Here is a 72,089-nt window from a genome sequence, read left to right on the forward strand (position 1 = left end):
TTAATGAATCTTCTCACAAAAATGGTGAATGATGGGATGAGGCCAAGGGGCTGGATGAAGTAGGTCATTTTCTTGTCATTGGCTCTTACATTGGGAATTTTAAAAAAGCTATACCCACCATGTTCTCCTTGTATTCATTGGACCACGTTGATGAGGGTAGAGGCTATGGAGTGGGTTGACCTTCACAATATTGCTTGAGTAAACAAAGGCTACCAAGCCATCTTGTTGTTTTCTAGGATGAGATATCTCTTACCAAGCCATCTTGTTAGGTAATGTATCTTCCTTTACGTCCTATGGCCTGACAAGATTCCTTAAAGCTTCTATATTAAGCTGCACTACCCATTTTTTGCTTTGCTTTAGCTATTTAGATAATTACTCGCCCTATGCATGGGGGTAGTGGCTCCTTGAACCTGTTTCCTTCATCCACTTTAAAGTGAAAAATTATTGCATTGCTGGACTCTTCCCATGCTTGATATTTTTTGTACTACCTCTTCAAGGTTTACTTGCTCTACTTCAACTAGGAGTTCAAATGGGAGGGGAAAATCCACGGCCTTGTATGGTTGTGTCCTCAACTCCTCAATCATGGCTTTATAAGCCTCTTTTCGTTTTAGGTTTACTCCATTGAGATTGTTCCATTCATTCTCCAAAATCAAAGTCTTACATATCAGATAAATCCGTAGGACGATGATTGGTGGCTCAAGGATAATGGGAGGCTCTAGGGGACTCATTTTTGGTTGCAGGAGGCCTACTATTTTTACCTCTCTCTCCCTGTACCCTTTCTACTTTAGATGATAGATCAAATCTTCCTTGGTGTACTTTGTAGCCAACACATTAATTCCTTGAATATGCTCTAATCCTTCTAAGGTACTAGCCACCAAGCCTCTGTGATGTCTTTTGTTTGTGGAATGCGAACCAACATACCTACATGCTTCCATTTTCACTTTATGTTGGCTTGCAGTATATAGTGCTATGCCCAAGTTAATGGACATCTTCATAAGGGTTTCTCCATAGGGCTTTCAAGTATGTTTTTCCATTGATTTCACAACTCTAGCTAGTCAAGTAGCTATAGCTTCCTGGAGGCTTGCACATGAGAGCTTCCACTATCCTTGGATTTGTTGATATTTCGTCTTTCTCTTTCTCATAGTATTGTTTTTGCTACCTCATGTGATAGCTGGAGCTCGACAGTTGTAGGTTGGCGGTTCATCACCTATAACTTTTATCGCAATTCCATCATCTGTGTGTTTTTTTCTAAAGCATGGAATTACTTTGTTGGAGTTGATTTTTGAGGCCTTATACCATTCCTCTAACTAGATGATGAACTTCATGTATATTTCATGTGTCTCATTTAATTGCTCTTTAAGTTCATGCTTTCTCACAACAGCTTTTAGTTTCTCCTCCTTGGGCTCTTTGTATAGTTTTGCCAAGACTTCTAGACCTCCTTTTGTGCGTATAGTTTTGCCAAGACTTCTAGACCTCCTTTTGTGCTTACTTTTGCAATCTAATCAAGAGTTTTGGTGATCTCCTTTTTGTGAGCTTGCTCTTGTTTGGTCTTCTCGGGAGTCCCTTCCATGATCTTTTCCTTGGCCAAGTCTACAACCTCAGTTTGTAGTCTTTCTAGTCATTATGAGGTTCGGTAGTGTTGTTGCTTCGACATTTTGTGAGCCTTCACCAATCTTCTATTTGTCCTTTTCTATCCATGTTCCTTCCTATTCTTTTCTCATCGGGAGCTCTTTGATGGATTGTACTATTCTCTCCTCCATCTTCTTCATATCTTTCCTAGACCAAACCTAATGATAGATCATTGCTCCCTTGTGTCCTCCTTGTTAGATGTTTTAGATTTTGATATGGAATAAGCTTCTTCTCTTTCCATCCTTTTCCCGCTTTCTTCAATGTAACTTTTAGATCCCCCTAGTACTTCCTTGGGGCAGCAAGCTATTGGTCAACATCTCCTAGAGGTAGGATATCCTTGAGAGGAATTCTTAAACTATCAGCTAGAATTTTTGTAAGGGCCTCCATAGTTGATGAGACCATGCTTTTCTTTTGATCCGGCTAAGCTTTCCACTGGGGTTCTTCTAGAGGACTTTGTGGGCCTTGACTAAAGATTCTATAATGCGCTCTAGGCATAGTATATTTAATTCCTAATTAACTAGATTGTTTGTCAAAATGTCCTTCATCAACCATTTTGGGCACTTGGATGGGTAGGCTATGGTTTTATAGTAAGTGATCAACATATGATGGAGCACATGTGTTGTGACTCTTAGTTCCTTCTCTAGGATATTTTTCAAATTAACCCCATTTGCAACTATTGCTAATTTTCCCAATACTTGAGTCACACAGGATGCTTTGACATATTTCCCTGAGGCTAGCTTGATGCCTAGGGTTTCCTTAATCAAATTTGGAGTAAACTTAATAGCCACTTCTTTATCTTCATAATGCTAGCTTGCCTGCACTAAGTACATGAACTGGCTAGTTCGAGTATCAAGGTTATAGTTTTTGATAAGCAAGAAATGAATGGGTGTCATTAGGAGAAATATGGACTCTCTTTTTTGCCCCTTAGGGGGTTTCTCTCACCTCTCTCTCTCTCTCTAAGAAGAGATTCCAAAATAATGTTATAATAAGAGATCTTCTACATCAAGCAAATCTTGTATTTGTATTTTTAATATAATTCACCTATTATTTTATCCCCAAACTCTAGGATAATGTCACTTTTTCTCAAAATCCTCACAACTTAAAAAATACAATTCTATTTTCTCTAAAAATGGAGCCAATCATTAATAGATGACCCTTTAATACCCTTGTGAGTTTTCAACGTTAAAATATATTAGAATCATTCTCATTCCTGCTTAAAAGGATGGAAGTTTAAAAATGGTATAAGTTGACGTACACATCATATTTTAAGATTTATTTTTACCCAAAGACACCTTTTTGACTCGAGAGTTTCCTTGTAAATTTTTATCTCTTTTGGACAAGTCTATGCCCATTTCTGGGCTTTTTTTTCTTCCCTCTAAAAGCTCTAGTTTTATCCCAAATTTTGTGCACTCTTCTCTTTCCCTCCAAAATATAGTTTCTTGCATATACGAAATCTTCTAAAGTAGCATTGAGGACTGGTTTTGATACCATTTGCTGAAATCAAATAATCTCCATCTACAACACTCTCTACACTACTACAATCAATCTCCCTCTTCAACACTATATTATAAGCAATCTCCCTCTTCAACAATCTATACTACTAGCAATCAAGTGATAATGGAGGTATATCTATTTTTTAATCTCCGAACCTTTATTGATCTTAAGCATTTCTCAAGTTTTGTACTTGAGTTAGAGAGAAAGCTTCTCCTATTCTTTTCATTCATGACCATCTCCTTTTTTTGTTGGTTTGATTTTCCAAATTCTTTGCCTTGACGTGAACTAAAATGTGTTCTTATCATTCTATAGCATACTCATGTAAATCCCAAAAAAAAGGGAGACTTCTTCATGACAAAATGGAAATGGTACATAAGATGGATATAAAAATCTTCTTGCCTCATGAAAACATGTCTTGATAAGCTTGCAAGATTGTGTAATGAAGGAGGTTGGAGGAGAGAGAGAATGAGCAAGAGAGAGAGTGAGAGGAGAGAGAAAGTCTAGCAAAAGAGAGAGAAAGGTAAGAAAAAGATAGAGAATGCCAAGAAGAGGAGAGATAAGGTACAAGAAGCTGTGAAAGCTGAAGTAGAAGAAGATCAAGATGAAAGGGCATTCATATTAATTAATTGTGGAAAAATGAAACCCTGTACATCTTATATACTTGATTGTGTAGTTGAAAATTTTATCGATTTTCCCAGAATATTTAAATTTCCTCTTCTTTACATTCTACTCCCACCTAAAATGTTTTTGTCTTCCAAAACCAAAATCAGGACTTATTACAAGGCTGGAAGTGTGAGATTGATAAAGCACATTTGGGTTACCCCACTGCCATAGGGGTGAAAAGGATAATTGTGATCTAATATATATGTTGTGTCATAGAAGTGATCCATGGTGTCATCCTCAAGTACTGACTATGGCACAAGATCCTTGATGAGCATGGTAGCATCACTGGCTCTGTTGTAAACTCGTCAAGAAGAACCACCATGCTAGGTAGGGCTAGAGCAAATGAGGATGCAATCACCAAGCATTTTTATTGCATCCACACTGCATCAACCCCTAGCTATTGCATGTCCATGACCCCCACATTCTTTGCTATTATTAGGGCATTCAAAATCAAGGTTCTTGGACTGAAGGGTCTCCTTCTCATGAAGGTGCAGTGAGATGCTCTCATCATGGCATCATCTGTGAGGAGGAGCATCACGTTGCTCACAAGGATGTGCATGTTGCTCATACTTATGATCAAGTGGCTAATGATATCAATCACTCCATTATTGCAACTGCTTATGCTTATAATATTACATATCATATAGATCACTCCATTATTGATAGTGATAGTACTCCCTATGTACACACTCATATACATTTGCATGTTGCTATGCATGTACATAAGGCTACCTAGATAGCTAGATAGTTGATATTTTCACAAAGGCATTAGGTGCAAAGCGTTGAAAATTTGAAAGCTTACTTGGAGTTGCAAATATATTGCATTATCTCATAATATGCATAATCAACATATACATGCTTACCATAAGTATGCACGTGTTGCTAATACATCCTTTTAATCGCAACCATTTGAGCAACTTGAGTTGTAAGGGTTGTAAGTTTGTCCTTGGTTGCCTTGGCTTGAGAGTTGGTGGTTGAGATGGATGAGATCAACTGGTCCATCTTAAACATTAATTTACTATGTCTCTCAATGATTCGGTTGTGTCTCTCAGCCTTGATAGCTTCTTGTTGCAATGTGAGAAAAGGAGTTGAAACTATGAGCCATGGTTGAGTTTATCTAGATACTGCTTGTTGCTGCAACTCTATTGTTGGTTGTTGCATTCAGCCACAAACACATCAAATAGTCCCTTTTCTGCTATTGATCAAGTTGCATTAAATGCTTTATACAATATTAGAGAAGTTTGAGCTTTTATCCAATGTTGGCTCCATGATACTCTCTTGGATTTTACTACTATTTACTGCTCAAATTAAGAGAGCATTGCCTCTATTCCCGTCCACAAAGTGCCTTAAGGTTGATTGATTGCACAAATCTAGTTCTTTTCATATGAAGCATACAAGCTTTGACTAGCAACCACCTTCATTCTCTCTCTCTCTCTCTCTCTCTCTCTCTCTCTCAACCCAAAAATAATGCGTTATCACTCTGGATTGATAAAATCTATATTTTGATCTAAGAATTAGCAGAGTCTTTACTTTGCTAGCAACGCCAAAAAAGTTCTTCTCTTTCCAAATATGAGATGTAAGTCCTCTATAGTAAGCATAGGTGTTGGAGTATAAATATGTCTACATTTGCATCCATTCTAAATACTCACTAAACATTTTTCTTTATACATGGCTCTAGCAACCTCATTAAACATTGATTAAAAAATAAAAAGTCATTATCAAAGATTGTATATTTGTGAATTATTTGTTGTGGTGACAAGAAGAGATATTGATTGGTGAAAATAAGTATAAATTCGATGCTCAATCAATATGCTTAGAGAGAGAGAGAGAGAGAGAGAGAGAGAGAGAGAGAGAGAGAGACCATCATCTTGATCTCTCATTGTGCATGTCTTTGCTAACTTGACATCATGTTGTTGTAACATTAATATTCCTAGGCTATAAAATATAGTTATACTTATTTGAACTAATCATATGTGTACACATGTGTGTGTGTACTTGTTAGGACTTCCAATATACACACATAAATACATACACACATACATATGTATATATAGTTATGCTTCTTTGAACTAATTATATGTGTGTACACGTTAGTACTTTCAATATACACACATAAATACATGCACACATACATATGTACATATATTAATGAGAGAGAGGGAGAGAAAAAGAGCTTTGTAGTGACAACAATTTTTGAATAAGAGATAAATATAGAAAGAAGTTCTTAATGAGACACACACACGTGAGTGCATGCATGCACATGCACATGCACATACACATAGAGAGACAAATCAAGGTAGGTTTGTCTAGTCTTACTACTATATTATTTTAGCTATAGAACCTCCAGAGGGCTTCCTGAGTCTACCCCCTTTTCCAAGCCTTCATTTTTCAATCAAAACCCCCTCCCCTCCTCTCTTTCTCATGTGCAATATCTCATTTTCTCTTCCCCTTCCCTTTTTTCATTAAAGCCTTCCCCCCCCCCCCCCCTTCACCTCCTTTTTTTGATTTAAAACCCCTTCCCCTCTGTCTCTCACTTATAATCGCTCTCTTTCTTTTTCCCATCCCCTTTTTAATTCTCTCTCTCTCTCACATACACACACACACACAGTTAGATTAAATTTTTTAATTAAACATTTTAAAAGCTTTTTTAAATTTAAAGTTTTTCGAACATAGTTTTTCACACATTTTGAGAAGGAGATAGAATAAAAGAGAGAGAGAGAGAGAGAGAGAGAGAGAGAGAAGAAGAAGAAGAAGACAGAGAGAGAAGGGGGAGAAAGAGGAAAGAGAATAGTCTTTTTTAATTAAACATTTTTCTTCTCCCCCTCCCCCCTCTCTCTCATGCGTAGGGCCTAGGTTCTCTCTCTCTCTCTCTCTCTCTCTCTCTTTGTTAGATTAAACTTTTAATGTAAACATTTTGTTTAATTAAAATAAGGAGAGAGAGAGAGAGAGAGAGAGAGAGAGAGAGAAAGACCAAAAAAAAAGAGGAGAGGGAGGGAGGGAGGGAGAGGGGGAACAGAGAGAAATAGAATTATAGAGAGAGGAAATATGAAATTTAAGAGAGAAAGAGAGAGAGAGAGAGGAAAAGAAAAAAGGAAAAGAGAGGAGAGAGGGGGAGAGAGACAAAGAGAAGAAAATGAGAGAGAGAAAATAAGAAGAAGAGAAAGAATTTGAACACAGTGAGAGAATTATAAAGAGAAGAAAGATACAATTTAAAAGAAAGAAAGAGAATTATAGAGAGAGAAAATATAAAATTTGAGAGAGTATGTGTGTGAGTGAAGAAAAGAAAAAAGGAAAAGAGATGAGAGAGGGGGAGAGAGACAGAGAGAAGAAAATGAGAGAGAGAAAATAAGAAGAATAATTATAGAGAAAGAATTTGAACATAGAGAGAGAATTATAGAGGAAGAAAAGATAAAATTTAAAAGAAAGAGAAAAGAAAAAGAAAATAAAAATGAGAAACTTTCTTTTTAATTAAAATAAGGAGAGAGAGAGAGTGTGTGTGTGTGTGAAATATACAAAGAGCAAAAAAGAAAGAAAAGAGGGAGGGAGAGATAGGGGGAACAGAGAGAAAGGGAATTATAGAGAGAGAAAATATAAAATTTAAGAGAGAGAGAGAGAGAAAAAGAAAAAAGAAAAAGAGAGGAGGAGAGGGGGACAAAGACAGAGAAGAAAATGAGAGAGAGAAAATAAGAAGAAGAAGAAGAGAGAGAATTTGAACACAAAGAGAATTATAGAGAGAGGAAAGATAAAATTTAAAAGAAAGAGAAAAGGAAAAAATTTAAAGAGAAGAAAGAAATGAAAAAAGAGGAGAGAGAAGGAAAGGAAAGGAGGGGAGAGAGTGAGTGAGAAGAATAAGAAGAAGAAAGAGGAAAAGAGGAAGAGAGATGGGGGAAAAAGAGAAAAGAGAAAATTCTTTTTAAAATTTAAATAATTTTTGAGTGAGAGAGAGAGGAAGGGAGAGAGAAGGAGAGAGGGGGGAAAGAGAGAGAGAGAGAGAGAGAGAGAAAAGATAAAATTTAAAAGAGAGAGAATGAGAGAAGAAAAAGATAAAATTAAAAAGGGAGAGAGTGAGAGAATAAAAAAGAAAAATTAGGAGAAAGGGGAGAAGAAGAAAAGGGGATGGAGAGAGAGAGAGAGGAGAAGAGAGAGAATATAAACATAAAGAGAGAATTATATATAGGAAAAATATAAAATTTACATACTTTAAGAGAGACTTGGGGGGAGGCGAAAGAAAGTGAAAGAAGAAGAAGAAGAGAGAGAGAGAGAATTATAGAGAGAGAAAAGATAAAATTTAAAAAGAGAGAGAATAAAAAATAGAGGAGAAAGAGAAAAGGAAAAGAGAGGAAAGAGAGAGAGAAGAAAAGTGCAAAGAGAAGAAAAGGAGAGAGAGAGAGAGAGATAGAAAAGGAAAAATTTAAAAAGAGAATGAAGAGAGAGAGAGAGAGAAGAAGAAAAAAAAAGGAAAAAAGAGGAGAGGGAGAGAGAAGGAAAAGAGAGGAGAGAGGGGGGAGAATAAAAAGAGAGAGAGAGAGAGAAGAAAAGCGGGGAGAGAAAAGAGTGAGAGAGAGAGAGAGAGAGAGAGAGAGAACCCGGAGAAAAGAAAAAATAAACTAAAATAGAAGGCAAAGAAAGAGAAAGAGAGAGAGAAAAAAATTAGATATAGGAAATTTGGGGGAGAGAGAGAGAGAGGAAAAAGAGGAGAGAGAAAGATGAGAAATGGATTGTTGAGTGAAGTTGCCATGTGATAGCACGGCAACTTTGCTTGCCGCTTTGAGGCAGCGAAGCGGCCTAGTATTCTGTGTGTGCAGAATCCTAGTGTATATTATAAAACTAAAGACATAGCTTTAAAGATTATTGCTCATACAAACTCTAATCTACCTCTAAGTAATTCATCAATGGTTTGCCTAGTCTTTAAAATCAAAAATATATTCTAGATACTTTGAATGTAAGGAATTTCAATTGGAAGGGTATTATGATTCAATGGAGAAGAGAGGGAGGAGAGAGAGATGAAAATAACTTTTGAGAGAGAGAGAGAGAGAGAGAGAGGAGATAAAAACAACTATTGATGAGAGACAAGAAAGATGTGTCCTTTTAAAAATTCATTGATAAGAGAGAAGAGAAAGAAATGTGAAAAATACTTTTTGGATAGAGAGGTACCTTTTTCAAACTAATGTTGTAGAAGAGGCCCAAGAGTAGTATTGTAGGAAGGAGAGAGTGCTAGAAAATTTTGAGGCCAAACAGCCCCCTTGTTTAGCTTCAAAATTTTCTAGCACTCTCTCTTATGATACTACCTTAGACCCCCTCCTACACTAATAGCCTTGGATCTTAACACATTCTCTCTCTCTCTCTCTCTCTCTCTCTCTCTCTCTCTCTCTCTCTTTGTGTGTGTGTATGCTTGTGGCTTTAAGAAATTCTAGCAACTCTCTCCTATAATACCACAATACTACCTTTGTACTTTTCCTATATTAATAGCTTTAGACCTTTATCAAAACACACACACACACACACACATACTCTCTCTGTGTGTATATGTGTATGGCTTTAAAAAATTATTTTAACTTTCTTTTACAATACTACATTTGGGTCTTTCCTACACATTAATAGCTTTGGATCTTTGTGTGTGTGTGTGTGTGTGCCTTAAAACAATTATAACAACTCTCTCCTATAATACTACAATACTACCTTTGGTTTTCTCTTACATTAATAACTTTGGACCTTTATCAAAATACACACACATACACACGCACACACACATACACACACACACACTCTCTCTCTCTCTCTCTCTCTCTCTCTCTCTCTCTCTCTCAAGATCTACACTTAGAATAAAAAGTCACATTTTGATTATAATTTCAATAGTATAAAATTTTTAAATCCTAGATAAGTTTTTATTTTTCACATACACAATGCAAATTAAGACAATTGCCATTATATGTTATATTAATTATTAGTTTTTTATATTAAGAGAAAAAAAGTCCCAAAAGAGAGAACTACTTTTTGTTTATAAGATCCAAATATTTCAATATAGTTCATTCAAAAAGTCTCAATCTACTATGTCTCATATTAAAACATATCATAAATATATACATAATTTGATCTTCCTAACTAGTAATTATTTTTTATCTCTTCTCTCTCATCAAATATTATTTCAAGACTTCTCTCTCATCTGAAAATTATTTAGATATACATATCTCTCTTCTCTCGTTCTCTATGGACTCTATTGAGTCCTAATGATGAGAGAGAGAGAGAGAGATGTAAGAGATACACATAGTGAGAAATGAAGACAAGGGCCATACACAAATACATCACACATAAAGAGAGAGGCGTATACACATATGCATTACTTAAATTATTGCTTAGTTAATAATTTAATTACTAATTATTTTTAATTAATTATTAAATAAAATATTAAAAGAGGGGAGAGAGAGAGATAGAGACTAATGAGAGAAGGAGAAAGTGAGATAAACAAGAGAGAGAGAGAGAGAGAGAGAGAGAGAGAGAGAGAGAGAGATTATGTGACTTGCTTTAACTTTTTTTTTGGTCAAGAAGGGGGTTGCTAGCAACTCGTCGAGAAGAGGGTTACTTACAACTCCTTTTCGAGATGAAATTTTTTTTCACGTCTCCTCCATCATTTCTTTGAGGGGACTTGTGAATTTTTTTTTCATCGAATAGGGTGTTACTGACAATCCCTTCTTAGTGAATTTTTTTTTCACAAGTCTGCTCTCAAAAATTTTTTGCACTCAATATGGAGTTGTTAGCAATCCCTTCCTAACATTTTTTTTTCATAATTGTCCTTAGAGAGATAGAGGCAACTTGTTAATTTTTTTCACCAAGAAGGGGTTTTTAGCAACCCTCGTCTAGCAACAAAAAATTTCACATCCCCTTAGAGAGATGATGGAGGGGAGTTGTGATTCAAATCTCTCTCTCTCTCTCTCTCTCTCTCTCTCTCTCTCTCTCTCTCTCTCTCTCTCTCTCTTCTCTCTCTCTCTTACTGAGAAGGGGTTGCCAAAAACCCCTGTTCGGCAAAAAAATAATCATATCCTTCCATAGAAGTATATTTGCAATGGTATCTTATCGATGTGTTCTCTATATGTAATAGAACTATGAATGGTAGGTTAATGTGTGGGCAATTGGAGAAGGGGATGTTGCAAACTTTGCCAAGGAAATGCACAGATTAGATGCACTTGAAGGAGGAGTAGCTCATATATAAGGATCACCAGACTGAGTAGGAGTGGAATGAGGAGGTGTACCAGAGATGTTATATCTTCCTCGACTACGTAAAGGTGAATTCCCCTCCAATAAGAATGCATTACACAAAAAATATTCAAAGAAAAAAAGGTGCAAGAGACATAAGGATCTAGATTCTCGATAAGTAATTCTGCATATATTATTTAGAATATGTCACACTTTTATGTCTTCTTCTAAAGAGAATATGGTTAATTATAGAAAAGTGATACCTCCAGTGCATTTGTTCTCGTAACTCTTTCTTCGATAAGGAGTCAAGGTGAAACCACAATTTCTAAAATATTTTGATGATATTGATTGGCCACACTTTAGCCCTACAATGATACTATTTATGGATGATAGCATAAAGAAGATGCAATATAACCCACCTAACTCCTTTACATATCCATTTACATTTCAAGAAAATCCCATGGATACCATCCTCTTCAAACACATGCTTCCCTATTTGATTGAGGAAAATCCATTTAATAGTATCTTTTTGGAGTACATACTTCCATGTTTGATTGAGCTGGCAAGTTTTCATGGGGGAGTCTAGGAGTTTGTTAGAGAACACCCATTTCACCCTCTAGCAATCAACAGTTGGATTGATATTTAATATTTGTAATAAATATGTTCATTTGCTTTGCACATAGTAGTTCACTAACTTACAAATGCACTTGTGAATTTAGTTTTTTTTTGTAGTTTTTGTAATAAGTTCATGAAGTATAATGTTATATTTTATTAGTATATTAAAATATTTAATTTTTGTAGTTAGGAGTTAAAATGAAGAATTTTTGAAAGAAATAACAGCTACAATATGTAGCTATATTTTATGAAGATTATGAAGCAATTGCTTGCAAGGGTCTATTGTAAATAAATGCATAACTTCAATCCATATGTAAGCCTAATTAAAAGAGGAAGAGAGAACAATGTGCAAGTATAAGTGGATGTGTCTCTAATTTGCTCTTGTGTGCATAATTAAAATACTAACACATCAAGATGTAATTATAAAATATGTGCAAAGAAGGGAGAGAGGGGGGATGTGAATGTATATATAGTGTGATATCTCATATGTATGCATAATTGAACCATTAACATTGTGATAATAAAATCAAAGATAAGTAGATAAGCTTAATCTAGTGATGTAAATAAGTTAAGGAGAGAGACCTACTAATGCAAAGAGAGAGAGAGAGAGAGAGAGAGAGAGAGAGAGAGAGAGAGAGAGAGAGAGAGAGGGTGTTATTGAGGGGGAGATGCATGTTGTGGGTCTCCAACATATATATATTATTGAGGAGAGTGAGATATTGGTGGTTTGTCTCCAATATATGAGGAGAGAGAGAGAGAGAGAGGAGAATCAATTGTGGTTCTAATGAGGAGGAGGAGAGTAAGATGTGGTGGTGTAGTGGCACTGCTAATGGTGGTAATGTTATTGAGGGGAGTGAGATGTTAGTGGTTTGTTGTCCCCAACATATGAGGAGAGAGAGAGAGAAGAATCGGTTGTGGCTATAATGAGGTAGGGGAGAGTAAGGTATCATGGTGATTATGGCGGTACTAGTGGTGGTGGTGGTGGTGGGGGTGGGGGTGACAATGGAGGACCAACATTTATGCTTGATATATGCCCAAAAGAAAAAGAGGACCAAGTGGACTATGTGGAATAAAACTTGAGGTTGCCATAAAAAGCTCACCCAAAATCTTGCTTCTCACATGTACTCCTTAAAAATGCAATAGTGTTGAACTCTACAATAATGTTGAACTACTACTACATATGCTAATCAAGCTATTGTTGAAAGTAAGCATTGATAGTCCTTACAAATGTAGTAGTACTTAACTCTACAATAGTGTTGAATTGCTACTACTAATTCTAATCAAGCTATTGTTGAAAGTAAGCATTGGCAATCCTCGCAAATGCAATAGTAATGAACTGTTGCTCTACTGATGCTAATCAGGCTATTGCTAAAAGTAAGCATTGATACTCCTTGCAAATGCAATAGTTTTGAACTCTGCAATAGTGCTAAATCATTGCTACTAATGCTAATCAATTTATTGTTGAAGCTATTGTTGTTGAATTGAATGAGCTGCACCTCAAATTCATGCTAATACAAAGTCAGTACCCATCTCTCCATCCATGTACCTTCCTAGAGAAGCATCCATATGAACCCCAAAGGTTCATTGGAGAACCTTGTACAAAGACTCATTAAGGATATATGCTCTCCCAAGCCCTATTGACGCAATAACAAAGAAGATTGCTCTTCAAAATGGGCTTATTAAAGAGCCACTTGTAAGATCAAAGAAGAGTTAGGATAAATCAATAGTTAAAACATTTTAGATTTGTGGAGGTGGCTTCCACATGGTGAATAGTGGGCTGATCTTACTAAAATGATCTCAAAGTATATTGACATTAGCATAGTGTTTCTCGGTTTGGCTTAGCAACAAATGGTTCATAGGTTCCATTCTTTCATTCTTTAAGGGAGCTATTATGTAGCTTGATTGCAAACAAATGTAGTAGTAGAAGACTCTTTACTAGTTGTAGCAATAGTTCTTTTCATTGATGATATCCATATGCTGGATATAAAATGCTTTTCATATTTGGACAATGCACTTGAAAGTTCATTATCTTCGATTGTGATCTTTATAGCAAATCACAACATCTGCATAGTGAGTGATGGCATGAATCAATCAGAAGACACTCTTGTTATGTTTCCTATTTGGATGCAACTTAGTCTCATCCTCATTTTATTGAGTCATAAGGTGTTGGAAGTGTCCCAAGTTTCCCCGAATGAGAACCAATCTTAACCCCATTCTATTTAATCAAATGGCATTGTTGCAATTCTCATCACTTCATGTAATTTATGACTCTGCCACATCAACCAAATAAAGAAGTACATTGGGATGAAATTCTACATTTCCCTTTTGTGAGCCTGTTGATTGCTAATTTCATAAGCTTATCAATCAAATCACTAACTCCAAGGAGGTAACTTCAGATATCCACTCTTTGTTTGCATCACTAGTAAGGACTTGCTTAGAAATGGAAGCTTTAGGAATGTGCTACAGCATTTCTTACTATGATGTTGGATATCAAGTCATGCTCACTAAGTATGTGAAAGGCCTCCAAGAAGCTTGAGTCTGAAAAACCCAAGTGTTTAGAATACCTTTTTCTATTTTCAAACCAAAATCCTTGACAAAAGCACAAGAGTAGCCAACAACCTTTTGAGCTTTCCCTTCAAAATCAATCTTGCACAACCTTGCCTATTCACCAAGCTTTTTGGCACTTGTAGAGATCAAGTTCACACTATGCTTTGAGAATACAGCTTGCACAAGTTTACTATAATCAGGTTGACTGCAATCTTGAGCAAGAATACACAACTCTGCTATATGCTTCTCAATAGCCTTTGTAGCACTACTAGAGGCATTGATCTAGCTTTTACGTCCTTTATAAGGCACAAAAACTTCTTGCAAGCTCTCTATAAGTGGCTAGATGAGAACTTCACCTCCAATACCACATATTTTATAGATATATTGAGACATTTGTAAACCTCTATGTAGATGACGCAAAATAGTATACTAGTGTTTGAATCAACACGTACATGCTAGTATGCTAAACTTCCCCAATCATGTGGCTTCTAGTAACAATACAATGGCATGATAAAGACCACTTTACCTTCTAGCATGTAGTACTCCTACAAGAAGTAGATCTCATCCAACAATTTGTGACTGAAGCCTTAGTAAATTAGCTTCTTGACTCTTGATCAACAACCTACCATGCTGCTCATCGTGGATGCATAAGGGATCTTGGCCATCTTGTCCTTCTACTCATCAGATTGAAGACAATTAGCCTGGCTAACCTTCACATGAGAAGGTAAAGGACAACCGCGAGGGTCAACATCCTACATATGAAACCACTCAAGGACCTTTTGAATGTACTCCTTTTGTGACAAGTAAAGAAGCCCTTGAGAGCGATCCTAGGTGCCTACTTGAGGCCATAAAGACTCTTTCTCAACTTGCACACTAGGTCTTCCCTACCTTTTTACCAAAAGCCCTTAGGCAATTACAAATAAATCTCATCATGCAAGTCCCCATGTAAGAAAGTCATCTTTATATCCATTTGATGGAGGTCTAGATTTAACTAGCAACCAAGGCCAAAATCAATCGTAGGGTAGTCATCTTGACTATAGGAGAAAAGACTTCTTCAAAGTCAACACGATGCTCCTTCTTAAAACCCTTAGCAATTGAATTGGCCTTATATGCTAGATTGGGGCATCTAGGGGTACTCTTTAACTTGTATACCCACTTGCATGGCAATGCATGCTTTCCACTAGGCAAAGGAACCCAATCCCACATATGATTTTTTTTCAATGAGTCATACTCTCACTGCATAGAACTCTCCCAAGAGTGACTATCACTTCTGCACATGGCCTAGTCATAGGTAAGAGGCTCACCAATATTTGTCACCATAACTTAATCCATGGAGGGCTCAAACTACTTACGGGGATGTCTATCTCTAGTATAATGTCTCAAAGTAGGCTATGGGCCTATACATCCTATTTAGCATCATGGTCATGGGCCACTAGAGCATCAGCTGTGGAGGCTATCTAGCCGACTGTACGAGAGCAAGAGGCTCCTCTTGAAATATCACCCTATGTACCTCGATTACCTACTCATGTTGCTTATGTATTTTCTCCTCGTGGAAAACAACATCATGGGGCCACAGATGACCTTTCAAGCTTACTGATCCCATATGTGATAGCCCATCTCACCTGCCTCCCTATAACCCATAAATATGCATTTCATTGCCTTAGGATCTAGCTTTTTATTACACTTGTCCTTGGGAATATGGCAAAAAGCCTCGCAATCAAAGACACGTGAATGGGTATCTTATGGACCTTTTCCAAGCCAAACCTCCTTTGCAACTTGATAGTCATATAGCAATGCATGGGGATCTATTAATCAAATGTACAACAATTGTAATTGCCTTAACTTAGAAATGCTATAGTGAGCCTGCTTGGCTACATATACTATAGATTCTCTCATGAATAATCGTGTTTATATCCTCAACCATACCATTTTGGGCTTTTGGTTAAAGCCAAAACATGGCATATATCATGCAAAGTAAAGATATTGCATGAAGCAAATTGCAGACGTATATCTCCAATACCAACAATATTCAATGCCAAGTCATTACCCAATTTGATAGATCTTGTCATGATATGATAGGAGTGGAACCACTCTTGATGAGGAGTAACATGAAATAAAGCCCCTAAATCAATCAGCCAACACTAAGCATAGCTGATGAGGCATTAGTCAACTATGAAACATCAAGAGAGGAAGTTGCAAGTATGTAATCATTATCCTAATCAGTTTGCACTATATTAATCTCTTCAATCTTGACATTGGACTTATTGGGGACAATTACGATCATTGTTCTTTTCTTACACTTTGCCCTTTTCCTTTTCCTTGTACTTATCATCATGCATTTTATGGCATTGTGGCCGAATATGACCTAGCTTTCCACAATAGTAACAACTCAATGCAAACTTACGGCAATGGGACTTATTGCAAGATTGTCCATGTGACTGAGATCGAGACTTCTTAGAGTCTCTGCCACAATGGTCATTACTGCTCGTAGCATCCTTATTGTCTCTAACTATCAAAGCATGAGAGCTATGGAAAGTATCAATATTCTTTATGTTCACTTCTTCATTCAATGATGCACCTTAATTTCAGCCCACCAGTAGGCATATTTGCACACATAGTAGTACAAAATCTATCCCATGATTCAGACAATGTAACCAATAAGAACAACAATGGAATATTTTCCTTAAAGAAAATCCTCTACGAAGACACTTAGCTGAAAAGAGAATGAAACTCATTTAAGTGGGAGGACATGGAAATCTCCTCCTTCATACGAAGGTTCATGAGTTGCTTCAGCCAATACATTTGAGAGGCAAGGCTCTACTTATCATAGACATCACAAATCTTCTCCCATAACTAACATGTAGTCTACCCTTCAAAGGCAACATTATAGAATACTTGCTTAGAGAGTGACAAAATGATTGAAGATTTACATAAGTCATCCAATTCAGTCTAATCCTCCACATCAAAGCATTTGGGCTTGACACCCTTGTGTCTCAATGGCTTAGTTTGCAATTTCTGCACCAAAACTTGTCATATTTATGCCTTCTAGTAGTTGTAATTAGTGCCATCCAATTTGTCAATGTTAAAGATAGCATTGTCATTTGATCCACCAGTCATCATGCCAACAAACGAAATCATAGTATAAGAAGAGAGCTTGCTATAAATGACTACAAATCAACCCCAAATTCTAGCTAAGACAAGGTCTAAATGGAAGAAAACATCAAAGTGTAGGGCTGTTGTCAATAATGAATTGCTAAATCAAAGCATCTGCTCTCATAAATAATGCATAAATATGCAATTACAACATTACTATAATAAATGTAGCAATGAATCCAAGACATATTATGGGAAATTGATCAGGAAAATCCAAGCTTGCGCTACTAGGTATATCTTGCAACAACTAGGATATGTAAGAGGAGCTAGCAGTGAAGATGCATACAACTAGTACCGAGATCTATCACACAACCTCAATGTGTCAGTAACCATACATCTAGTAGGCATAGACATCATGCATGTAGTAGGTCTCTAAGGTAATAGAAGAGAATTGCCAAGTGCACAACCAACTGAGCAAAAGATAATGTAGCTCAATACATAGCTAGAAAGCATGTATACATTATTGACATCATGTTGACAAAGATAAGTGTCGATATCTAAGACATGTAATCAAATCAGCCCACTAAAGAGTAACTGCATCCAAGAAGCATCAAGAGAGCATATACATATCTCAATGAGTCCCATTGTCTCAATGAAAAAAGCTCAAGCTCAACTATATGAATCCAAAGCTCAATGCAAATATCCAAGTGTCAAGTGATTCCCATTGGAACAAAATCGAATGCCAACTAATCAAAACAAGCGAAATAGATCGTATACATGACATTCAAGCATCCAAGATGCATGAAGCATAAGTTGGAAGCATAAAACCCAATAAAATCTTCAAGTCCATAATTGAGAAGTCCATTGAAGAAATTGAAGCATGTAGCCAAAGCTCCAAGATATCAAACGTATCTCAAAGTCAAAGATCAAAGCATGCCATAATCACATTTGGGTCCAAGCATCAATGGCAAACATCAACACATCCAAGTGGTATACCCAAATAACATAAAATCCCAATAGGCATAACCTTCACAATGAAAACGCTTGCTACCCACTATAGGATAGTGATTCCAAAAATACATCTTAATACATCCTAAAATGATATAGGAACCGCTAGATATCACATAAGCTTGTCCTATGAGCATTAGGAGCCCAAAAAATGAGGGATATGGCTATTCTAGATAGGGTAACACTAGGTCTATTTGAGTATTCAACCAATGGCTAAGCATAGACTACTTAAAAGAGTGCTCAAATGATAGCAAATGATGCCATGACCAAGTGTCAATGGTTCTCCATGCACTGAAGTGAATGTGAGAGAGCTCAATGCACTTAGTGGTTGAAGTGACACCTTACTGTAGCAAACTATAATGAAGGAGGCTAGAGGAGAGAGAGAGAGAGAGAGAGAAAGAGAGAAAGGAAAGGAGAGAGAAAGACTAGCAAACTATAATGAAGGAGGCTGGAGGAGAGAGAGAGAGAGAAAGAGAGAAAGGAAAGGAGAGAGAAAGAAGGAAAGGAAAGGAGAGAGAAAGAGAGAAAGGAAAGGAGAAGAAGGTGAAGATGAAAGGGCATTCATATTAACTGATAATGGAAAAATGAAACCCCATATGTTCTTATATATCTGGTTGTAGAACCGACATTTTCCCCTATTTTTCTCTAATGTTTTTTATTTCCCCTTGTTTACAACTTGGATGCTTGAATAAATCTGCGACCTTTTGGTTTGCCATACAAGCATATGCTCTTGTGTGTGGAAGTAGAGAATGTCTTCCAATCTTGTTTGCAAGGTACCTCCAACATCCTCTGAATTTGTGCTAGTAGATGATAAGAGAATCCCCAAATTTTTGGGGCTTCAAAATTTTTGATGAAGCATTTAATTTAGATATGTAGTGTACCTAGTTAGACAAAATGCTTTGAAGACAAAAGTATGCTCAAACATTCATGGTGCTTTGTTTGGTGATGCAAATTTGAAAATGATGCTATGCATGTCTAACATCCGATGCATGTGACCCTTGAGTGTAGTGAAGAGAAAATAGTGCTCGTGACGATACGCATGACCCATATCCTGTAACGTGTCCACCTGTTCCCTTCAGGACACGTCTTAGCAGTCCATCGGAAAGGAGGTCTAGAAAGCTCCGCCCGGCACTACCATGGAATGTTACGGGGTTTGCGATCTAGGACTTTCCGCATCTGCCACGTAGCGGAAGTATTCTGGCTGTTCCCACTTAGGACCGACCTGAATCAGGGTTTCCCCTAATGGTCATTTCCTAAACGGCAACTAGCGTCGAACCCCAAGCGAACTACTTTACGCAGAAATGCCAGGGACGAAACGGATTCATGCTGCACTTGGTTCAAGGAGAATGGGAAACGAGAGGGATGCAAGGCTCGACCTCTCTGCCATAAGGCATAGTCCCATTCCGTTCCCCTAAAACAGCATAAACTGAGCTTATTATAACCTAGACTCTAGGTCAGCGCCCTTGCCATTATTCATTTCCTTTGAGAAGATCTCCTTGGTGTCCATTATGATTGAGAAAAGTTCCTGGCCAACCGGGACCACCCATCCGTAAGACGGACCCATGGCCACATCCACCGCACTTTCCTCGAGGTTGCTTTAGTTGTCTAATTACCTAACACATTTAGTTGGACATGCATCAAGCAGCTTCCTTAATTAGCCCGTTAGACACCGGTTCCTTCACGTAATCTTAGGCACTTGACATAGAAAAGCAATGTCAAACAAGTTCCTTTTCAATAGGTTACTCGAAGGCTATCCAGCAATCCACAGGGATTACTTATCCAAGATTCCGCCCGTAGACTAGTATGCCGGCCTCGAGATCCAATCCCGAGTCACGTTGGCCTCTTGTGTAGGGCCCGGAAGGTGAGGGATTTACAGCCAGAGCCCCTCTCTGGCACCCAAGCGTCCTCCTGCTCCAAGTAGCGCTCAACGGAGAGACCTCACGTGGTGGGTTCGGTCCACATTCCTGGCGTGGCTAACAACCCCCTTAGTTAGGGTTAGGCAGACAGTCGGGGGTAACTGAGGTTGCCTCTCCCTTCAGGCCTTCAACCTGAAGCATTAGATATCTTTTTATCCTTTAGTTCCTTGAGCAAACAAATCAACAGTGCTATCTAAACTGTTACAAGCACAATCATATCCAGTGGTCGTTATTTGGCCAACTGCTAAGGAGTGAATCCTTCTCTCCGAATGCATCCAGCATTCGTTCCGGGATCGATTGCGGCTAGGCAAGATCCCTAAGGGTTTGTTTGTTAACCCTTATGTCCTTGGGTTAGGGCCGTACCCTATTAACCCAACTTAACCAATACCTTAAGTTCTATTAACAGTAAACATATTGCTCCAAATTATTGATTGGTCCTTTGCTTCCAAGCAAATATCTAATTCCCTTATCTTGGCCACTTTTCCCAAGAAATGTGCTATATCAGGACGACTACTCATCCTCTTGCAAGATAAACTTGCACAAGAATCTGCCAATCTCATTCCGAGGAATTGGCCATTCTCTTGTGATCAAATCACAAGATTATGTGACGTTGCAACTTGTTGCACAAGTGTTGCATCTAATCCATGGGACTATTTCACCCACCATCGGACGGCGCCTTCTAATCACAGAATCATGATTAGATAAGAAACAGGGTTTAGGGTGTCTTCATATCCAATCCATTCTCGATTGCACTAGGCCGACATCCTAGGGGTTCCAACTCAATCTGAGTTTTATCTTTTGAACGAGTGGTCCTTAGGGCAGAAACCCTAGATCGTTTCTTGCAAGTACGTCCAATTGTCCCTACATTCCATGAATGTGGGCAGGACTTAGGGTATGATAGTTTTGACTTGGCAATAAGTGCGACTAGGTCAAGTCCTTAACGTGCTAAACCCTAGTTAGCACTTGGGGTATATTGTGTCGATTTAACCATCCTAAATGAATCGTTTGCGGTTTAGGTGTTTTGGGTAAACCAATTTACTTGTCTTACGACAAGGACGAACTATTCCTAAAGATATTGTCTTGATCAAAGAGGGGAAAAAAAACTAGTTGCATTACGTCATAATTCACGTAAGCACGCAATTCATTCCCTCTAGATTCGAAATCCCTAACTTTTCTTGTTAAGACCAAGCACATGTTAAAATTCGCATAACTTCCATTGATCCTACTAGGACATGCATTCACGATTCATGCTATTAAGCTTTTAAGGTTTTATGTTAAAATGAACCATGCAGCCTTTCCCTAACTACATTTCTGAATGAAATATTCGTACGCTGAATGAGCATTACGCAACCTTTCCTAACTACTACGCAGTTAAATGAGATTTATGCCAATTTAAGCTAGAGTTAACCTACTTCATGTAGCCCTAGAATCTTTCCATGCTTTGCAGTTTCCTATGGCTGATAACGACTTTTTAATGAATCATTACGAAGAAGATTTGTCTAAAATTGCGACATGCAATTTAATCTTTCCCTGCATAACCAAAGGTGTACTACAATAATTTCAACTTTGTAGTGATAGTCATTAGTTGTTCTAGATTCATTACTTTGCAATGCACGAAGGCTACTTGCTAAAAATGCATAGACACCTTATGTTCTTTTTCGTTCATTCCATTGAAAAATACAAATGACCGATCTTCAATCGTGAGTTACTTCCTTTAAAATAGTCAATGTATTTCATTCGCATCAAACTAGGTGGATTTGACAAGCATAAGTGCATCCTAATTCCATGAATTAACCATGCATAATTGCAATACTTCGACGTAAATCAAAAATAGGAAGAAAACCTGGACTTGTGGGTTCGGTGAAATATCCACATGAATATTAGGAGATGATCCTCCTGCGGTTGCACCTTGTGACTTTTTAGGGGCCATCGTGAATTCGACCTCCGGTTAGCCTTCACAGATTTGAATTTCTTGCCTCGGTTTGCAGTCTTATAATCTTTGGCCATCTCCTTCGTACGAGCAATTCCCTTTGAGGTACAGCTTCCTTGACCGAAGTACCAACTTGCGGAATTTGGCTTTGGAAGACCTTAGGGTTCTTGTGAAGGCCCTTGCGGAAATGGAGGCTTGAGAGATTCTTCTCCTTGAAATTCCGGCTAAGAATGGTTTTGTGGGCCTTACGGAAAAAGGGAACTTTAAATCCCAAGCCTAGGGGCTTGTGGATGATTGGTGGGAAGGCTTTACACTTATTTTCTTTAAAAATCCTGAGGTTTAAAGATCTTGCGGACAAGGGGGTTTAGGGAAATTCTATTCTTCTCTACAAGACCCGAGGCGTTGAGGGCTTGTGAGGGATTTTTTAGGAAGGCCTTATAGGCTTCCTCTTCGAAGTTTGGGGGGAAAAAATTGGCTTTTGGAGGGATCAATGGGAAGGGACCTTTAAACCCGGCAAGGGAATGGGTTTGTGATGGATGCAATGGGAAAGGGGCTTTAAATCCCGGGGGTAAAATGGCCTTGTGGAGTTCCAATGAAAGGGGGGCTTAGAGAAGCCCCCTTAGAAGCTTCTAAGAAGCTTCTGGGGGCTGTGTGCAGGGCCACGTGGAAGGGGGGAAATGATGATCGTCGTGGCAAAAAGGGGGAGAATGGTGGTAGTGACGTCGAGGGGAAAGATTCTCGTGTCAGAATCTGGCGGCGTGGTACCTCTCATGGCTTCTTCCCTTCCACCTCCTCATGTTGCCCTTACTAGCCCATCCCCTTCCCTCATCCACGCATCGGCTAGGGAAGATAAATAAAAAAATTTGCAATAATTCCATCATTATCCTCTTAACCTCCTCCCAAGAGGATGTTTCCCCGCAGATGATGCGGTTTTTGATCCTCGGTCCCGGTTGACCAATGCGGAGTACTCCATTTCTCGCGTATGGTTATACATCAACTGCTGAAAATAACCTTTGCATGAGCTTCATGCGGGGTGTGGAAAGTCGGACTAGTAATATTTTTCAAATGGGAATATTACATATCCTGTGATTTGTGGTTACACAAGAATAATAAGATACATATTTGATTACCAACTCTTGCTTGTTTCTCGGGGAGGCATGACAATGTGATGCATCAAAGTGACCGTAGGTGAAAATTTCCGTCATCACAATAGCTGCATAATGGAAAAGGTTACTCCACATCAGGACATTCTCATGGGCCTCTTTACGGGACGCGTGAGAACCCGGCGCGACGCATGAGGCGCTGTGGAGAGACCAGCCTTGCAAAACCAACGGCGTTTTGATTGTGGGATCTCTTCGGTTTTTAAACGGATAACAACGTATTTGGATGAGGGTGGTGGGGCAAGTTCTCACGAAGTTTGCGTGGAGGAGTGAGAAAGTGGACGACGCGACACGTCAGAGACTCTCTCGAAGGTTATCTACTGGAAGATGGATCGTAGTATGTACATGCCCGTCCCCTTGCGGAAGATTCTCCGGTCGTCATCCTACATATTTATAGAGACAGAAGAAGTGTGATGTATCTATATGTAGGTATGTGATGTGACGAATCTTGAAACAAGCTTCAAACGTCCCCGTGTCTGTGCATTGTTACTTGCTTCTGCTTCTCTGCACTTTCAGCGTCCTTCTCTTCTCTTCTGTTTCTATGGAGGTGCATGCATGTGTTCGAGGTGCCATGGCGCCCTCCTCTCTCCTTCAAACCCTGCGCCTTCTCCAGGGAGGCAGCGGTCTCTCCTCTCTCGCGGCCCTGCCGTTGCCGCAACCTGCCGATCCTGGCTGTTGTGCGCACTCTCGGGTGCAGCGACTTCACATATTCGCCGACAAGAATGCACGATTGTACCAAGATCGCGGCATGAGAACACGGTAAAAGCTCTTCATCATCTTCTTCTTCTTCTTCTTCTTCACAGAGAGAGAGAGAGAGAGAGAGAGAGAGAGAGAGGGATCTCTTTGACAGATTCTTTTGAGGACGGGATCTCTTTGACACATTCTTTTTGAGCAACAAAGTATCTTTGACGATACTGCTTTGTCAATTGTAAATTTCTCTTCTTTCAAGACACCCACTCTCCGTGATTCTGCTACTTTGTGACTGTCTTTTGTTTTTAATGTTAATATGGTTCTAGAGATGGGTCTTAGAAAGAGGGGAAGAGGGAGATTCACATGCATCGGGTTCTTGTGCAGGATGTGGTCTTCCGAGAGAACAAGCCAAGGTTCCCCGATCAGGGCTGTGCCTGTCCAAGTTGCTCACGAGCTCCTCAATGCCGGACACCATTACCTAGATGTCAGGTACACCCTTCAAACCTTGATTTTTCTTGTTTTGCTTGGATTGTAGAGAATCTAGCACCCTTACGGTTTTCTCATGGTTAGTTTTAGCAGTTGTGAGCTCTTGCTTGAGATTAAGGTAAGGGCATTTTCATCATGTTAGTGTTGCTATCACTAATAGAATAAACACAAGAATGTTTTTTGTTGTGTATCTTATAATCCATGGCTTCGTGGAGTCTTAAAAGAAGCCATAGAAGAATCGTAGTTATTAAGGAGAGTCCCCAAGTTATGGGGGAAGTTGCAAATATTGTAGCGAGCTTTGAATTAATTTATGCCCTTAGGATGTCGTGTTGAAAGATTAGCCATATCGAAAAACAAGAAGTTCATGTGCTTCGCATGGTGCCTGACAAATGTAGTAGAACAATACTTGGAACAATGTTTTAGAAGCGACAAGCGGGCTTCCAAGAGAATCACATGCATGGAAATTTGTTTGTCATGGTTAGCTTGTTGGTAGATGGATGATCAGCACATAGATGTGCAATCTTTGTCTTTCTTTGGGGTAAGATGAATGAAGCAGCAAAAGTAAAGAGCAGTTGATGAACATCAAATTGAAGTAGCTTCTTTGTGTCCATTGCTTTGAAAGGTTTGTTAGAGATCTTGCTTGGTGGTTGTAGGCCAATAGTATTTTAAATGGGTAGTAAGACCTAGGATGGAAGGCCATTTTCTCTTAAAAACTTTGTTGATAGTGATTGAAAGCCATTAGAAAAGGAGGTCTAAATTGGATAGTTGAAGTGTATGGATGTAAATCTTCCCATAATGACTAGCTCAGAAGATGGGTCATTACACAAATTGATTGGCTTTGATGATAAACAGAGGGAAGTTGTTCTTCTCTCATTTTGATTTTGGAGCATTGGCCTTGATCCATTTTGGTTGAGAAAAATATTACCACTAATCATAGGGATAGCATTGAAATTGCTGGCAAAGCAGCTCACTGAATGGAAGTTGGCCAGATTTGCCATGAATATCCTATTGTCCTTTGTAGACTCTCCTTTTGCTTATATTGAACTGGAAGTGTTGGAGCATTGTTCTTAATCCATTTTCTCCCAAGGATAATATTGTTGTTAACTAATGGGTGTATCAAGGAAACCTATTCTAACTTCCCTTCTGAACTCACCCCCTTGCTTAGCTTGAACTTCAGTGAACTCTCGCTCTTGCTCATCTTGAACTTGAGGGCAGGCCACCTCTCTAACAGTGAACTCTCCCTCTTACTTATCTTGAACTTGAGCAAAGGCCACCTAGTGATTATAAAGGTGGGAAAAATAATTGAGGTGGTGGTGCGATGGTAGTGGTACTTATGGCTGAAAAGGTTGAACTGCTGTTGGATGGAGTCTAGCTTAGAATGCTTGACTGTGTGGTAGCATAAGCATTTTTTTAATAGCTAATATTGTTCTTGTTTATAGAAGTTTATAAAGTACGTTCTGTCCTGTGGCTTCTGAGCTTAAGCTTGTAAGGTTTTGTTTTGCTCTCTTGGTTTTGATGCTTTGGATCAGACTACTGGTGGAAATTAGCTTTTGATTTTTGACTTGGGGTGAATGAGTCAAGGCATGTGAAGAGCAGTTGAATTGTTGAGGCCTTATCCATTTTTGGGAGAACACCTTTTTGAAGAGTGAGGGACTAGTAAGAGCCAACAATGCATAGAGCTGAGAGATAGTGCCTCATGATGATGGTTGACTTTACTGTGAGAGTGCGCAACGGAAGAAGAACACGAACACAGAGGAGGGGAGAGAGAAAGCAGGGAATGAAGGAAGAAAATCTGCACTGACTGAAATGAATGCTGAATACAAAACTGTGGACTGATCAGTCCCTGCACGCAGCCCGAAGCGTCAGTGAGGGCACCAGATTAGGCTGATGATGACGGCAGCACCGAAGACGGAGGAAGATGACGGAGTCGGAGTGTGCACCTGCCAAAGAAGGAGGGAAGATGATAATACAACTGACTGCCAAGTGGGAAATGGCTATAAATAGCCAAAAAACCCAAAAACTGGCCGACCTGAAATTTGAGGCCATAAATATGTCCGACCAGCATTTAATGCTGATCCGACCAGCATTTAATGCTGGTAAAAATGCCAGGAATGCTCAGAAAAATCCCGGAAAGGGTGGACAATGTCCGGCAGGTGAGGCAGGCTGAAGAATGCAGAAACTGCCCCGGGAAATGCACATAAAATCCCGACTGGAGGAGAAAATGCACTGAAATGCAATAAACTAAGTGCTCTAGAATGAGCTACCTCCTCCGTCAAAACAAGTGATAGACAAGTCAGAGCTCCTAAAGTCCTCATTTGACTCAGACTGAGGCTCACAGGCAGGAGATGACAAGGCATGACAAACATGACTGCTAACACCCCCTCTCAGATCCTGGATGTGGCAGAAGGCCAAGGGAGAAACGGATCCTGGGGTGGCAAGAGGAATGCCAAGGTCGATGAAGTCCGTCGATGTAGACTGCTGCTGAAGGAGCTCCTCACGATCCTGGGAATCCCCCTCTAAAACACTAGGGACCAGGGAATCCACAGCCGCATCACCGAGATTGTCCCCCTCTGAAAGGGATGGGGGGTACGAGGAACCACCGGAGGAGAGGGTGGGGGATGGGAAGGAACTTGTGGAATAGAAGGTGCACAAGCGGGAACGGGTGTAGCAATAGACTGCCTCGGAGGACCCTGCATCAAAGAAGGGGAATGGAGCCTGTAAAGCCCGCTCTCCTACCAACCTGTAAGAGAATCCTCAATAACAACGGCATGCTCGGTGAAGATCACTCGTGTGCCAAGCCTCGTAAGGCCATAAACTGAGAGGAGGGGAAGGCCCAAATCCGGAACATGTAGGGCCTGTGAAAAGGAGCTCGAAGGTCGGTCGGTAAACAAAGGCAATGTGCCAACACCACTAATAGGCACCGATAAAATGTCACCAACAGTGACTGAACCCTCTGATGGACGGAGATCCTGTAACAAATCACCTCGGGGAGTCATATGACTCGAAGCACCACTGTCCACTAACCAAGGCTGCGCAGAAGACACTGCAGCCACGGAAGAAGGATCCTCCTCCAAAGCATGGATATGAAGGAACACTGACTCATGGGTAACAACTGGTGTAGAGGTAGAAGAAGGCTCCGATGTAGATCCACCCTTCGCTCCCGGACGAAGATGAGGGTACTTCTTCCAACATTTCTCCTCTGGATGTGTCCCTTTCCCACAGTGGGGGCACTTCGGTCGCTTTGAATCTGAGTCAGAGCCTGAAGAACTGTCCTTCTTCTTAGCCTTTGACTTCTTCTTCTTCTTCTCTCCTCCCGAACCTGCAAGAAAGGCTCTAGTGGAGTCAGATCCACTAGCATTGACCTCTCTGAGTCTCTCGTCATGCTCCAAGACAAGCGGGGATAGCTCCTCCCATAGAAGCTTCTCACGGGTCCTCGATGTAAGAAGGCTGGTGTAGAAGACATCAAACCGAGGGGATGGCAGCTGAGTCAAAAGAATCATAGCCATGTCTTCAGAAGATATCGTCTGACCGAGGGATGCAAGCTCATCCCTCATATCCTGTAATCTGTTGATGTGGTCCTTCATGGAAGGACTATCATCAATAGCGAGCATCCGCAACTTCTTTTCGAGAGATATCCGGTGGGCAAACGTCTTCTGTTGATAGAGAGACGCAAGCTTTCTCCACACGTCTGCTGCAGTCTTCAACCTGTGAACATGAACAAGGACAGAATCCTGCAAACTCAGAAAGAGGAAAGATCTGGCTCTAGAATTAAGCCGATCCCATAGGGCTGCACGATCCATAGATGTCCCATCTGCGGGATCCACCTTAGGCCGGGGAATAGGAACAGAAACAAGCTCCCAAAGATCGAAGGAGTCCAAGATACACTCCACCTTGCAGGACCATAGAGAAAAGTTGGAGCCATCCAACCGGTCCTCTTTGAGCAGCTGAGGAAGTACGGGTACCTGTACAGGGGGTACCAAAGGCTGCATCTTCGGCCCACTGGAAGGGATCGCCGAGATACATGAATAGAAGGGGGACGGGAAAGAGGAATAGACTCCGGACGACGGTCCTCGTGATAGAAATCACGCCTCCGTTCAGATGAGTGTCGAGACAAAAGCTCGTCATCTGAGTCATCAAAGCCCGTAAATTGATGAGAAGACATCTTCCAATCTGCAAAACACCAAACACCAAAGAAAACTGTGCCGAAGCCGAAGTAGGACCAGCAGTCTGGTCACCAACCACCAGAACACAGGCTGTGATAGCCTACAAACACCTGGAGCTGCAAAACGCAAGGATATCTGATGAAGATCACCAGAAAAGAAGCCGCCAGCACCAAAACGCAGCCTGGGAGTGGGTTGCCAGCAGGAGATGAGCCACCAGGAGTGGAAACGACCACCAGATCTGCAAAACGCAGCTTGATGATGTGCCGCCCAGCTGAAAGAGGGGCCGCCTGATGGAAAACGCAAGCAGGAGGAGTCGTTTGATGACGTGGCAGCCTCGGGAGTAGTCGTCTGCAGTAAATGTGCCGCCTGGAGTGGAAGCGACCAGCAGAACAGCAAAACGCAGGCTGTAGATGAGTCGCCCAGCAGAAGGAGGGACAACCTGGTGGAAAACGCAGGGTTGTTGGGTCAAAAATGCAGGGTTGTTGGGTCGCTGGATGACGTGGCAGCCTCTGTAGACAGCGTGGACAGAAAACGCAGGCTGAAAAGCCTCCAGAAGAAGTCGCCTGGGCAGCTGTTGATCGGATGGCAGCAGCAGTAAGGTATATCTCTCCAGAAGGTATGTCCTCCGTGCTCTCAATCAGGCGATGATACCATGTGAGAGTGCGCAACGGAAGAAGAACATGAACATAGAGGAGGGGAGAGAGAAAGCAGGGAATGAAGGAAGAAAATCTGCACTGACTGAAATGAATGCTGAATACAAAACTGTGGACTGATCAGTCCCTGCACGCAGCCCGAAGCGTCAGTGAGGGCACCAGATCAGGCTGATGATGACGGCAGCACCGAAGACGGAGGAAGATGACGGAGTCGGAGTGTGCACCTGCCAAAGAAGGAGGGAAGATGATAATATAACTGACTGCCAAGTGGGAAATGGCTATAAATAGCCAAAAAACCCAAAAACTGGCCGACCTGAAATTTGAGGCCATAAATATGTTCGACCAGCATTTAATGCTGATCCGACCAGCATTTAATGCTGGTAAAAATGCCAGGAATGCTCAGAAAAATCCCGGAAAGGGTGGACAATGTCCGGCGGGTGAGGCAGGCTGAAGAATGCAGAAACTGCCCCGGGAAATGCACATAAAATCCCGACCGAAGTCCTCATCTGACTCAGACTGAGGTTCACAGGCAAGAGATGACAAGGCATGACAAACATGACTGCTAACATTTACAACATGTAATTTTGGACCCACAGCACCAATAGAATCCATGAAATCTTCAAAATCTGAATCAAAATAAAGAAGAAAATGCAAAATGTATGTACAAACATTGAATTTTGTGTCTGACTCCTTGGGAGGGCTTCTTAAGCAGAACAATGTCATGGAACAAACTCTGGGGCAGCAAAGAGAGAGTACTCAATTGATAGTTGTTGTGGTTTGTGGTGAACAAAGTCTGAATAGGCCTGAAAAGTGTCTACACACTATAGAGAATTTAGACATACAATTGCAGAGCATAGAGGACAGTTTTGTACACTTTTAAGAGTTCTGAAAAGCCTCTAGAAGACAGTCCACATGTGCAGATGAATGCAAATCAAATGATACATATGCAAGGCCTCTCAGGTTGGTCTGGGGTAATGAGAAAATGGTATCATGCTGGAGGTGTGAAGAAAGGCCATGGCTAACAGAAAAAATATGAAATGTTTAACATGTAGAATACAATCTGTTGAATGCTGAATGATCATTGAATGAATAAGAATGTAGATGGTACAATTAGGCAGCCATGAATATTTGTCTCTCAAGGACCAAGGCAATGGTGACTTGGAGTGGTGTTGGAGTGTATTGTACTTGACAGATCATGAAATGCAGCAGCAATAGTCCATAAGACTCTTTTATGACATCTAATGATGGCAGCAGTAGTGTGTGCAGTCCAGCAGGCTGAAAATGCACAAATGGCTGAGTGAATGATGACCTCAGCACTCCAGAAAGTGACCAACAAAGCTGGATAACAGCAGGGCGGCATGCGAGCAGTCAAATCACTGCATACAATGATGATGTCAACTGTTAGATGATCTCAGATCAGCCAAATGCAGGGGCGGCATCGGTGGATAGAGGATTTTGGATCAGCAAGGCGGCCTCTAGAGAGACAACTGAGGGATAGTCCCCTGTTGTAAATAGCTTCCAAATCAGGGTGTGGCAGGGTGGAGCAGCTCCTAGATGAGTGGCAGCAGCTGAAGCATATCCTCCACTGATGGTGATGTTCTGCATGCGGGCAACAGGAGGTAGATGATGAAGATGGGCTGAAGAATGACCGGCAGCTCCTTCGGATGGGGTATGGAGAGTAGTGTGAGTGTGGACTAATGATGAGAATGAGGCATAAGGGCTGCACAATCAGTGATTCCATTTATAGAGGATTTTAGAGCATTTGTCCCACTCTTCAAATTTAAGAGAATCTAATAAGGATTAATGCATTGTGATTTAGGATTAGTGCAGGGACTTATGCATTCATAGTCACTAGGGACTAGGGATGGGGACCTGGGGGGGAATGGGGACGTAATAATTATATATTTTCTAGATATAATTGAGACACTTTATAATGAGATTACTAAAAACCTCCTTAAAATCATAAATGCCACATAAAAGACTTGAAAGTTGAAACTGAACAGTTGTTAAATGAACAATGAATACTCAAATTGAATTGTACAAGTGACAATGCCAAATGGTGACTTTAGCATGAGAAGTTGGTACTCAAAATAAATACAAGAAACAATAATGAGTAGAAGACTAGAAATGACACTCAGGGATGAGTACTCGCTGCTCAAAGTAGTCGTTGAAGACGATAAGAAAGTTGAGACAATACAAACTGATAAATGTCAAGGACTCAAATGACTAGGAACTATGAACTACTATCCTAATCATCAATTGGAAGGAGAATGCTCCATCTCATGCATGACATAATCATCCTCTTGGGATCTTCTTGTTGGGCATGCTGGGCTTGCTACTCTTGCTCATCCTCCTATTGTTTCTCCCATACCACAAATGGATTTGTAGGTGCAATCACACTCTTTCCCAACATGTGCAAATTGGCACTTACAAATACCAAGTCATTTGCCTCTTGCACACCCAAACTATTTTGCTTTTTTGAAGCAATATGTGAATAGGAGCTCCATAGCTCCTCCAAACAAGATGAGCTCATAGCAGAACTCAATATGTGGACAGCCAATGCCTGCAACTCAAGCCCCTCAGCTCCATAGTGCTCCCGCCATAAGGCAGCCCCAACTCTATGCTTGTCATCCTGTGCATCCTCACTACCATATATCCCATGACGAGATTTGTACCTTACAAGGCTGTCCTTGATCTTACGTCTCTCGTTAGAGTTGGGCACCATCTTCCTCAATATTGTCATTCAACCACCAACCACCTCATTATCCCTATTCTAATGACTCTCCTGAAACTTAGGATCCAACACAAATGCAGTTGTATGTAGAGGAGAATAATAACCGTTCCATTGTGTGACACATAATGTGTGTAACTCCTCATATCTTTGTGCCATCTCACAATCCTCATCATCATCATCAAAAGGAAAGAAAGTACGCAGCTTCTCAATCATTTTGTCCATAGCCTTGTAGACTTTTCCAATGGATGCTTGCATACTGTCCACAAGTCTCAACGAATGCATCATTGGTTGTACCATGGCATCAATCCAATGCGCATCATCCCACAACGTGGCATCTTCTACACATTCGACACATTTTATCCCTATAGTAGTGGAGGACAATGCATTTGTGCGATACTCGTTACTAATGAAGATTTGTCTCAAAGCAGCATAGCATGTGCTTAGGCGACCAAGCATCGAAAAATTATAAGCAAACTGTGTTTGCGAGTACTTCAAGAGAACCTTCTTGGATCTCTTGTGAAACTCATCTCCCATTCAAGTTTGCCCATAGTCAATTGCCTATAGTCAATCAGCCCTTCAATGTTGCTCTGATACCATGTTAGAGTGCAGCAAATGTTGAAACATATGACCGTATTGGAAGAAAATGAACTTGAAGAGAAGAGGGGGAGAGAAAAGAAACAATAGAATGTAGAAATCTGTAGTGAATGAATGCTGAGATGAAGAAGGTAGATATGTACATGGGCTGTTGAATGTATGTTTGTGAGGTGATCTTTTTATTCACTTGAAAATGACAAGTGAGAAATGACTAGGGTAGGCAAGCTTGTAAATAGGCCGAAAAAATAGGGAAAAACTGATCAGGTCAGCTAGTAAAATAATTGGCCTATTATTGGCGGACTGTTGCACAATACAATTGCAGCAATAAAATGATCACAAAAAATATTGTGCAGAAAATCTAACTGCCACATGGTATCCTACAGGGCTTGTCTAGCCTGTCTCATTGCCCAAAAATGCTTGAAATGACTTAGCGATTAAATAGAACTGTTTGACTCGTGAATAGGAAATGCGTAACTGTGCCGAAGAGTACCAGCTGTTCAAACAGCCGAACTGTCTAACATAGGTTTCCTTTAGGGAAGACCACCAAACCTAAATTTTCAGCTTGCTGTTTGCTGTAGAAAACATAGATTTTTTGTGTTTTATAGGTGCTTTCGACAAAGGTGGGAGTTAGGACATTGTCATTCTTGCAGGTGTAGCTGATTATTCTCTCCTCATTCTACAGCCAAACACAGCCGATTTAGTGTGTCTCTATAGGTTTAGAGACATGGAAATTTATTAGTTTTAAGGCTTCGATGACTTAGATGATGAGGAGTCTATTCAAACTCCCTGTGTGAGGCGGCATGCATAGAAATAGGGAACGGCCATTCTGGCTTGTAGGAACGGCCTAACGCGTTCCAGACCCTCAGAGGAGGTGAAACGGCTAGGGAACGTTCCCTTTCGTTTCCAAGGCCGTTCCCTACCGTTCCTTGCCGTTCCTTGCTGTTCCCCTGTCGGTCCCCCTGCCGTTCCCTGTTTGGAATGGCCATTCCAGGCTTGTTGATCAAAAATTTATGTTTTTTCTAGTTTTTTCTTTTTGCTTGTATCACACTCCTTCTACCACATGTTCACCCATCTCCATCGCCTAATGTGCACACACTAATCTCTCTTTCTCTCTCTCATTGAAGATTCAAAGTGTCGAGACAACCCACAAGCCAATCAGGAGTCCATGCAAAGTTCAAATTCGATGCATTATGAACTCTTGCAATTCACAATTAAATTTCAGCCTATTCTCAACTCCAAGGTAATCATCCATTTATATTGTCTAATTTCATGGGAAACTGGGATAATTGGGGCAATTCAGAGCAATTTGGAGCTATGGGGGTAATTGAGTCAATTTTGGGACATTTGGGTCAATTTGGAGCATTGAGGGGTATTGGGGCAATTAGAGGGACATTCTTTGGGGCAACTTGGGTCATGCAGGGCATATTTGGGGCACTTAAGACGTGTGCCGTTCCCCCCGTTTCCGTTCCCCCAACCTTGGATGTTCCCCTTGTTCCAAGGGGTCCTGTTCTCGTTTTTGTTCCCATTGCCCATTCCAAGTAACTATGGCTGTGTGATCGTTGAGAAGATCAGAGTGTTAGTAGTCATGTTTGTCATGCCTTGTCATCTCTTGCCTATGAGCCTCAGTCTGAGTCAGACGAGGACTTTAGGAGCTTTGACTTGTCTATCACTTGTTTTGATAGAGGAAATAGCTCATTGTAGAGCATACAATTTATTGTATTTCAATGCATTTTCTCCTCCAATTGGGATTTTATGTGCATTTCTCAGGGCAGTTTTTGCATTCTTCAACCTACCTCGCCTGTTGAACATTGTCCACCCTTTTCGGGATTTTTCTGAGCTTTGGCTATTTATAGCCATGTCCCACTTGGCAGCCAATTAGATTATCATCTTCCCTCCTTCCTTGGCAAATGCACACTCCGACTCCCTATCTCTGGTGTTGCTATCATTATCAACCTGATCTGGTGTTCTCATTGACGCTATGGGCTGTGTTCAAGGATTGATCAGTCCTTCTATATTCAACATTTGTTTCTTGTTTAGTGCAGGTTTCTTTTCCTCTTGTCTCTCTCTTTCTCTATATTCGAGTTCCTTCTTTCGTTGTGCACTCTCACATGGTATCAGAGCATGGTATTTGAGAGCGACAGAGAGTTCATGAGGCCATCCATATTTGCATGTGCTGAAAACACAAGCTCCTAGTAGCTAGCGACTGCATTTGGTGCTTAGGCGTCATCATTTGGAGCCTACTAGGTGGAGGTGATTGTTTGTTTTCTGGGCGACCACCTTCTACAGTCAAATGCAACCTTTCAGGAGCAAGTGACAATATTCACATCAGCGTTTTGGTGCTTTTGCATCCTTCGTGAGTAATCGACAATATTTTCTCCCTCAGTTGGACTTCTATATCAAGATCTCTATATCCTGTAGTTGATTCCTTCTCTCTCGGGGCAAACACAACTTTTTGTGGGTGTTTTGGAGATATATATGAAGATGTCTTATCACTAATTCTTTGTTGACTCAGAGGATGAGGTCTCTGTTCCTTCCTTTGAGAGACAGAGATATTTTCGTGCTAGTTCACGGGATGACCGGAGGTCACCTAGCCCGTTTGTACGAGATTCCTCTCCTTCTCGTTCTCTCCATGTTTCACAGAAGGCTTGTTCGGTTGGCATTCATATGCTTTCCATGGCACCCTTTATACAAGTGCTCGTACTCCCTTCTTTGACCAAAGAAGACTGGCTTGATGGTTCCAACTACTCGCTTTGGTCGTGTAAGGTGGAGTGTGTCCTTGATACCTTCGATCTTTGGGAGTTACCCACCCTATTCCTAGTCGAGTGGAGAATCGCACCCTTGGATCATTAATGGATTGTGCGGCCTTATGGGATCGGCTCAACTCAAGAGCTCGATCTTTCTTCTTTATGAGCTTTATAGGATTCTGTCCTAGTACATGTGTGTAGGTTGCGGAAAGTAGCGGAAGTGTGGACAAAGCTTGCATCTTTGTACCATCAGAAGACATTTGTCCATTAGATTACTCTCGAGAAGAAACTATGGATGCTCACTATTGATGATTCTTCTTCCATGAAGAATCATATCAATAGGTTGGAGGACATGAGGGATGAGCTTGCGTCCCTTTGCAAGGTGATCTCTTCAGAGGATATGGCCATGATTCTTTTGACTTAGCTACCATCTCCCTAGTTTGATGTCTTCTACACAAGCCATCTTACATTGAGGGCGCCCGAGAAGCTTCTATGGGAGGAGCTTGCCTTGCTTGTTTTGGAGCATGATATGCGCACCAAAGAGGTCGCTAGTGGATCCACCTCCACCAAAGCGTTCGTTGTAAGTTCGGGAGGGGGGATGCAGAAGAAAGGGAAGTCACAGGCTAAAAGATAGGAGAGTTCTTTAGGTTCTGACTTTGACTCGGAGAAGCCTAATTGGCCATACTCTAGGAAAGGGACACATCCAGAGGAGAAATGTTGGAAGAAGTATCCTCACCTTCGTCCAAGAGCAAAGGATGGCGCTACAATGTCCGAGCCTTCTACCTCTACTCTAGTGGCTACCCATGAGTCAGTGTTTCTTCATATTGTTGACTTGGAGGAGCCTTCTTCCATGGTTGCCTCATCTCTGAGAGGCCTTGGCTGGTTGATGGTACTTTGCCTTTATTTCCTGACCTCACGTCGAGCTCCCTTTCACTGGCTATTTATGTTCCGAACTTTGGGCTTTCCACTCCTCTCAGTTTATGGTCTTTCAAGGCTTGGTACCCAGGTTGTCTTCACCGAGCAGGCCATTTGTATTGAGGATTCTTCTACAGGGGCTGTTATCGTGACAGGTTGGCAGGAGAGCGGGCTTTACAGGCTTCATTCCCCTTCTCTTATGTAGGGTTCTCTGAGGTAGTTGTCTTTTGCTACACCCGTTCCCGCTTGTGCACCCTCTTTTCCACAAGTTTCTTCCCATCCCCCACTCTCTCCTTCAATGGCTCCCTTGTACCTTCCATCCCTTTCAAAGGGGGATGATCTCGGTGACGAATGTGGATTTTTTGGCCCCTATTGTTTTAGAGGGGGCTTCCTAGGATCGTGAGGAGCTTCTTCATCGGCAATCTTCATTGATGGTCTTCATCGATATTGACGTTTCTCTTGCCACCCCAAGATCCGTTTCTCCCTTGGTCTTTCACTTGGCAGTCAGTTAGATTATCATCTTCCGTGGTAGGTGCACACTTCGACTCCATCATCTTCCTCTGTCTTTGGTGTTGCTGTTATCATCAGCCTAATCTGGTGCCCTCACTGACACTGTGGGTTGTGTGCAGGGACTGATCAGTCTTGTATTCAGCATTTGTTCCTTGTTCAGTGTAGGTTTCTTTTCTTATTCTCTTGCAGACTTCTTTCGTTGCGCACTCTCACACAGAGGTTCTAGCTCCATTGTGTACAAGGTCTTCTATAATACCTTTCTTACATGGAGGACTTAAAGACTCTTCTATGGGAGAAGCTAGCCCCACTTGTCTTGGGGCATATTAAGCGTCTCAATCTACTCTCAGAGAGGTAGGAGCCAATGGATTGAGCTCCACGAAGGCTTTCATAGCAAGTATAGGAGGGGGGGAGAAGAAGGGGAATTCAAAGGCTAAGCACAAGAAGGAGAAATAGGAGAGTTTTTCATGCTGTGACACCAATTTAGAGAAGGGGACACATATCAAGGAGAAATGTTGGAAGAAGTATCCTTACCTTCTTCCGAGAGTAAAGTATGGAGCTAAATCCTCTTAGTCTTTCTCTACCTTTACACTAGTTGTTACGTATGAGTCTATGTTCCTTCATATCCATGTGTTGGAGGAGCCATCTTCAGTGGATGCCTCGTCTTTCGAGAGGCCTTGGCTTATTGACAGTGGTGCTTTGTGTCGTATGACTCCACGAGGAGATTTGCTACATGATCTTTGTTCATTTGAGGGTGTGGTCATTGTTGGTGACATGTTTTTGGTGCCTATTAGTGGTGTTGGCACTTTACCGTTATTACTAGCTCGTTTATCAAGCTCCATTTTTTGCATGTTCCATACTCCGGCTTTCCACTCCTCTCTGTATATGGCCTTACTAGACTTGGTACTTGGGTTGTCTTCACAAAGCAAGCTATTTACATTGAGGATTCTTCTTTGGGAGCTATTTTAGCGACAGGCTGGTAGGAGAGTGGGCTATATGGATTCCATTACCCTTCTCTTCAACAGGGTCCTCCAAGGCAATTTTCTATTATTGCACCTGTTGCTGCTTGTGCACCATCTCTCCCACCGGTTCCATCTCATCCTCCACCCTCTCCTCTGGTGGTTCTCTCGTACCTCCCATCCCTTTTAGAGGGACGATACTGGTGATGTAGCCATGGATTCCTTGGCTCCTCATGTTTTAGACAAGGGTTCCCAGGATTCTGACGAGCTTCTTTATTAGCGCTCTACATTGACGGACTTCATCAGCATTGGCATTCTTCTTGTCATCCTCGGATTCGCATCTTCTTTGGCTTTCAGCCACATCTAGGATCTAAGAGGGAGTGTTAGCAGTCATGTTTGTCATGCATAGTCATCCCTTGCTTGTGAGCCTCAACCTGAGTCAAACAGGGACATTAGCAGCTCTAACAATGTGTCATGTGTTTTGGCGGTAGAGGTAGCTCTTTCTAGGGCATTTCTTTTTTAGTTGGTTTAGGGGTGTTAACATTGTGTATGCAACCAATTCTAAGCCTTTGTAGTGGCAAGTAGTTAGTATGTGTGCGTTTGGGGCAGGGCAGCAGCATTTTGTGCATTATTTGGGCTGGTTTTTTAACTTGCTGACTGCATTTTTTAGGCCCCAGGCTGCTGGTTGGCCAGCTTTAAGGCCTTTTGCCCAACCCTCCACTTGGGGCAGATCATTCTCTTCTTCCTCTTGTAGGTGCACATTCAGACTTGGCCATTCTTCTTTGGCATTTGTGAGGACTGCTGGCTGCACACTGTTGGAAGCGATAGGGACGCAGCTCGAGCAGGAGTGAATGAGTGTGACGGCTTGAGAGTGTGAGCAGAGTGAAAGTACGAGACGGTAAGAGTGTACCAACAATGTGTTGGTACACAAAGAATGAAATGTATTTATACCTAGGGCACGTAAAGGGTGCGTTCACATGTACAATGTGTGTGTACTATACACGGAGGTTACCGGGCCTTTATATCCCAACAACCTTCCACTTAAAGGTCCGATATGAACCTCTAGCTAACCAACTCCCACTAGTCGAATGCAATGCTCATGCTGAGCTTTGCTTAGACTTTTAGTGAGAACATCTGCAGGGTTATCTTGTGTTTTAATCTTGGTCAGTGTGATTTGGCCATCTTCCAGAATCTGTCTGATGAAGTGATATCGCACATCTATATGCTTTGTGCATGAATGATACATGGCATTCTTAGCCAGATACACAACACTCTGGCTATCACATCCCAAAACTGCAGCACCCATAGACATGCCGAGATCATCTGCAAGTCTGCTCAACCATATAGCTTCCTTAGAAGCTTCAGTAGCTGATATGTACCCAGCTTCAGTGGTACTCAATGCAACAATGTTCTGCAACCTGGAACACCAAGAAACAGCCCCACCAACAACTGTAAAGACATACCCGCTGGTGGACCTACGAGTGTCCAAGTCACCTGCCATGTCTGCATCACAATAACCCTGCAAACTAAGTGCACCCTGCCCATAGCAAATACTTTTTCTTTGTGTACCCTTAAGGTATCGAAGAATACACTTGACAGCCTCCCAATGTGCTTTGCCAGGATTTGACATAAACTTGCTAACAACTCCCACTGCATGAGCAATGTCTGGACGAGTAGCAACCATAGCGCATATAAGAGAGCCACAAGCTGATGCATAAGGAACTCCCTTCATAGCATTTGCTTCCACGTCATCTCTCGGACTGTTGGCTTTGCTAAGCTTGAGATAAGGAGGTAAGGGTACCCCAAAAGGCTTAGCTTCAGCCATCTTAAATCTGTCCAGTACCTTTTCAATGTACTTTTCTTGAGATAAAAACGACAATTTCTGCATTCTATCTCTACGAATCCTCATGCCTAAAATATGCTCTGCATTCCCCAAATCTTTCATGGAGAAAGCTGATTTTAGCTGATTTTTAAGAGCATCCAAGCTAGTCTTTCTTTTCCCAGCTAGTAACATATCATCCACGTACAAAACAAGTATGATGGGGCTGCCATCTGTATCCTTTTTCATGTACAAGCAATGATCTACATGGCTGCGTGTAAACTCATGAGATAGCATAAAAGTATCAAACTTTTTGTACCACTGCCGTGGTGCTTGCTTCAGCCCATACAGGCTGCGTTTTAGCTTATACACCATCTGCTCTTTTCCAGGAACTACAAAACCCTCGGGAAACAGTAGATTTTCTCATCAATGTCTCCATGCAAGAAAGCTGTTTTTACATCCATTTGATAGAGCTCTAAATCCAAAACAGCGGTAAGAGCAAAAAGCACACGTAAAGTGGTCATCTTCACAACAGGTGAGAAGACCTCTTGGAAGTCAATCCCTTCCCTTTGTGCATAACCTTTGGCAACTAGCATTGCCTTGTACTTGGGTTTCCCATCAACTGTCTTGAATTTGTACACCCATTTGTTTGGAAGTGGCTTCCTTTCCTTTGGCAATGACACAAGATCCCAAGTATCATTTGTATATAGAGATTTAATCTCTTCCTGCATAGCTAGCTCCCACTTATTGCTGAACTCACATGACTTGGCCTCTTTGTATGTAAGAGGCTCACCCTCATCTGTAAGCATCACATAATGCAAGGAGGGGTTAAACCTATGTGGTTGCCTTCTTACGCGTGTAGACGTGCGTACCCAATGATCAACATTTTCAGGAATTGGATCTACATGTGGAGGTATATTATTTTCAGCATTCATTTGCTGCTGTAAACCATTTTCAGCATGCTGTTCATGCTGTACAACACCTTCATTTTCATTTCCAGCACCCGCATTTTCATAATCAGCAAGCCTATCTTGCTGTCCATGACTTCCTTGTGCTTCTATTTGCTGTCCATCATCATCTGGCTCAAAAATAACCAGCTGATCATCAGTTTCAGCCTATGGTACAGCACCATGAGGCTCATTTTCTGAAGTAATAGGTGGCTGCAAACTCTGAAACTTCACCTTTTTTAGATCTTCATTAGAGGCTAAAGTGGCTTTCAGCAATTTTGCCCCATTGAACACAACATTACGGCTACGAATAATTTTCTTGGATTGAGGTAACCACACTCTGTAGTCAAATTCACCCTCATCACCATAGCCCATGAAAATGCCTTTGGTGGATTTTGGTTTAAGTTTATTCCTCAGCTCATTCCTAATATGCACGAAAGCATCACAACCAAATATGCGTAAATGGTCATATGAGGCTGATTTGCCAGACCAAATCTCCTCAGGGATGCTATTATTTAAGGACCGGTTGGGAGAGCGACTGCAAATGTGAACCGTGGTTTTGAGTGTCTCTCCCCAAAATGCATGAGGGAGATTAGCAGTGGACAGTATGCACCGCACTCTTTCACATAAAGTCCTGTTATATCTTTCAGCTACCCCATTTGAAGAAGGGCTGTAAGGGGCTGTAAGCTCCCTCTTAATACCATGTAAGCCACGAAATGACTTGAATTTAGTCGATGTGAACTCACCCCCATTATCAGTTCTCAAGCATTTCAGCTTTCTACCTATCTGAGTAGTCACAAATGCATGGAAAGTTTTAAAAACAGCCAACACTTCACTTTTCTTTTTCAGCAAGTACACCCAAATCTTCTTGGAACAATCATCAATAAAGGAGACAAATTATGCAGCACCACCCAATGATTTCACGGGCATACTACATACATCAGAATGCACTAAGTCCAAGACATTGGACTTACGAGAGACACTAGAGTAAAAGGAAATTTTTATTTGCTTTCCAAACTGACACTCATTACAAAAATCAAGTTTAGAGCCTTTTCCATCAACCCTCTTCAGCGAGGTAAGGACATCAAGTCCTTTTTGGCTCATATGGCCTAATATCTTATGCCATAACTCCAAGTGGCTGCAAATTTCAGCAACTGCGAGAAACTTGCCATTCAAGGCTTTACAGTGCAAACAATACAATGTGCCCTTCTTGGTTCCTTTTGCAATCAGCATGGAATCCTTTTTCACTTTCTACAAACCACCACCAAACAGTGTGGTGTAGCCATGCAAGTCAAGCTGACCAACAGATAGTAAACTCTTTTTAATGCCAGGCACATATCTGAAATCCTTCAACACAAGCTCTTGACCATTGTCTAAAGACAAGTGTACGGCGCCAATCCCATCAATGCTGCAAGCATGGTTATTTTCAAGGTATACCTTTCCATAACTGCCTGCATGGAACATAGCAAAACACTCCAAGCAAGGAGTTACATGGAAAGAGGCACCAAAGTCTACAATCCAAGTCTGAGTGACACCATCATCAACTAACAAGAGTGCATCAATCACATCAGCCTTGGTAATCTGCATATCCTGCATGTGACATACAAGGGCATCATAATCAACTGCACATAATACATCAACCTCTGTATCTGAAAGCTCTTCTATGACCACGCTAGAGGCCACATTGGCCTTCTCTTTGCCTTTGGTTGTCTCCGATGCATCTGTCTTTTTTTCCTTCCTTTTATCTCCTGCATTCTTTTTTTTCTCTTGTTCCTTCTTATAATACATGCAATCAGGTTTCTTGTGGCTCTTCCGACCACAGTGATAGCAAGTTATGTCACTCTTATCCTTTCCTTTGCTCTTTCTCCTGTTTCTCTGCCTTGCATTTGCATTTTTCTTTTCAGTCTTGCCTCTTACATTATAAGCTGAGTTGCTGCCTTCTCCACTAGACATACATCTAATTTCTTCATTCAAGATAGAACCCCTCACCCTATCATATGAGAGATTGGGGTTATTGCTGAGTGAAACCACCAAGGTTTCCCATGAGTCCGGCAGTGTTATGATAAAAAAGATTGCCCTCAACTTATCATCAAAGTCCAAGTTTGCATCTTTGAGCTGATTTAGAATCCGTGTAAATGCACTCAAGTGCTCAGCTGCAGGCTTTGACTCATCCAGTCGCATATTCACCAACTTGTGCATTAAATGCACATGATTAACATGTGTGGTGATCTCATAAGTAGTTTTCAGCTTCTCCCATATTACATAACTTGTGTCTAAACCCTTAATGTCTGTCAAAATGTCATCAGTGACACCTATCTTTATGTAAGCCAAAACCTTTTTATTCACTTTGGCCCAATCTACATCAGACATTAGTGCGGGTTTATCTTCCTGCAAAGCATCCTCACAATCCTTTAGGCACAAAATACCCTGCATACGGTCTTTCCAAAGGTCAAAGTCATGACCATCAAACCGTTTGATCTCCATCAAACTCTTGATGTTTGAACTGGAAGAAGTTGCAGCCATTTTATCACGAACACAATAGTAAATGTACTAATCTGCAAAAGCACAAGCTGAACCAACAAAATGCACTGTTGTTCTTTCTCAATCAGAAGTAAATCTTTGCTGTTTGTACATTAACTAGCCAACAAACGGGTAAAAATGTAGAAATTTACCAAATTTTGCACAAATCCCCAAAATTTCAAGTCCAAAATTGCATAAATGTCAGCCAATCTGACCAGCTGAGCAAAACTTTGCCAATACATGAAAAGCCCCAAAATTTTGGGATCCAATGTTAGGAAAATTTGCCCAGAAGAGCAAAAATCCAACAAATTTGGCAAAATCCCCAAATTAATTGAGGTCACCTCTCGCAATGCCAGCAATTTCTGCACGAATGTCACTGTTAGGCCTAGATGAGATCAAATTTGGGAAAAGCCTCAAATTTTCAGGCCAGATTTGCATAGATTTTGAAATTGTGCTTCCACGCGTGAACACCGTTAGAGTAAGAGAATAAAAGGGGTTTAAAAAAACGAATTTCTGATTTAAAAAAAAACGACAGGAGGGGGTCTGTTGATCTGCGGTCCCGTCACGTCAGGACTGACGCAACACCTATCGCTGGGTCGTTTGCCTGCCTGGTCATTGCTCGCCTGTGGTCGCTTGCTCGTCGCCAGCCCACGACTAACACTCGTCTCCTCGTTCACGTCTGTTGGTCGTGACCGACAGGTACCTGGTCGCCTACCGCCCGACTACCCTGCACACGATTGCCTGTCGATTCCAAGCCATTGACCTGCCACTGCCCGTTGGCCACTGCTGCTTGGTTTCTCTGGCGCCTAGTCAGCTGGACCCCTCTGGCCTTCTGCCTTGAGTTGCCTCCACAACCTGTGAGTTGCGCCTTGGTCTCGGGAAGCATGCAGCACCTTGTGCTTTGATACCAGTTGTTGTTGGAAGTGATAGGGACGCAGCTCGAGTAGGAGTGAACGAGTGAGTGTGACGGCTTGAGCGTGTGAGCAGAGTGAAAGTACGAGACGATAAGAGTGTACCAACAATGTGTTGGTACACAAAAAATAAAATGTATTTATGGGGCACGTAGGGTGCGTTCACATGTACAATGTGCGTGTACTATACACGAAGGTTACCGGGCCTTTATATCCCAACACACATTCCATCTCTATCTTCCATCACCGTCTCTTGTTGAGATTTGCAATCACATCCATGCTGCCTCTTTGTAAGAGCAGATGGGCTAAGGACATACAGGCTGCAGGAATCCCATAGGCATAGAGGGAAAGACTGTCATCTACCCAACTCTATTTAACATTGTACTTGCTTGTCATTTTTATATGAGATGAATGTAATGTCATTGTTAGTTTGTTCCTCAGTATAGTGTACTTGCTGCTTGTTCTTTGTTCCTGAGTCAAGTGTCTTGGTCTTTGTCATGCTAGTGTCTACATGAATCTAGTCTATGTCTATGAGCCACCATAGCTGCCATGCTCTAGATCCCGTGTTTTCACATGGTATCAAAGCGCAACTGAGCATGGCTTAGCATGTCTCAAGTCCTCTCTTTGCTCTCTCAGCTCTCCTCCATCATTGCTTGACTCAAGGCTAACTAATGACCTCATTTCTCAACTCTATCTTCATCAACCTTCCATGGCAGCCATAGCCACACAATACCTACCTTTGATGGAGCTCTCAAATCTCTTGATATAGGCCTTAACTTCACACGCTTTCTTCTAAGGGATAGCTCTACATATTAGAGGGCTTCATCTCAACACCTCAAGCTCTACATATTAGAGGGCTTCATCTCAACACCTCAATCCCTAACATTGGTGACTTATATAGCTTCAACATTTTGTAATTTGTCAGTCGTTGTTCAGATCTATATGTGTTTCTGTCATATAGCTGGCAGCTCTTGTGTGCAGCGCAATCTTGACGACTTGCATAGGGCATTTGGAGCCCATGGAGTAAGCTTACTCCTCACAAAGAATCTCCCTGTAATACTTCGTGTACGCGTTGCAATAGCTGAAAATGCAGTCGGGCTTGCTAAACCCTAAAAGACTCTATAGCCATTCTCAACTCCAAGCTTGTTCTTTACTTCATTTTCTCTCTCCTGATACTTAAATCAGTTGACTGCTACTCTGATGTGACTGAATACTGAAGTTCCAGCACATACTCTCACATCAAATCATTGAGGAGGGGAGTTCTTGGCAGATTTGGAAGCATTTCAAGAAGATTCAAGCATAGTGTCTCTTGACACTTATCCAGTGACTCTTGTCACTTCTGTTAGCTTTGGCTTACATTAGATCTAAGATTTTTTGGGCTACTCTAGCATCAAATCAAGGAGGGGAATACAACATTGAAGATCCTTGAAGTTCTTGAAGGCCTATTGAAGATTTTCCAACCATTTGGCTCATTGATACTAGTTACTTAGTGCTTTTTGGGCACTTGTGCTTGTTAGCACACTCAAAATAATTTCTTTTGTTGCTGAAATTTGAGAATTTTGGAGCTGTTTTGCTGCTGTTCCTGTAACTTTAACATGGGCAAGGACTCTCTGACAGTTTGCTTTAAGGGGGTTGGGTTTCTGGCAGACTTGCATCAAGCTTATCCTAATGAAGAAGAGCCTTTGGGCCATCACAAGTGGTAAAGAAAAGAAGCCTCGTGAGGCGGATCTTGCAGTCACTTGGAAAAAGTTTGATGATAAGGCTAATACCATTATCAAACTGGAGCTAGACAACAGCTACATCCACCATGTGGATAATTGTGTGACCTCACATGATACATGGAAGAGACCGGACACCTTGTTTGGTGCACAATCTAAGTCATCAAAGTATGGTCTTTTGATTGAATTTTTCAGGCTTGACATGAAGTCCAGCCCACCACTTGCCACACATCTAAATTACATGGAAGGACTTTTAACCCAACTTGCAAGAATCTGAAGAAGCAAGAAAGTACACACAGAGTGAGGGAAGCAAGGGTGAGCTAAAGTTACGTGACGGGAAAAAAAAGTACATCATCAAAAAGATACACCTCAATCATAAGCACACAACCCTAGATTAGGGATTTGTGCATAATAGGCACTAGTGCTAAGCACTGTGCTTGCTAAGCATAAAAAGCCTAGAACTAGCCTAATAATATTGCCCCTAGCCTCCTGATGAGGTCACATGGGCTATTATTAGCCTGGGGGAAAAAACCTCCCTTAGGGGGAGTAAAAAGTGCCCCGAGCCACCTACAACCACCAATACTCCTATAGGGATACACATATATAGTGGAGAGTGCACTAACAAACCCCCCTGGAGTGATGTGTGGTGTATGTACACATGTTACAGGGTATGTAGCTTAATCACCAGGTAATGGGATTAAGTTTAAGAGCTGTCGAAAAGCCTCAAACTTATCACGTGGTAGTGCCTTGGTGAAAATATCAGCTACATTATCGTGTGTAGACACGTGAGACAAGCATATCTCTCCTGCTGCGAGTCTCTCTCTGACATAATGGTAATGTACCTCTATGTGCTTCGTGCGAGCATGAAACACAGGGTTCTTGGCTACAGCCAAAGCACTCATACTGTCAGTGAGAATGGATGTAGAAGCATGCTGCTCCAATCCAAGATCTGCATAAAGCCTCCTGAGCCAAACACACTCAACTGTGGCTGTGAAAGCAGCCCTGTACTCTGCCTCACAACTGCTAGTGGCCACCGTAGGTTGCTTCTTATTGAGCCATGAAATGCATGCATCACCCAAAAAGAAACAATAACCGGTAGTGGACACCCTTGTGTCATAATCTCCTGCCCAGTCTGAATCACTGTAGCCCTGCAAGCATGAAGCATCCCCCCTGGGGTAAAACAATCCAAGATGCATAGTACCCTGGAGATATCTAAATATTCTCTTCACAGCCTGCCAATGTTTTGTGCCTGGACAGTGCATAAATCTGCTCAATACGGATACCCCATACTGTATGTCTGGCCGAGTGTTGCATAAATACAGTAATGATCCAACAACCTGCTTATATACAGTGGCATCAAAAAGTTCTCCTGCATCCTCAAGACTCAACTTTACACCTGATTCCACGGGAGTGGCAACCGGTTTGCAATCTTGAAAGGAAAACTTCTGTAGCAATTTCTGAATATACATAGATTGCTGCAAATATATGCCCCCTGATGTCTGCATAAACTGTATACCCAAATAGTAATACAACGGACCAAGATCTGACATTTCAAAGCGGTGCTGTAATTCAGCTTTAAAAGCTGCAATATGCACTTTCTGTGGCCCCGTGAGCAGCATGTCATCAACATATAGAACTAAAATCAGAAACATATCCTCTGCACTCTTGACATATAGAGTGCTCTCAGCTGAACTCTTCAGAAAGCCTTGGGAAGCCAAGTAAGAATCAATCTTCTCATACCATGCTCTAGGGGACTGTTTCAACCCATATAGAGCCTTCTGCAATCTGCAAACTTTGGCTTCCTGCCCCCTAACTCTAAAGGCAGTGGGCTGCTGTACATAAACTTCCTCATGGATATCACCATTCAGGAAAGCTGTAGTAATGTCCAACTGATGGATAGTCCATCCAAACTGACCAGCCAAGGCAATCATGCATCTGACTGTGGTCATGCGAGACGTGGGTGCAAATGTCTCATCATAATCTATGCCCTTCTCCTGAGCATACCCTTTTGCAACCAAACGGGCTTTGTAGCGTGACACTGTGCCATCTGCATTCCGTTTGATTTTATACACCCACTTAACCCCTATGGCCTTCTTACCTAGAGGCAAGTCTGTCAGATACCATGTCTCATTCTTCATGATGCTATCATATTCTGATTGCATGGCCTGCATCCAATTTGGGTCTTCTGCTGCCTCCTCAAAAGAGACAGGCTCATCCACCTGAGTGGGTTCATCCTCACTGTATGTGCCCTCACATGCATGATAATCAATACTCATCCCATGAGCACGGCGGGATCTTGTCCTGGTAGGCAAAGGAACATCAATGTGGCTGTCCCGCAATGTATCTAGCAACCACCTAGGCACCCGTCTGGACACTTCAGGGACTGCCATGTGCTCGGATGATGGCTGTGGCAAATCAGCCTGTGACTGTACTAAATCATGAGCTGCACCAGTAGGATCAATAACATTTGTTGCTGGCTGTATACCAGCTGTACCGAGCTGATTTTGGGGCTGAATTGCATCTGCTATAGGCCCCACAATGTCAACAACCCGTGGTAAATTTGTGGCTGCACTTCTTCCCTCCTGGGGCAGGAGCAATTCGAAGACATCATGACTGTAAATTTCTGGTTGCCTACGGAGCGTAGACCAATCAAAATTCTGCTCCTCTGCAAATGTAACATCTCTGCTGGTTAGAATCTTCTGTGTACCAGGATGGTACAGCCGATAGCCCTTGCTTTCACTGCTATAACCAACAAAAATGCATCTTACAGCCTTGTCATCCAACTTACCCCTCTGATGCTGTGGCACTAAGGCATAACTCAAGCATCCAAAAACCTTGAAGCCTTTGACAGAAGGCTTCCTGCCGGTCCACATCTCAAATGGAGTCCTCTCATACTTCTGCAAAGCTTTCTTTGGGCACCTATTCAGCACATAATTGCTGCACTGCAGTGCTTTCATCCAAAATTTGTTAGGGAGGCCCTTCCCCTTAAGCATGCATCTGGCCATTTCCATCACAGTACGGTTGAACCTTTCAGCTTTACCATTCTGCTGGGGTGTGTATGGCACAGTGCACTGATGGGCAATACCCTTGCTTGCCAAGAAAGCATGAAAAGTATGAGACATGTATTCCCCCCCTCGATCGGTACGAAGGGTGGCAACCTTTTCCTGTGTCTGATTCTCCTGCAACAAAATAAAGTCTTTGAACCGTGCTTCCACCTCCGATTTATGCCTCAGTCCATAAACCCAAGAGTAGCATGTAAAATCATCAATGAATGTAACGAAGTATGCACAGCCACCTATGGACTTGGTCCTCATAGGACCGCAAACATCTGAATGAACGAGCTGCAATTTCCTGGCAGCCCCATATGTGGACAACTTAGGCACTGGGGTCCTGTGCATTTTGCCCAATATGCATCCCTTGCACACATGACGAGAGGGTAACTGTATGGGTGGCATGTCCTCCACCATAGAATGTGCCTGCAATCTCTGTAAACCCCTGAAGTGTAGATGGCCCATCCTGGCATGCCACAGCTCAGCAATGGCCAACTGATCACTAGTAATCACAGCGCAAGCATCATGTACTCCAGCCCTGTAGTGATCCAATCTATACAACCCACGACATAAAGTACCTGTTGCAACAATGCAACCCTCATCAGAAAGGTCATGCACTGTGCATTTCCTTCCAGAAAATGTCACCTCAAGTCCTCCCATGGCAATAGCAGGGACGGAAAGGAGATTCTTCTGGATTCCTGGAACATAAAGTACATTTGTGAGTGTAAAAGATCCACCTTGTGTGGCTGTAAGTACAATCTTGCCAACTCCTTGTATAGCATAAGCGGAGTTATTGGCACATGTAACTGTACCTCTCTCGGAGGTAGCATCAAAAACTGAAAATAAATTCCTCTGTGAGGTAATGTGCTTACTAGCACCTGAGTCAAAATACCAATCCTCCTGAGAGGTCACAGAGAGGCATGATTCATCTGTAGTGTGCATAGAAGGGTTGTACGAGCATGATACTGTATAAGCCCACTCATCATCAAAGTCCTCGTCTCCATGCGAGACAATGGACAGATTGGCTGTCTCCTTCTTCTCTGCACTAGATGCATCTGCCTGTGCTACATTTGCTTCCTTCTTTGTGCCCTTTTCCTTCTCTTTTGCAATTCTTTTCCGGCATTCACCAATATAGTGACCCGGTTTCCTGCAATAATGACATTTCCCCTTTTTCTTGGGCTGATTTTCATCTTTTTCCCCACTGACAGTTGGCTGGTTGGCTGCTGTTTTTGGTTTATATGCAGCCCCAGACACAGCTTTACCCTTGCCCTTTTGACTTGCCATGAAGGCCTGATCACCCTGCTGAAGTATGCTCCTGTTTTCTCTTGACTGTTCCTCCTGCAATAGTATCTGCACTAGGTTGTCAAAGCGAAAGGAATCAGGATTCCCTTGCATGATTAACCTCAATGTAGAAGCAAGAGCCTGATAAAACTCAGGAATACCATTCAGCATTACAGTGACCATAGACCCATCTGTCATGTCTTCCCCTAAGGAAATAAACTGCTCACGCAAGTCCTTAAGCTTGGTAATGAAGCTATCCATAGTCTCTCCTTCATGCATCACTAAATGATCAAGCTGCCTTTTAAGATAGGCTACCCTGGCTTCATTGCGTACCTGATAAAGGTTAGCCAGGGTGTCCCATGCCTCCTTAGCGGACTTACAAGACCGTATGTGAGGTATAAGCGCAACTTTGACCGACAATGCTATCATAGCATGTGCTTTAGCATCCCTCTCATCCCACTTCTGCTGTGCATCTGTGGTGGGAGCTGGGGGTGGAGCTGGAATACCTCTTCTGCCAGTGGTACTAGTGGAGTCCTCATCCATGTCTGAGGTCACACGAGAGCCAGGACGAGGTTCTGAACCCTCCACAATCTTGCTAAACCCGTGTGCCACTAGTATGTGGTTCATCATATATGACCACAGTGGGTAGTTGGAGCTCCCATCAAGCTTGTTCTCAACAGAGAGCAAATCCAACACACCATCCTTGCCCATTGCGTAGGGTGTATTGCACAAGAATCACCTGAAAGAAAAATAAAAGGAAAATCCCAAAACAAAATATCTCTTCCGAGATTTAGACACAATCACTTGCTTTACTCTGTCCCACTGCATAAGGGCAATGTCAATGCATACAAATCTGTCCCAAAACTGTAATCCCTTCTCAGTGTTCAAATTGAGAGCATAGCATCCACACACACTGTCACACAGTGTTCCTGTTCTGCTGCACCACAATAAAGCATAAAATCCCCCAATTTCTCACTCAATTCCTGAGTGGATAGGCACAATCTTGTTGTACCAAGTGTAAACAAGGCATACACACAAGAAATGTCGAAAAGCCCCTTGATTGGAAGGGTAAATCTGATCACAATTGTTGCGTACACGCTGCCCAATGCATAAAATCAGCTACAGCAACACCCTGGTGGCAAAAGCCCCAATTTTTCACACTTGTATCGGTCCTCGGGAGAACCCACAAGTCACGGGAGAGCTGGTAACAGCAAATACAGTCGTTTTCACAAACCCACAGGTTGCTAATCACTGCTGCGCTGCAAATACAAGCTGGAACAGATCAAAATTGAACTGTTTATTGCTTCTGGAAGCTGTTTTCAGCAGTGCGCTCAATCGGAAGTGATACTGGGTTGATTTAATGACTGAATCAAGTGTCGACACAGCATGTACAGGTCTGTACAGCCCTGTTAATGAGGCGCGATGTGGCGAAACAGCTCCTGGAGCTATTTTCCCTGTCGATTTGACCTGAACATGCTGAGAATGACCTCGAAACTGTTCTAAAACTGTGCGCGCCTGAGCTTATCAGCTTGTAGGCTGTCTTGAGCATGTGTATGAGGCTGTAGAAGCTTTCAAAGACCCTCGACAGGGGGCGACTGCAGGTCTAGAACTGAGCGCGACCACACGTGTGAGAGTCTGGTGCTGATTCCCGCGACCAAATCGAAGGTACAACCTCCCATATGCTGAAAAGAGTGGCGGCGGCCTGTTTTGCAGCAGTTCCTGTCAATTCCAGAATGTCTTGAGTCGATATGAAGCTCACGAGCTGAGGGTACGCGATGGGATGCTCACGGGAGTGATGGGATGGCTCTGATACCAAATGAAGAAGCAAGAAAGTACACACAGAGTGAGGGAAGCAAGGGTGAGCTAAAGTTACGTGACGGGAAAAAAAAGTACATCATCAAAAAGATACACCTCAATCATAAGCACACAACCCTAGATTAGGGATTTGTGCATAATAGGCACTAGTGCTAAGCACTGTGCTTGCTAAGCATAAAAAGCCTAGAACTAGCCTAATAATACTGCCCCTAGCCTCCTGATGAGGTCACATGGGCTATTATTAGCCTGGGGGAAAAAACCTCCCTTAGGGGGAGTAAAAAGTGCCCCGAGCCACCTACAACCACCAATACTCCTATAGGGATACACATATATAGTGGAGAGTGCACTAACAGAATCAACATTAAAATGGAAGATGTTTGTATTGGTGTTCTGCTTAAAAGTTTGCCTCTTGAATATAATAATGTATCAACAACCTTAATCAATATGTCAGACCCTAAGCTTGTTGATATCCAGGTATCACTGTTAGAGGAGGTTTCAGCAAGGAAGAACCAAGCACCTCTAGAGATGAACAAGTGTTATTTGTTAGCAACAGGTACAAAGGCAAAGAAGGACCGGATTTTTTGTGATTTTTGCTAAAGGACCGGACACATTGAGAAGTTCTACCGCGCTAAAAAGGGGTCCCAAAAGGCCTATCTTGTTGCAGTTAAAGAAGAAAAAGACCATGGAGCAAAGGAAGAAGAAGAAGACCACCAGGAGAAGGACAAGCCTCATCAATCCTTTTATGCCTACTCTGATAGATTGTTTTAGCAACCTCTGTACACTTTGTGAGGCCCTTGTTACAGCCTTTGGATGTCCAATATGTTTGTGGTACCCACACTCAGCTTTCTCTGCGACAACCTTTGGTGTTTTGCCATGTGATCATTTTCCAGCCTGATTTGGTGCCCTCATGGATGCTTTGGGTTTTTTGTCCAAGGATTGATTTGTCCGTCATTGTATTCAGCATTAATTTCAGATTCAGTGCAGATTTCTCCTCTTTTCTTGCTGTCCTCTCTCTTCTCCTTTTCTCTCCATGGTTATGTTCCTCTTCCATTGCACACACTCACAATTTGTAAACCACCTTATACGCTTAGTGACTCCTTATACGCTTAGTGAAATCAACTTTCAAGGCTCTATGTGACCTTGTGTCGATAATAGGGCACTAAATAAGATAAATAGTAGAAGAATAAATGTCATATGCCTAAGATTGATATTGTTTTGGATCAATTGCAAAGGGCACAGTTTGTTTGGAAGCTGAAAGTTTCAGTGGAGGATTTCTCAATCAGAGTACTACTTTTGGGCTTGATCCAAGAGATACATGGATATACTATTTGTGGGGTGGGAAGTGGACGTTGAGCCCTTCATACCTCTAGTTTTGTCACTTGTGCACTGAGTAGTTTCAACTTTATTCTGCCAGTACTTCATTTTCTAAATTGATTCACTGTGCATATGGATTAACCATTTTGGTTATTCTCATCCTCAAGTGTATCCTTGTTCAACTATTACTGTATTTCTCTCTAGCCCATTTCTCACTTGCCATGCAGGAAGGACCTGTAATGTTCAATTAGTAGATCATCTACAGTTGTACATTTGTATTTCAAAATTATGTCTTGTTCATAACTTCTATTTTCGAGAATGAGGCAGTTTTTTTAACTCTGCATGCTGCTGACTTCTTATTCAGGACTGCTGAAGAGTTTGCAGCTGGTCACATTGAAGGTGCAATCAATGTTCCATACATGTATAAAGTTGGATCAGGTAAATTGCCAATGGTTTGAAGCTTTGAAACTGGATAGATTATGCTTTTGTGATATCTTTTGGTGATGACTTTTACTAGCAAGTTTGGTTGCTTGGTGAACTTACACCTTTCAACTAACAGTGGAGAATTATTGTGGATAAATGAACATGGAAAAAGCGCAGGAGTCTTAATTCTTATATAATCTTCTTTTTCAGGTATGACAAAAAACCTCAATTTCATTGAAGATGTCAAAAAACGGTTTGGTAAGGACGATGAAGTTGTTGTGGTGAGTATGCCATATTGCCTACCTAACTAAAGGCTAAATCATCTAGCTGTCTTTGTTTGCATATCAGTCAACCATTAGGTTTATTCTTATGACATGCTGGTGACAGGGTTGTCAAATGGGAAAGCGGTCACAAATGGCAGCTGCAGAGTTGGTTACTGCGGTAGTCGTCTCACTCATATGTTGGCATTATATTTTCATTTTCAGTCAAAACTATTCTCTTATGAACAGAACTTAAAGTAATGGTTTAACTTAAAAAGTAAATCCATGGATTGCTATTGATGCAAGGACATCGTCTCTATTATTTATGATGATGTTTTTGGATACTTCTGCTTCCTTCACCAGGGCTTCACAGGAGTAACTGACATGGTAGGTGGTTATGCTGCATGGGTGCAAAGTGGAAAACCAACGAAAGCTCGTGTATGAATAACACAACATTGTGGGATTACCATCCCCAGCCAGAAGGTGCACGCTGATGTGGCATTGACCTTCATTGTACAGAAAAGAGATGGTAGTAGAGGTGCTCTTTATTCTACGGCACCTAATTAGAAAACAGAAGCATCTGATGTGTTAGAATACTTCCAAGTCTATGTCATCATTTAAAAGAGGTATGAGATCATGAAGATAATGTTCATAAGAAAGCTTATTTGAGGAAATTGCTGTACGTCAGTTTAACACAGTGCAGCACCTCAGAATGATATTGAAGCTATCATGTATTCAAGGGGAATTCATGATAATCTCCAACTACTCTCTTGTGGAGCACAAGTAATTTTGGAAGAAAAGCATTATTATGATTTTACATTTGTTAAGCTGTTGGATTCCTGATGTATGCAAACCTTGAAAAGCTAGTCAATGTTTATATTGAATAGAAGTAGCAAACCTGAACTGAATCAAAAGCTGGAGAAATTCTTGTCAGTACATTTGTGTGTTGACTATGCTGATTGCACTCTCTGATTACATTGAAACTTTGTGAGCACAAAGAGCAGTGTATGTACTGCAGCAAGTACTCTAGGACTACAGGTAAAATCTGTGTGTGTGCGTGTGTGTGTTGGATAGTGTTTTTGTCTCCCTATGGATGTGACATTGAAATGCAATTCAAGCTTTTGTGAAGGTTTGTACTGTGAATTCACAGTAGTTCTTTTCCCACCAATTAAATTATATGGGACATTGGCTATGTATTAAGCAAAGTTCTTCACCTGGAGTCACACTTCTGTTTATATAGAACGAGCCCATTGATAATGTACTTGTAGAAGAGGTAGAGGTGACTGATGGCATACTAGTATTAAAGCTGCGTGAGTATCTGCCCATGTTGGGGTTGTAAATTAAGAAGTGCATGCAAGTTGAGAGTCTAGACAGTGCTGCATTCTGAAAGATGGATTAAGTGTTTTTGTCATGTGTGAACCCTCCAGAGTCCCTATTTACTGAAACACCATATCTTAGTGCTTCATCACTCCAAGGACCTGGTAGTTGTTGATAATGTTGAGCTGATGAGTTTTTGTAGGCTGCACACTCGTATTGGTTAGAAAAATAGCAGTGACTACCCGGTTTACACACTAAAACTCATGATAGTAACCTTGGAATAGCGTGTCAAGAAAAGTATAAATAGTGAGATTCAGCAACCTTGGAGTGGTGTGTGAAGAAAAGTGTAAAGAACTGTAAAGAAATTAGAGAGAGTAAATGTATCCGTTGATTCTATCTTTCAACGTCAGTAGCAAATTAGTGACATCTTGAGGGGTCCATTTTTGTATATTTCCTTTGGAATCTAATAAGAACTTTTGCAAGTTCCTAGTGCGTACATGAACCTCATATTGTCATAATAAATTTATGGGATATTTGTCTTTGTTAATTACACACAATTCTGATCATAGTATAGATAAGCATTTCTATAATAAAATGTATCTTGGTTTTAGTGGCACTAGTTAATTCAAATGATACTGTTATAAAATCTTTGCAAATTGTGATGAGTTTATTGATACCAAGGATAAGTTGTCTTGAGTTCTTTACATAACGTTGAACGAGTACCAAGTACATGGTTGTATCCGGTTAAGTTTGTTGATTTGACACACGTTAATTGAAGCCTCTTACAAGCCAAAAAGTTATGTATACACTTAGTTCTCACATAATTGTTGCTAGATAGACGTAACTTGATGATGTGAAGGGCTGTTATTCAATCGTCTTCCCTAAGCTGAAGAACATGATCCCCTTTTTGCCAAAAAGTATGTATACACTTAATTCTCACAAAGTTGTTATTAAATTGGTGTAATTTCATGATGTGAAGGGTTGCTATTTAATTGTCTTCCCTAAACTGAAGAACATAACTCCCCCTTTTGCCATACCGTCACTTTTATTCTTCACTATCCCTAGAGTCCACATTATAAGAGTTTTTCTTATGGTGTGTTGTTTGAAACATATACATCTAGGAATTCAAATTGTTTGAAAATATAGGTTCATGCTCTAAAGAGAGGCCCAAAAGAGAGCTTAAGGAAGAATCAAAGTAAAGAGGATTTGATTCTTGGGTAAATGTGCTCTTATGGTTGTTTGTGTAAATAGTGGCTTTATCGGTTGACTTTGTGCAATAATAATATTTAGGTAGTTGACCGTTGCTTTTTATTTGGCATACTAGTGCTTTTATTGTTGGGCCTTTTTGATTATCTTTTTGGATGATCTATATCACCTCCCTTTTCACATTGATTGATTTAGAGAGAGAGAGAGAGAGAGAGAGAGAGAGAGAGCACTTGAGCTTATCGTGGCTTGGTTTGGTATGTGACACACTTTGCATTTTAACAATGTTTGATATTTGATATGTAGAGGGCATTTTCATGTTCTTTTAGTGTTTACAATAGCTCATGCGTTGTTAGCTTATCCTTGTTATGTGTGTCTCATGGTATTTTTGGTTCTCATCTGATGTGACTTGCTCTTTCACTGAGATTATTTTTGTAGGAACTTTCTCCAGAGTATGGTGTAACTACGTATTGAGGGATCAAACTTTGACTCAATCTATAATATCCTTGAAAATCGCGTGTGAAGGAGGGGTAAAATTCTAAGGTTTTATAGCCTTAAGGAATTGCATTTAATGAAAGAAAAGAAATTGAAAAACAAAATTATCTGATCAATCATGCCGACTTCGTTCTTAACATCGTCTCAACATGTGATGTCACTCATTGTGTGATGGAGAATGTCCTCGGCATCACCATTGCACTCACTGATACCTCTGAAGTCGCCATTATCCTTTGCACTATCACATAGTTCAGTGTATGATAACTATGAGTATAAAAGGCTAGTTAGCCTTAGACTAAGGCTATAAAGCCTTAGCACTAACGAAAGAAATAGTGAATTTTCTTATTTGGTTGCCAATCGTTGCTATGAGAGAGAGAGAGATAGAGAGAGGAGGAGGAGGAGGAGGAGGAGTAAAAGGAAGAGGAGGAGAAGGTAGGAGGGAAGAAAAATAAGAACAAGAAAGGAGGATAGGAGAAAAAGAAGAGAAGGTAGGAAGGAAGAGAAAAGGAGGGAAGCATAATTGAGGGAAGAGAGTAGGAGAAGAAGGGAGAAAGAAGAGGAAGAGAGGTACTAAAAAAAGGGAGGAGCAAGAAGAGACTATCATCGATAGCCAAAACGTAGTAGAAGATGTAGAAACTCTGTCCACCCTCTTGTCCCTAGCATTCGTGGAATGGCTCCTTCTCTCTACAGTGTCTCTATCTTGCAGGGAATCCATCTAGCTGCTCAAGGTTTCCAATTAATCAAATGCCAAGAAAAACATCAAATTTTCACATCCTTGTAATAATAACCCTTAAAACCAAATCTTTTAACATGGTATCTCACTTTACTAGATCTACATACTATTTGACCACTCAATGGAGCCTTGATATGACCATGTTCTCTTTGTATACGTGGTGATGGAATGCATCTTTGCTTCCCTTAACAACTTAGAATGCCGCAATCCCACTTGGATTTGCATGTTAATCTCTAAGCCACTCAAAAAGAGCTCACATAGCACATCACCTGGCAATGGAATAGCTCTTCTTGGCCAAAGCCTCCAAATATCATCAAAGGCTCTAGCATATTCTTTAACAGAAGGACTCTTTCCTAATATACATCAGTTGCCCTAAAACTTGGGTCATAGGCACCTTCTTCTCATATTCATCTAAAAATCGATCACTCAACTCCTTAACGGATTTAATAGACCCCCTGGGAGACCAAGCTCATCATCCAAACTCTCTGACCCAGTGGAGTCTCCGTCAAGTATTAAATGAGTAGCAGATGCATCATTACTATATGACACTTTCCTTTTCTCTTTGTCATTATCTCCAACACTAGTAGATGCACATGAAAAAGTGGGGTTGCTCCTTTGTCTCCCAGACCAAGAACCGACACTGTAGATCTACTACAAGACCGACAAAGCTTGGAAGGCTAGCACATGATGACCTTATTCGCCATGTCCTTGAAGAGATGATACTTTGGAGTGGGGAGTGTGGGAGTTACAAATGTAGTTGTGAACATGAACAACACACCAACTCATGCAACACAATCCCAAGTTTCGTGGTAGGTTAATGTTCATTTAATACAAGGATTACAAATATAAATAAAATATATTTCAATATTTGATGAAAAATCTATAGCTTAATAAATATGCAAAAATGAGAATTCAACAAGAAAAGAATGTTAGAATAAACTAGGAACTATTAATTTATATTTTTAAATTTCAAAAGGTAAGATAAATTACACATCACAATGCATTGAATTAAATCTTACTTTAGCTACATATAAGCAAAGTGCATCAAATAAATCAAATTTTAATTCAAGAAAGATCATTAAAAAATTCTCAATAATTTAAGAGTCAAGTGATTGTATGAATAATATTATTTTTTCTTGGCATTTATAAATCATGTAAAAATAGGAAAAAGTGAATTAAAACTGTTAAAAGCATGTCATTAATTTCATTAAGTAGAAGTACCCTCTTTAATAGAGAAAATTTCATTGTTATTAGTGAACTTGAAATGATTCAATTGTATACGTAGCCCTTAGAAATGATTGAATTACGTACGTAGTCCCTTAGAAATGATTGAAATATGTACGTAGCCATTAGAAGCCTAGGATATTCCAATCGACTTGCTTTTACCAACATAACAAATTAAAGTATGAACCCTAGCTTATAAAGTAACTGAAAAGTCGATATAATCCTCTTTTGAGAAATAGAAGTCTAAATTCGAGGGAAAATTCTCGCCTTATTAACTAACGTAGCTTTCAAGGTAAAAATCAAGATTCCAAGGTTTCTAATTTAGTTGTTATAAATTGAGACAAAATTTAACCATATGTGAACACATAGAAGTCTAAAAAAATAGTCAAGACTCGTAATAAGGTCAATCGACTAATCTTCAATAAAGGTTTAGGTTGAGGAAGATTGCAAGTAAATATCAAAACACTTGAAAAATTTGATAAAAACCAAGGAAAGATCCAATGAAGAAGACTAATTGAGATCGAGGTTTCAAAGGAAACTTAGAAAAATCCAAAGGGAAACTTGGAAAAATCTAAGGAGAGGACAAAGACAAAGTTGGAGAGGATTGTCGCTAGGTTAAAATATTACTTTGATTGCCTCTCTATTGTGTAGAAATGTTGCTTGAAAAAGAATTGTTTGTGTTTGCAAATGGTGCAAACAAGTTTACTCGATGTACTTAGGAAGTTTGATTGGATTGATCAAAACTCTAGTGAGAACTCTAGGAGATCCTTGGACAGGAGGAGTTAAGGGTGCTAGGGGACTCTGGCCAATAAATTCTTAGGCTCCTAAGAACTGTTCGAACTCCTATGTGACTCAGGATGGACTTTCTAAGGGCCCTAGTACTAGTTAGTGGCAGAAAACTTGGTAAAATAAATACCTTCGGGTCGTTCATCCATATGGTAGAAGGTAAACACTTGTATAATATTCTCTAATAAATAAGGAGTTATATTTTAAATGATTTTTGAACATTGTGACTAATAGGAGTAATTAAAGAAGCTACTTTTATTTGTTCAACATAACCATGTTAAGTAACTAGACAACTAAAACTATTCAACCAAGGGAAGTAGGAGGGAAATATTCCTGATCAATCTACCCTAAGGCTATGTGGTCTTGGTAAGTCGAGAGTTTCTTTACATTTCAATGCATATAGTATAGGGAACTTTGACTATATAGAATCAATTAGCACCTTGACTCTGTATCATTCTAGGAAAATGTTGTGAGACTTTGTCCTATGGGCAGAGAGGTTGACGTACCCGTACTCCCCCTCATTTCTCACTCTCCTTGAACCAAGTATGATATGTGTTAGCTTTGGTTTACGGGCAATCTAGCACAAGAAAATGCTCAAAGACCAATGCTAGTTAATATGAACAGGTGACCTTAGTTTATTTAAAATTTGAAATTCAAGTCGATTCTCATGGGAATGGCCAAGAACTTCCATTGCAAATTAGACTTGAGAGAGCCTAGATGTGTGAGCTTTCACTTGACTGCCAAGACCCATGGACTGCTTATTGCTCAAGTGTTTCAAGCCGAATGCTAATGGCTACCTCTCACATAGTTGTACACGCTCTCAAGCCTATGATTGTAGTGAGCTAACCTCAATGCCTGATCGAGTACCCTTCTCTTTCAAGCACATCGGTAGCTCCATGATCCAAGATGCAAGCTCAATGCTTCACCTCCAAGCTCCATGCTCCATAGCTGTGCGTGAGAAACAAGAGGAGAAGAGAAGAGAAGAAGAGAGGAGAAGATGGAGAGCTTCTTCACCATGGTCCCTCACCCTCACACACTCATTTCCTCACACTCTCTCACTCTCTCTCTTAAGCACAAGCACAAGAAAAGAAAGAAGAAGAAGAAGAAGAAGAAGAAGAAGAAGAAGAAGAAGAAGAAGAAGAAGAAGAGCCACTATTGCCACATAGGTGAGCTTCTCTATTCACTTTTTGGCTTTTATATATGCTCTCACCCCTTTTAGTACCCATCCCCCTTTTTTTACATGATTGGCCATTTTAGCCAAGGTCTTCTTTCCTTTTTTCTTTCCTCTTTTCATGGTTATTTCGCCCGTTCCCTTCTACTTTTACAATTCACATAGGATGGAGCTTGGTGTTGTTTTACAAAATGAATTACATTGCGCCACATGCTTCCTTTGCTAGAATATTCGATGCACTCATTATTGTGCACTTCCTTTTGTATCAAGGCTTTTTCTACATTTTTTCTGAGCTTGCATTTTTTCCCACTTTTCTCGCATGGGGGGGTCGTCTTTCATTTCTAGCTTGGGCTTCCTTTTTGTGCTGTATGGGGACTGTAACATTATCCCCCTCCTAGTCGAGTGCCAGTCCCATGGCACTTGCAAGACTTTGTTGATGAGGACTCAGGTGATTGAAGGGTGATCATGTGAGTTGATAATGGGGATTTTGTGGGGAGTGGACATGGGAGACATGCATGTCCAAATGATTGAGGTTGTGGAGGCTGAAGGTATATTGAGTGGGTGATAGGGGCCTCTAAAGTTGGTGATTAGGCACGAGTTGTTGGCTTCTCTTGAAAAAGAAAAGAGGGTGTACTACCTTGGGGGTGTGCCTACCTCGCCGTGCAGTGCATGGTGTATGTGTGTGCTAGTGGAACTGGGAGTTGGGTCAAACCTTAGGCATAAGCCTGAGGTGTTGTCCCACACTTGAGGACCTAGTTTGTGTACCAAGGGAGGTACTGTGGGTTTAACTTAGGGAGGCAGGTCTAGGCAAGTAGGAACTCTCTAGGTGTGTCCTGCCCTTAAGGTTCCCCAAGTATGTGAAGTGGGGAGAGGGCTAGGGTGGCCCCTAGGTGCAGCGTTTGTGATGCTTCCAGTGTATAGATAGTTGATTTCCTTGTCAACTTTGCTGAGGTTTCTACTTCCTTAAGGTTCCCCAAGTATGTGAAGTGGGGAGAGGGCTAGGGTGGCCCCCAGGTGCAGTGTTTGTGATGCTTCCAGTGTATAGATAGTTGATTTCCTTGTCAACTTTGTTGAGGTTTCTACTTCTTTCCTTCTTATCCTCATACTTTTTCTTATCCTTTCTTTTCTTTTGCCTTTTCGTTGCTTCTTTTTTCCTTTCTCCCTTTTTTTTTGAATGAACAAGTTAAATGAGGGAGCATGCTAAGAAGCATCCCATTGTGGAGTAGGGGCCAAATTGCATGGTGGCTTGAGGGCTTTGCTGAGGACTACCCTACTTTTTAGGTACCCCTTTAAGTTGGTTTTGACATTGAGTGGAGTAGATGACAAAAACGGGTGGTTATACTCGATGAATCTACTATCACTCATGTCCTCTAAGAGGTGAGATCTTGTGCAACTAAGCCAAGAGTAGGTGAGTGCATTGCTCATCTAGTCCCAAACGGGTGCTAGTCCCAGATGCCCTATCATGTAGTCCATGCTCTGTAGAGCCCTCCTTGTCAACTCTAAAATTCTCTTGAGCTACTCCTCCGTCTCTTCTCCTCCTAGCTGCGTGACATTTAACACTGTTCGCAAGAATGTGCATTGTTGTTCCATCATTCCTGTCTTGATAGCCATGGCTTTGCTTTCTACTTTAGGAGGTGCTTACTCTCAATGTGGGCAAGCTTATAGGCCAAGTTTCTAACTAGATCTTTGTTTTTGGCTGCCCATTCTTTTGCTCTTTCCTTCATATGCTCTAACCCTTGGTTTTGGTACTAGGCTAGAGTGGCAATGACTTGCTCTTGCTCTCCTGCCACAGTGTATTCATTTGCTCGAGCTCGTGGGTTTTTCTCATCACATGCTCTTTAAAACTTTGCCTTGCTCATGGAGAACTGATTGCAGCTAGTTGTGCAGTTCTCCTTGTCTTGCTGGTTCCTGCATCTTGTAGCTCCTTCATAGCCTGCTCTTTTTGCCTCTTCAGCTCCTTTATTTCTAGTTCTAGGCGCTTATTTTCATGGGAGTTGAAGGCACACATTTTTTTCAAGGAGATGCAATTTTCCCTCTCTTCCTCATATAACTCCTTGAGACTCTCCTCTCCCTCTCTTGCCTTCAGGACCTCTTTTAATGAAATCATTTTCCTACGAATGATTGTCATCACTCTTGCTTGATCCATCATGTAATTTGCGAATGCAACCTTTTCTTTTTCGAGCTTGGCACAAGCAGCCATTTTGTCCCCATTGCCTTGTCGAGTTGACTTTTAAATTCTTTTACCAATTCATCTTGATCTTCATTGTGGCGCATGGCCGAAGGTACCGAAGAGGTTGAGACTTCCAAGAGGGGTACCTTTGGCCATTGGCGTGACTTAGCATCAATATCTGGTCCCTTGGTTCCTATAAGAGGGGCTCCTTTGTTGGGTGCAGGTGCAATCTCTTGTATCTTGCTAACTAGGTACTGCACCCAAGCCATGAGGTTGCTTTCATTGACTGCCCCCTTTGTAGCGCCCTGTGTTGGGGTGATCGTCGGTGTGGCCAAGACTGGTGGGATGGGGTGTATTGGGATTTTCCCCTTGCCTTCCACTACCGGTCTCGATCTAGCTTCCTCCATTGCTACACTTGTACTTACACGTCCTCCCCTACTTGGCTCATCATTGCCAATTCCTAAGATCAGGAGGGTTGCTTGATGGATCTCCGAATAACAAGATCAATATCCTCTTCTTCTTGTTTCCTCAGCCTTTCTTTGTCCTCCTCTTTCCTCGTTCGTCGCTCTTCTTCTAGTCTTTTTGACTCCTCTTCTGCCCTTTTAGCTCTTTGTTTTTCTCAATAGGCCTTGCATATGGGGATTTTGAGGGTAATCTTCCTTCTTTCCCTTGGCTTGAGTGCTTTGAGCCTTGTTGCTCACTAACAGTTCTTTCACTTGAGGCTTCTTAGTGTTGAGGTGGTTGGTCATGCTCCTCTTCATTAATGACTCTTGCCGCATCATCCTATTGCTCTTTACAGATTTCTTTTCTCTCCTGTTCTCCTCCTGAAATTGAGATGGTTGGGTTTGTTGGGGTGGGGGACCGGTGCTCCTCATGGATTGGTGATGGCTCTTGGTGAGCTGGTGATGGCTTTGGGGTTTCCTCTACCACCTCTCTCTTTGCCTCTTATAGTGCTTCCTAGATGATGGCTGTTAGTACTCCTCCAAAGCCTATGGTTGAGGCCTTGGAGATAGGTTTCTTCATTTCGAATTCTACAATGGTCGCCCCAGGGACTCTGCTCCTACCACCCTTGGTGCTACGGTTGGCACCCTTGTCGAGGCCTATATCATTTTCTAGATGTAGGCATTCCAGTTCACCTCATCTAGGACAATGGTTGCAAGGCTTTTCAGCAACAAGGGTACCCCGATTTTACTCATAAGAGCATCGCATCTTTGGATTGAGAAGAGTGTATGGATCATCTTAGCCTTCAACCGAATGGCGGGATCTAGGATATTTGCTAGGCTGATGCTTTCATTGGTGTAGACCCTTCTTTTATCCATCCCTAGCATTCCATACACATCCCTCTTGGGTCTACTTTCTTGCTTCTTTGCTAGCCCCAGTGCCTTTTCTACAATTTTTGGACTAAGGGGAACCACCACACTTCTAGAAGTCTCACCTTGCTGCCTGATGGTCACTGTGCCAATGTTCCTTTGGACATCGAAGGTCCTTAGGAATTTAGCGCTTTTGCTATGGTCTATGTCTTGTCCCACCTTCTCTAGGTACTTGGTAAAGTTGCATCGTTCCACCATTTGGACCACCGCCTCTTTGACTGCCATCACCACTCCTTTAAGATTGTGGATGTTGTGATACTTTAATTGGTTGAATACCCTGATTTCCATGGCTAGTCCATATCTTTTATGCTCCTCCTCCAAAAAGGGGAGCCTGTTGGTTTTATCTTGCTGTCTTGCCATTTGGGTTCTTGTCACCAGACAACATCCACAATTAGTTCTCTTTAAAGGACGCCTCTTGTATGAAAATTAAGCTAACTTGAAAGATCAGTGTTTGAAGGTAAAAACTTTGATACAATGAGGAATATAACCCACAAAGACCCAAAAGTTAAGAATTCACATTCAATCAATCCATACCTTCATTTTTTTCTTTAGAATTCAAGTTTAATTTTGAGTTTTCATCCATTACCCCCCTTGCCCCTGGAAGGATGAAAATCCTTCCTAGTATTGTGGGAATCAAAGTGTATGGGCATCAAGAATGTGCGTGGTGTGCCCTACTATCTTAAGAACCAATCATAAAACTTGGGGTTACATTCAAGGGTTGCATAATGGTCCAAATCTTGCAGATGAATCCCTACTTGTGTGATGTCCGTCAATACATAAGTCAAGAGGTCACCTAAGTTGAGTCGACTTGCAAGGTGGAGTTCCTCCTCTATTAGAATCTTATCCAAGCATGGGTGAAGCACGACATTGTCTTCTAAGGGCCGATTTTTGGTTATGGCCAACACCCTAAAGGAGGTGGGGGCCACATAGGTTGGGTCGTACTCCAAGGTCTTGATGATGGTGCATCTTTGCTCTACATTGCTCATACTTTGATGTCCCTCTTGGGCCCATGAAAGGTGCAAACTGTACCGCTTACGCATGAAATCAGACTCAGATTCAATGAGTTCTTGAAGTTTTGAGAGTTCCTGGAGTGGCATGAAATTTTCCTTTTTTGATAAGATGTGATCAAACGTTGGCTTTTGGCATTTTCTCGTGAGATTTCTTCATCACTAATCTCATTTGCAATAGCAGAAGTTTTAATGAAGATGAATTCGTAATCTTCTGAAGAACACGGTAAGGAACGCACATCGGTTGCTATAGGCTCGTCAAGTAGACCTAGGTCTAAACGTTCATAACTTCTAGCAAACAGTGTGAAAGTTGAATCTAGTCATTGGATGTATGTGGCCAAATCATCCCCCGTGGCCATGGCCATGTTGGATGCCACTTCAAGTTGTTTTGGTGGTGGCTTGGGTTTGGTTGGGTAAGACAAGTTGACTCGGGGCCCTTCCAATGGAAGATCCATAGTGGTTGGGCGCGGCAAGCTTGGCTTGTGAAGGTTGCAACTCTATTGATGCATAGGTGTCAAGGTCCTTAGTGATTATCTTAGAGCCTTTAGGTAGGACTACATTTGGTTGCTTATGGACTCTAGGTTGCACTTTAGGTTGGTAGACCATTCGAGTGCTCAAGGATTGAGCACCTTCTATCTTAGTTTCTCTCCATTACCCTCATAGTATCCTTGGGCTCACAACAAGGCCCCAACACTACTTAGTCACATGTGCACTATGGGAGTTACTTCGCCGTTTAGGCTGCTTAGGGTAAGAGGTGTGGATGCTTGACGTTTGTGAAACTCTGGTTTATGCTTGGGAATCCACTTGCGTGTTTGTCCCATGGTTCTTTGATGTGACAGGGTAGGTATTATGGAAGTATGTCGGAATATACCACTCCCCTCCTTAGGGTGGACATTAGGTTTAGCTATTGGTAGCATTACAGGTTTTGGGATAGCTACGGTGCTCTTTTTGAAAGCCGTTACAATTCTAACATGCTTGATGGCAAGGTGGATGTGCTGCAAGTCGTAGTCTAGATTGCAATGAACTTATTTTTTGAATGCTCGTCCTCCCAGCATGGTTTTCTTGCCAACACTTTGCTTGTTTGGTAGCACGTAGAAAGTGAGTGGTAGACTCTCAGTCTCGATGAAACCATCAATTTGCATTTTCCTAAGAGCCCCCAAATGGGCTCAACTTTGCATTGGTTGGTTGCAATTGGGCTTGGCCCAAAGTGTTCATGTGTTAAGATATTGGCATAGGCTCCCTCATCAATTAGCGCATCAAGGGTGCACGTTGTTTGGGAGGTCACGGTGATCCGCAAGTAGGATGGTGCTATTGATTCCTCATCCACATCCTCGAGCTCTGTGATGGTCACAACTCTTACACTTGACAACGGGTCCTTTATCAGAGGTTTATGAAGTGGGTGTGATGGGGGGTAGTACTTTTCGATGCAGCTTCCGTTGAAGAAACCTATACCATGTCCCTCTCTAGGGTTTATAGTTTCACATTCTCGGTTCTACTTACAGTGTGGACCTTGAAGGGTCCCAATCCCCTAGACTTCATTTTCTGCTTGTTTCCTTTAACAAAGTATAGTAAGACTAAGTCTCCTTGCCCAAAGTCTTGTTGCTTGACATATTTGTCAAACCAACTCTTGTGGCATGCCTTTTCACATATTAGAGCACGTGTTGCAATGAGATGAGTTTCAAAAAGGTGTTCTAGCTTCACTAGATGATTTGTCCATGCTTCTTGGCCCTCCCATCATTCTTGCGTTGCTATTCTTAAGCTAGAAACAAATTCCACTTGCAAAATAGCTTTAGTTTCGTATGTTAGTCGCTGGCCTGTGGCTGTTTTGTATGCCATTAAGTATGCCCATAAAGATACTATAAGTTTGTGTCCCAATCACTGCATGAGGCAGATACGATTTGTTTTAGAATACCCACTAAGATCTTGTTTGTGGATTCGGCTTGACCATTGGCCTATGGATAATATGGAGAGGACTTTTTATGGATTATTATAGGAAGGTGGATAACAAGTGAGCAGTTACTTCATTGACGAAGTGTGTGCCTTGGTCACTAACCAACTCTATGGGGTAGCCAAAATCATGAGAGTACTTGCTCTCACAGAAACTTGGCCATGGTCCTTGCATCATTTTTGCGAGTTATCCAAGCTTCTGCCCACTTGGTGAGATAATCAATTCCCCACTTCTCAAATGTAGCCACAATGATGTGTTTGGCTAGGGAGTACTGAGCTTGTAGCTTTGAAATTGTGTATGCACGTAAAAGATCTAAGATTGTACTGTTTGTAGCTTCTGTTTGTCCATTTGTTTCAGGATGAAATGCATATGAAAAAGCAATCTTTGTTCCTAAGTTGGCAAACAAAGTAGTCCACAAATTAATGCCGAATCTAGAATCACGATAAAAAATAATAACTTTTGGTAAACCATGGTTAGTGAAAACAATTTTCAGAAACAATTAAGCAGCTTGAGATGCAATTAATGTTTTCTTACATGGAATGAAATATGCCTGTTTGCTAAATCGATCTACAATAGTCCATATCATATCATGATTAGCTTGAGTGTTAGGTAGGCCAGTAATAAAATCCATTGAGATATGCTCCCATGGTCTTTCAGGGATTGGTAAAGGCATTAACAAACCATACTGCTTACCCACCAAGATTTTTTTTGTGGATTCGGCTTGACCATTGGCTTGTGGATAATATGGAGAGGAATTTTTATGGATTATTATAGGAAGGTGGATAACAAGTGAGCATGACGAAGTGTGTGCCTTGGTCACTAACCAACTCTATGGGGTAGCCAAAATCGTGAGATTACTTGCTCTCACAGAAACTTGGCCATGGTCCTTGCGTCATTTTTGCGAGTTACCCAAGCTTCTGCCCACTTGGTGAGATAATAAATTCCCCACTTCTTTGATGTAGCCACAATGATGTGTTTGGCTGGGGAGTACTGAGCTATTGCAGGGTGGTTGATTGGGCCAATGCGATTAATCAATTTCCCACTTCTGAAATGGTTGGCGTGCAATCACTTGGGTCAACTCCATTTTGTCCTTACGAGTAGGGATTTTAGTTCGTTGGTACTCATCACAATGCTTTACGAACTTAGCTGTCATGGAATAGTGTTGGCCACCACAATTGGGACTGGAGCACCTTACGTGCAGTAGTATCCTTGCTGGAATGTCCTTTGGCTATTCCTCCATGTGCTTCCTTGAGTACATCATACATGTCATGCTCGCAGACACATCTCCTTAGTAGTCCATCCTGTCCTACTTGATATAGTTGATCGGCAATTAATTGATACGGTTGGATCTTCAAGATGAGCCTTTTCAATCTAGCCTTCTCTCTATTGGTTTTTCTGTTAGTCCATTCTCAAGTATGTGGACTATGTCATTTTCATAGTATGGTGTGAAGTCTACTCTAAATAGTTATCGTTTGTCAAACATTTTAAAAAGGTGTGCATCCAGTAGGTCATCATCACTGATCCCTCGTCTAGCGGTCTCTCCTGTGTGGGTATGCGATGGAGCTCAAATATGCGGAAAATATATGTAATGCAAAGTAAATTTTTTGTATCAAAATGTCATGAGAGCCATCCTTTTATGTATTCCCAAATACAAAATGTACCATGTTGTATGGTCTAATATGTGGACAAGGAGGACAAAAATGCTAAGGTTCTAAAGTCCTAATTCTTTTATGTACTCAAATGCTTTAATAAAGAAATATGAATATGGGAAGAGTCGTGTGATGGTTAGTTAGGGGAGTTGCAACCATTTTCTCTCTCTTTATCATCCCATTCTCACGTATCTTTTTCTCTCTCTTTTTGGGGCACAACTCTTACTTCTTTCTCTTTGTCTATTTCTTGTTGAATTCATGGAGGAGGGAGAGAGTGAGGATGAGGAGAGTGCTGATCTTTTGTGTGCCATGTTTGTGGAAGGAAGAGAGGCTTGAGATTGAAAGCCAATCTTTCCATATAGATTTTGTGGGAGTGTTCTCTGGTCTTCTTGTTGTTCTTGGTGTCTCTGGGAGGAGCATTCATGTGGTGCGCAATTGGGGAAACTCCAATCTCAAGTAAAAAAGGAGAGAAAGTAAAGCAAAGGCTATGAGAAGAATCAAATGTGTTGATAGAGAAGAAGATGAGGAAGGATTGTTCTTCTCGTTTTGGCTCCTAGTGCTTGTGTGTCCTTACCAGCCAAATCTTCGCATCGTCTTCAATGTAAAAATATTGGTGTTGGTTTGTCTGGGCACTGGTTTATCCAGTATCTTGCACCTTGCTGATTATTCAACACCAATCTTGCCTCAAGAAACACATCAGGCCACCTAGCAAAGGATTTGATGTAGAAGTTCCAGCATTCACCTCTCCTCCTCACGCTCGCGGATTCGTCAACCTCTCTCTGCAGATATGGTGGATGTGAGTCATCACGGGCAGTGATGTTTCCATCTTCTTCTTTTTCCACGAACCTTATCTTCTTTTTACCTATTAAAATTCATATCCCTTTCTTGATTAAACCATAAAAATAAACCGTTTAAAGACACCCATTAGAGAGTCCCTTGTTCACATGCTATATTGGGCACAAAAACAAGTTGCATGCTATCATGCTCTCACACAAATTGGTGGGCATCTTCATGGATTGCTGCGAAGATTATTATTCTTGAAGGCTATGTGAAGTTCATAGTGTGGGAGTTTGCATGGGTCCCTTCCCTGCAAGCTTCATAGAAATTTCCCCTTTTGGTTTCCCTTTCCTTGATGATGATTCTTCTTCAGTGGTTTGTGAGGATGCTTCACTTCTTAGTGTGGGAGTATGATGGAGCTCAAATATGCGGAAAATATATGTAATGTAAAGTGAACTTTTTGTATCAAAATGTCATGAGAGCCATCCTTTTATGTATTCCCAAATACAAAATGTACCATGTTGTATGGTCTAATATGTGGACAAGGAGGACAAAAATGCTAAGGTTCTAAAGTCCTAATAATTCTTTTATGTACTCAAATGCTCTTTTAAATAAATAAATATGAACATGGGAAGAGTCATGTGATGGTTGGTTAGGGGAGTTGCAACCACTTGCTCTCTCTTTATCATCCCATTCTCACGTATCCTTTTCTCTCTCTTTTTGCGGCACAACTCTTGCTTCTTTCTCTCTGTGTGTTTCTTGCTATATTCATGGAGGGAGAGAGTGAGGATGAGGAGAGTGCTGATATTTTGTGTGCCATGTTTGTGGAAGGAAGAGAGGCTTGAGATTGAAAGCCAAGCTTTCCATATAGATTTTGTGGGAGTGTTCTCTGGTCTTCTTGCTGTTCTTGGTGTCTCTGGGAGGAGCATTCAGTATTATGCGAGACATATGATTTTCCATATAATGTTGCTTATCCTTGTGTACCATGATGGAGAAGTCAAATTTCAAAAGTAGGAGTAACCATCGAGCAATGCGTCTTGTTGCGCAAGGTTTATTTACAAGGTAAAGCAACACTTGATGTCCACAAAGAAGGTGAAGGGTGTTGCTAGAAGATAGTGTCTGAACTTCTTAATGACGAACACCATGGCTAACCCTTCCCTCTCCATTATGGAGTTGTTCGTTTCTATTTCTGTGAGCTGTTTGCTCGCAAAACTCAATGGATAGTCTAGGTTATGTTCACCAGGTTGACACAACACTGCTCCAATGGTAAATTTTGATGCATCAATGTGCATGTGAAACGTGATGGACCAATCTGGGGCTGTTAAGATAGGAGTTGAAGTTAGAGACTCTTTAAGTCTCTCATAGGCCTATTGACATTCTTGGGTTCACTCGAATACTATTAGTAGCATGTGTAAAAAGGTCTCAATCAGTGCATAGTTTAGTATGAACCGTCGCCGTCGGTAGTATCTAGTGTGGCCTAAGAAACATTGAACTCCCTTAGGGGGAAGATCTACAATCACTTTGAATTTAGAAAAGTCCATAGCTATCTCATTTTTTGACACAACGTGCCCTAAAATGCAACTATGCTTAACCCAGAACTGGCACTTCAAGGGGTTCAATGAGAGACCGTATTACCTACACCGTTCAAACACTATTCACAACTTTTCCATGTGCTCTCCCTAGTTGATGTGGATGCATAGGTCATCGATAGAGACTTCCAACCATTTCCTAAGCATGTCCTTGAAAATGGCACACATGAGGCATTGGAAAGTAGCATGGGAATTCGTTAGTCCAAATGGTATGACTATGTAGGTAAACACCCCCCCGTTTGATGGCAAATGTCGACTTGTGCCTATCACTTGGATGGACTTACACTTGGTTATAGCCTAAGAAGCCATCTAGAAAACTATAGGCTTCCTTTCTTGCCACCCTCTCTAGCATGTGTTCCATATAAGGTAGTGGGGGTAATTATCTTGCTTGGTGGTTGCGTTGAACTTCTTAAAGTTTAAACACACTCGGTTCTTCCCATTCTTCTTCATGACTATGACTATGGGTGATACCTAGTCTGTATGCTCTATCTTGTAAATGAATCTTGCCTTCAAAAGCTTGTAAATATCCTCCTTTTCAGTATGTGCATGCTTAATTACATATGGCCATTGCCTGATTGGTGTTTTGTTGGGGGTCATGGAAATGTTATGAGTCATGATACTTGGATCTGTTCCCTTCAGTTCGTCTAAAAACCATGCAAACATGTTAGTGAACTCCCTTAGGAAATTTAAAAGATCATGTTCTTCCTTTTCGGTTAGGTCGTTTGCTATGTATACATGTTGAGGCTTGTCCTTCCCTCTTGCCAAATTGACCTCCTTAACCTTGGTTGGTTCTTCGATGGGTTCACTTGCTTACCCCTTCCATTTGGCTCCTACCAACACCACTATTCTATCGCCCCTTTTATACCTTATGAAAAAGCACTGGGGTAGGTCCTAGGGATTC

General features: G+C 41.3%; 1 protein-coding gene across 1 annotated transcript; it reads left to right on the forward strand.

Moving 5' to 3' along the window:
- The first annotated feature begins 23,629 nt into the window (after window positions 1-23,629).
- Window positions 23,630-54,570, forward strand: LOC148040844 (thiosulfate sulfurtransferase 16, chloroplastic-like). The gene is made up of 6 exons (XM_087669765.1): window positions 23,630-24,005; window positions 24,321-24,425; window positions 53,431-53,504; window positions 53,700-53,770; window positions 53,877-53,930; window positions 54,113-54,570. Exons 1-6 carry the CDS (start codon window positions 23,788-23,790, stop codon window positions 54,191-54,193), a joined length of 603 nt encoding a protein of 200 aa, XP_087525891.1. The 5' UTR covers window positions 23,630-23,787; the 3' UTR covers window positions 54,194-54,570.
- Window positions 54,571-72,089: the final 17,519 nt, after the last annotated feature.

This window comes from Lygodium microphyllum, chromosome 1 (genome assembly GCF_053477565.2).
Source record: "Lygodium microphyllum isolate KBCC chromosome 1, Lygodium_microphyllum_v1.1.10, whole genome shotgun sequence".
In the NCBI taxonomy this organism is placed as follows: domain Eukaryota; kingdom Viridiplantae; phylum Streptophyta; class Polypodiopsida; order Schizaeales; family Lygodiaceae; genus Lygodium; species Lygodium microphyllum.

Excerpts from the sequence above, each read along its gene's own strand:
- LOC148040844 (XM_087669765.1), top strand. The coding sequence starts at position 23,788 with ATGGAGGTGCATGCATGTGTTCGAGGTGCCATGGCGCCCTCCTCTCTC. Across the intron at positions 24,006-24,320 it reads GATCGCGGCATGAGAACACG|GATGTGGTCTTCCGAGAGAA; the intron begins GTAAAAGCTCTT and ends GTTCTTGTGCAG. Across the intron at positions 53,931-54,112 it reads CTGCAGAGTTGGTTACTGCG|GGCTTCACAGGAGTAACTGA; the intron begins GTAGTCGTCTCA and ends TTCCTTCACCAG.